Source organism: Aulonocara sp. 'chitande type north' Nkhata Bay, linkage group LG3, assembly GCF_057382095.1.
Source record: "Aulonocara sp. 'chitande type north' Nkhata Bay isolate Kocher_YH1m ecotype deep benthic linkage group LG3, A_spYH_male_GT1.1, whole genome shotgun sequence".
Classification (NCBI taxonomy): Eukaryota; Metazoa; Chordata; class Actinopteri; order Cichliformes; family Cichlidae; genus Aulonocara; species Aulonocara sp. 'chitande type north' Nkhata Bay.
Genome location: NC_141346.1, coordinates 58,707,848 through 58,774,180, shown reverse-complemented (window position 1 = coordinate 58,774,180; position 66,333 = coordinate 58,707,848). Strand labels below are relative to the sequence as shown.

The 66,333-nt window shown below is 42.1% G+C and overlaps 4 protein-coding genes across 4 annotated transcripts; 1 reads left to right on the top strand and 3 right to left on the bottom strand.

The window, feature by feature from the left end:
- Positions 1 to 16,298: 16,298 nt before the first annotated feature.
- Positions 16,299 to 28,615, bottom strand: LOC147336321 (protein NLRC3-like). The gene is made up of 6 exons (XM_086285353.1): positions 28,442 to 28,615; positions 26,554 to 26,630; positions 24,610 to 26,437; positions 21,571 to 21,747; positions 17,934 to 18,110; positions 16,299 to 16,494 (listed from the first exon to the last, which is right to left on the bottom strand). The coding sequence occupies exons 1-6, from the start codon at positions 28,549 to 28,551 to the stop codon at positions 16,299 to 16,301; spliced, it is 2,565 nt and encodes an 854-aa protein (XP_086141479.1). The 5' UTR covers positions 28,552 to 28,615.
- A 4,612-nt stretch (positions 28,616 to 33,227) lies between these two features.
- LOC147336320 (uncharacterized) lies at positions 33,228 to 34,669 on the bottom strand. The gene is made up of 2 exons (XM_086285340.1): positions 34,150 to 34,669; positions 33,228 to 34,052 (listed from the first exon to the last, which is right to left on the bottom strand). The coding sequence occupies exons 1-2, from the start codon at positions 34,471 to 34,473 to the stop codon at positions 33,228 to 33,230; spliced, it is 1,149 nt and encodes a 382-aa protein (XP_086141466.1). The 5' UTR covers positions 34,474 to 34,669.
- Positions 34,670 to 35,768: 1,099 nt separating this feature from the next.
- On the bottom strand, positions 35,769 to 39,601 carry LOC147336319 (uncharacterized). Its single transcript, XM_086285364.1, has 6 exons — positions 38,137 to 39,601; positions 37,949 to 38,020; positions 37,730 to 37,848; positions 37,566 to 37,626; positions 37,356 to 37,450; positions 35,769 to 37,245 (listed from the first exon to the last, which is right to left on the bottom strand). Exons 1-6 carry the CDS (start codon positions 38,170 to 38,172, stop codon positions 35,790 to 35,792), a joined length of 1,839 nt encoding a protein of 612 aa, XP_086141490.1. The 5' UTR covers positions 38,173 to 39,601; the 3' UTR covers positions 35,769 to 35,789.
- A 16,011-nt stretch (positions 39,602 to 55,612) lies between these two features.
- LOC147336318 (OX-2 membrane glycoprotein-like) lies at positions 55,613 to 58,601 on the top strand. Its single transcript, XM_086286174.1, has 3 exons — positions 55,613 to 55,656; positions 55,746 to 56,119; positions 56,212 to 58,601. The coding sequence occupies exons 1-3, from the start codon at positions 55,613 to 55,615 to the stop codon at positions 56,517 to 56,519; spliced, it is 726 nt and encodes a 241-aa protein (XP_086142300.1). The 3' UTR covers positions 56,520 to 58,601.
- The last annotated feature ends 7,732 nt before the right edge of the window (positions 58,602 to 66,333 follow it).

The following is a 66,333-nucleotide window of genomic DNA, read 5'->3' as shown; positions in this document are numbered from 1 at the left end:
TATCACTAAACTGTAAACGGCACCTCTGTGTCTCTGTGTGCTGAACATCTAGGATTGAGTCAGGCTGCATTGACTGTGGGACTTTAATGTGTTAAAAGCAGGTTGAAGACGGCTCAGAAACATTTGAAGATTAAAATTTAGCATTATGGCTGCTGGTGGTTTGTAAAGCCTCTACTCAGCTGTATTTTTGTTACTAATTTATGTTTGTTGTTGTTTAACACAGATTTCAGAAGAGCAAATATGCTTAATAGTTTAACTAGATTTCATTTGTCAGTGTGGGACTGCTGAGTCACCTGAAGAACTCATTTCATTCATTCTCCACATGATGTTCATTTACAGAAATGTTTCACAGGAACTGATTTCTCCCAAAGGGTGAACTAGTGTGTTTCCATAGATTACCTCTGTATGAATGTACTTCTTAAATGAAGGCAAGTGTTTGTCCTTTTTTGTTCCTCAGGTACAGTACGTGATATCAAGGGCAGGCGGTCATCACTGGGGGTAGACAAGAAGCAGACGTAATTCCAAGAGGGAGCTGCAGTGAGGTCAGAGGTCAGAATCTGAAACAGCTCAGGTTTATATTTTAGAGGTTATAAAAAATCAAAATGTATTATTTAAAGAAACCTTTAAATAATAGTCATAATTATGATTATTATAAGAAATATCAAACATTTAAGTGGATTTTCTGTTACACATATCGTGTTAGCCCTGCAATAAACTGGCAGCCTGTCTTTGTCCTGTATCAGCTGGGATAGGCTTCATCCTCCTGCAACCCTGAATTGGATACATTGTATTCCAATTATGTAATCTGATCATTTACAAACTCAAGGTATCTAATCAAAATGTAAGTGATGCCGCCCTTGACAGACAGGGAGATTTTATTCCTCAAAGACCATCATCCAGTCGAAGTACTAGTTGCCACGTGGTCAGTGTTCTCACAACCATTGATTTTATCTCACAACTTGTTTTCACCAAAGAATTTCAGTAAGTAAATATTCTTCAATCTCTTTTTCCCCCCAGTGTCTGCAGATCAGCATCAGTGTCCACGTGAAGAACCTAGTTATGTTGCCAGTGTCAACCCAACAAAAGGTACTTTACCTTCTTGTATATATTGTGATTCCTTTACTTTTATATTTGTTGTTATAGTTGAGTTAGGCAGGGCTTTTGTGCAGTCCTAAGAAACATACTGCCTAGAGTGTTTTTCACTTTGTGGAAGAGTTTCTTTATTTTTTTTCTGTTAGTGTGTGGAACTGAGGTGCTTCGTCAGGAGCTCCTTCAGTTGTTGGAGGATGGAGAAGAGGACGCAGCCATGACTTGTGAGACGTTGTCTGAGTCAGCTGCTACTCACTGGGCGATCAGAAACATGGTGTCCTTGCTAAAGTGGAAAGAGGCCAGGCCTTGTCTTATAGACAATATGTTAGCTACTCTGGATCCACAGTCACACCGTGTGTGTCAGTGTGGCAAACAAGTAGTTGTGAGGTGTCTGGACTGCCTGCCTCTTCCATTCCTTTGTGCTGACTGTGATATTGCAGTTCACACACGCTTTGTCCTGCACAGCAGAGAGGCAGTAACAGGAGGGTTTTTGCAGCCTTCATCAGAGTTTCACAATCCAATATGTACGGTTTTTAAGTCTTATGCATTTATTGCTATGTACTATGAGTGTGTGCTGTTATTGTATATTTATTGTGTATCATTTAATTTCCAATTCTTTTTATATATATTGTGTGTTTTTAATGTTAGTTCGGCTGTTGCCTGTGCAAAGACCAGACTGTGTGTGACTGCCCAGCAGGTAACGTTGAGGTTTCACCCGGTGCAATTGTGGCTCTTGTAACCATAAATGGTAAGTTGCTCTTTTGTCACACAGTACATACACAATAGATGTGTTTGCAGGTTTTATTGCAAATTGTACATTGCTACATTGTTTTGAATTACCCTCGGCCCGCAGTATATGTGGGCACCTGTCAAAGGTCATTTGGATTTACCAGACCGCTTTGAAAACAACATGGGAAAAAATGAATGTCTTTGTTGAGCCATGACTGGATTTCTCCTTATCCTTCCTAAAGGCCGTTATAACCTTGCACTGCCAGTGGTGAGCTGCACCAGCTGTGGCCTAATGTGGTCCCCCTCAGTTAAGGACTTCCAGGGTGGTGGATATTGGCCTGGCACCTTAAATTTCTGCACCCTGTTTTCAATGGATGTCTTTCAGTCTTTCTATGACATTAAGAAGCTGCAGCAGGGATGTCACTTAAGGCCTTTGTCAAAGTGCTGGATGAACGAACAGCCCATTTTGGAAGGGTGAGTTTCTAAATTTGTCAAGTTTAAGGAAATTGTGCAAATCAATGTTTATGATGACTGTCCGTGAATATTCTGTTGTTTGTCCTCTACTTAAAAGACTGGCCGAATATCAGCTGATGCCTTCAGCAAAAGTTTCTTGGAGTGGAGTGCTGTAAAGTGTGAGGTGGACAGGATGTGCAAGGAGCCATGCTTTAGCTGCCCTGCCTGCACTCCAGACATGCTCGCCGTCTCAGTTGATGGAAACTGCAAGCTTTATCGCTTTCAATCAAATGCAAGGTACGTTATGCATTGTGTACATAAATCAAATATGGATTTGTACAAAAATTTTATTTTGATGTTTCTTTTCAAACAACTGTCACCGTGTTCGTTCAGCACTTCAGAGCAGGGGAACTTTGAAGGTGTCTTCATTGAGAAAGATGAGGAAGTTGCTGAGTTTGTGAAATACATCCAGAGACACACAAATGATGTAAGATACACATATATATCAGTGCTGTCAGCGTTAATCTTGTTAAAATGACGTTAACGCCATAACCATATACTCATACGTGTGTGTGTGTGGATACATATTTGGATGGGTGGATATTTATTTTGTTTTTCTCTTGGTGTTGTCGTAATACTATTTACTTGACTTTATCTTAATGTGTACTTCATTTTGAGTAGCTCACACTTGGATGTGCGAGGTATACTGCAGCTTGTAGTCTTGGATACGTTTAAGACATTTTGTTATAAGGTTGAATGAATTCAGCAGTCATGTATTGTGACCTCCTTTCTATAGATCAAATGGGGAGGTGCGTTTCAGGATGGGGACGGTTCTACAGTTGGAGAAGAGGTGGAACAAGTAAACAGTTTCCTGTCTAGGGCGGCCATCACAACGAAGTACATGTCTAAAGCAGGTGTGTGTCTGTGTGTGAGATTCCACTCAGTCTCCTGCTCATTCATTCTTATTTGTATACTAACTGAAATGCAGGGCGAACAGACATGCTGAGCCTCCTGGCTTTGGGCTGGAACAAAAGGAAAGTGGAACAACTGGGCCGCACTTTGAGCCAGAGATATCTAAAGGTCATTTTTTCAACACCCATTTTAATGTGTGTGGTAATGGGGGGGAAACACCAGTACTCTAAAAATGTCCATATGAATGACATTTATTAATGTATTCTTAGATCATAAGGATCTTTAGAGAACAAGTGGAGAGCCTGAATGCGAGCAGAAATGAGCTGGGTGTGGATGACGACACACTGCAGCAATGGGCTGAAGGTGAGTCTCAATATAATGCACTCGTGTATAACAACAGGACCCACCATGGCCTCATTAAAGAACTTAGAGTTAAGATCTTTCTGACAGTGTCAACAAACAATGAAAAATAAGCTTGTAAAAGCAGAATTGATGGCAGAGTTGTTGCGTTTGATCAAATTGGATTGGACCTGGGTTGAAGTGATGTCGTACTAGTTGGTTTTATAAAGCTGAACACCAACATACTTGTTATCTCATGATAATGCAGCACATGAAGGCTCCAGATGTCTTATAATGAATATCATCAAGTCAGTGATTACAGAGTCCACTGTAGTTTGGTGACTGTTACTCATCCTGTGTTCTGATTAATATTCCTCTCACTTAGAAACCGATCAAACTGATGGCAGCCTTGGAGCGTTGCAGGCACGAGTAGAGCAGCTTGTCGTCATCATCAGAGTGCGAACACAAAGTCTTTACAGACAAAATGGTGTCACAGTTTCTTTGAAACGGACCGTTTGATGCTCAGTTTGTACAGCTCGTACAGCTACTTTGTAAACAGAATAAAATCAGATCCAGGTTTGTTTAAGCTGGATGTGATTTGTTCTAGCAAACGAATTGATGAGTGTAGATTAAAATGTAAATATATGCATTATGTGAAGGTGTTCCTTTTTATGATTATTTACAGATAGCAACAAGAGGCGACACAGAATTCGCAAGGTCATCTTAGATGAGAAGAAACGCTTGGCGGCTGCTGTTGACGACTACAACAAGGAAACAAGCAACAAAGCAAATCGTATCCAGTGATGCCCTCATGCAGAGCGACGTTTGGCCCTGGCAGAGCACAAGTGAACGTAAGCTCTTGATTTCTAAATATCCTTTTTAAACAAACTCCCAGTATCTGAGCAGCAGTTGAATGTTTTGTTCTTGAATCATAATATGCTGCTATGTTTTCCCATCTGATGTTGTTAAACTGCAGCTGCTGCTGACCTCCGGACAAAGAGAAAGGTCTTTGAGAAGGTGATGGCTGTGAGGCGCCTGAGAGAGGAGGAGATGATCCTTTGCAGGGAGATGCAGCATCACTGGACAGTGTTGCAAATGCGATCTGTGGTGTTGGGGACAATCTCCTCAGACTGTAAGCACATCTTTTATTTATTTATACATTTGGTGATGAATTGATTGAAAATAATAGCAGATGCTAAAGTCTTACTGGATCTTTTACCTATATTTGGGTTGCTAGCTAACACTGCCTTCTCCCTTAAAAAAAGTTTAATTACATGATCCTAACTCCTTGTGTTTATGAGGTGAGGTTTGTTTGTTTGTTTTACTTATATTTAATAGTTTTGTTGTTTTTACAGCCTCCCTTGTTGGCATGTCGGAGGATGCACAGAAAGGACTCCATAGCCTGGTTTAAAAACAAAGTGAACTGAAAGCTGAAACGCTCAAAGTAAAGGACGTGTACAAGAGAATCCTCAGCCACCAACCACTCCTGGAAATGGACTCAGAGGAGGAGGAGGACGTTTCAGACGATGAGAGTGATTTGAGCACTTCTGATGAAGACTGATTGTGTCATCATTGATGTTATGTTTGCTAGAATAAAAAGTTAATCACATCTGTTTAATGTGATTTTCATAATGTCTGTTTCAGAAATTGCTTATCAACAGACATTTTACATGTTGAGGAGAAAAATGTAATTCCCTTGGTGCAGTTGTTTACCCTGAATCATTCTTTCCCATCTAATTTAATGACTCGTGTACATGTTCAGATACAATAACATAATTGAATTCATGGGATGCTTTCTGGGCTGCTCAAATTACCACAAAATGTAAAAGCACCAGGCAGCACACTCACAAGGACATGTTTTGTTCAGTGTTTTGTTGAAGAAATCAACAAGTACAACTGAGATGTTTGCTGTAGTGGTGTGTTTGTTAAGAAGCATGCCAGCACACTGGTGAACTGACAGTCCCAGAATGCACCCGAGCCAGTGACTCGCCCCAGAACAAATGACATTAATTATCTAGAAAGACAACCGTGATCAAAGACTAAGTAAAAGAGTAGGAAACAAAAGATAAGGAAAGGTACTGTGGGGTAGGAAAGAAAGGCCAGAGCTGTGCAAAATGACCTCCAGCAGGCCACAAATATGCACGTCTGCTCAAACGGTCAGATACTGACTCCATGAGGGTGGTATGAGGGCTCGACGTCCACAGGTGGGGGTTGTGCTTACAGCCCAACACCGTGCAGGATGTTTGGCATTTGCCAGAGAACACCAAGCTTGGCAACTTTGCCACTGGCGCCCTGTGCTCTTCACAGATGAAAGCAAGTTCACACTAAGTACTTGTGACAGAGTCTGGAGACATATTGGAGAACCTTCTGCTGCCTGAAACATCCACCAGCATGATGGTTGGGCAGTGGGTGACTAATGGTGTGGGTGGCATTTCTTTGGGGGACCGCACAGCCCCCCGTGTGCTCGGCAGAGGTATCCTGACTGCCATTAGGTGCTGAAATTAGATCCTCAGACCCCTTGTGAGACTAAATGCTGGTGCGGGTGGCCCCGGGTTCCTCCTAATGCAAGACAGCGCTAGACCTCATGTGGCTGGAGTGTGTCAGCAGTTCCTGCAAGACGAAGGCATTGATGCTGTGGACTGGCCCGCCCATTCCCCAGACCTGAATCCATTTGAGGACATCTGGGACATCATGTCTCGCTCCATCCACCAACTGCACCACAGACTGTCCAGGAGTTGGCAGATGCTTTAGTCCTGGAGTCTGGGAGGAGATCCATCAGGAGACCATCTGCCACTTCATCAGGAGCATGCCCAGGTGTTGTAGTGAGGTCATACAGGCATGTGGAGGCCACACAGACTACAGAGCCTCATTTTGACGTGTTTTAAGGACATTACATCAAACCAGATGAATGATTCTGTATTGCACTGATCAAGGAACCAACCCAATAGGAGCTAAAGGCATCCTCTTCACATTACTTAACATAGTGAGTTTATACTATGTTTAATGTGCATTTTCTTCATCAGTCTAGAACATAACATGTTAGCGCTCCCTGGTTCTTTTTGGAGACAGATCCTGAGACAGCAGGCAGCTTTGGAGAACTCATGCCAGCTGTGGTCATTAAGGAAAACTTTGATTTAATATTGATTTCATGACAACTATCCTCAGGCACATATTCCTGGATATATACAATGACACGAGTAGACACTAACCCCCAGCAGTCTGGTGCTATGACAGCATAACTAAGGGCTGACCTGAACCAGCCCCAACTATAAGCTCTATAAAGAAGTGAAGTCTTATGCCAACTCTTAAAAGTCTTGACCATGTCCACCTCCAAAACTCATAATGGACTTTGGAGGTGGACAGCTATCAAGCTCCTCACAGAGGAGCAGCTTGACAGCTAACAGCTCCCAATTTACTTTAGTCCAAATACATGAATTCAAATTGAGGTGATAACTATTTATCAACAGTATGAATGTCTGTTCCCGTCCAACAAAGTTGTTACTACATACCATGTTGAGCAGGGCTTCCACTTGACTTTAACTTCTTCTTTTTCCTGAAAAACATGATATAAACAAACAATTAATTCAGAAAGACATGCAGGTTGCATACAAAAAGGAGCCTACAAACATTTGTGTACTGTTGAATGGCTCAATATATTATACAGTTAGTTTACAAAAATATAAGAACCACTACAATGCTTGTACTGCCAGCATCGAGTGCATGTCAGCAAAGCAACACTGCTTACATTGTGGCTCACAAGCTCCACTCCTTTTCATCAAAACCAAAATTTTATCTACATTCTGTTTTTTACACTTTAAATCCCAGTTAGGTTAAATATTACCAGTAGCTTTTCAGATAAAACAGTAATAAAGTCCTAATGGTTTCATAAATCTTCATATTTTTTTTCATATAAGCATCGGGGACAAGGCTGTCTTGCAACTGTTGAGGTCACTAGTGTGCGCCCTATTTCTTCCAGGATCACTCTTCATTTGTAGGTTTTAGTGGACTCCTACTACTGTGAAGTGGTTTTCATGGGACAGGGGCTTGTATTCCAAGATCTGGGAGATTGTAGAAATGAGCTGTGATGCCCTTCTTGCCATCTTTCCAGAAATATCAGTGATCTGGAAGCTGTTAGGCTGACTTACAGCAGCAGCACTTTCTGCACCTGCAGAAACTCCAGGACACATTTACTAACAGTGTTTGTTGCTGTGTGTGCTGCAGCTGCAGCTTTGAATTTCTTTTGAGAGCTAATATTTTGGCTATGGTGTCTTGTTATGAAATGTACAAGAGTAAGAGTGTTAGCATGTGTGTCAAAGCTACGTTTGACTGGGAAACTCAAAGCTCAATAACCTGTATCAACAACAATTCACTGCAGCCTGTGTAATATTTGATGCATCACAATTTATTCCAGTCTATCTTGCAAATACATGTTTGCGTTGCAATGTCATGCACAACACACACAACTATTAGAGCCTTAAGATCAAACCTGCGTCATTCTTTTGGTCCACTGCAGTGTAGCAGTCAAACAAGGAGAAGTGAAGTGGCCCCAAATGGCCAGGATAGAGATCAGAGGGTTAATGCGTAAAATGTATAAAAATATTATTGATTACAGGATAATACATTAATGTTAATATCAACAATAAGCTTTTTACTCTGAAGTTACAAGTATAAACAATGCTGTTACATTTACACTTACATTTTTTACTATAAGTATGGAAACAAGTGAACAGCATTTTATAATAAGTTTAACTGGAATTCTGTACACTGAAAAACAAACAACAGATAAAAAACACAAACAAACAGCCAGTGCCTTCATCTGTCCATTAAATGTCAAACATCGCTTTGACCTGTAGTCTCTGCTCGTCAGCACATGCTTTTAAAAAGAGCTCCATGTCCTCTGCAAACTGAAAAACAAAGAGGAAGAAGTCCCTCTACACAAAAACACTGTGGATGACAGGCCAGGCAAACATCTATTGACCTGTTTGAATGCCTCCTCATCATGTGAGCCTTGAAGTTTTTTTGTAAGAAGACTAAGACCACAGTGAGGACGTTTCATTTTCATGGACTTTCCACAAGCCCCAGTTTCATTTAGCACAGAGGGTGGAGCACATGAATGTTCTACCCAAGATTCAGGAAATGGTTTAGATGCTGGAGACGAGACATGGAGAGGGAGACGAGGCTCCACGGAGAGTTCAGTGGGGAGCAGTCCTGAATGCTGACATGACAATAATTGCCTTGCCATATCCCCACGCTGTATGACTGTCATGTTACAGAAGGGCAGTGAAAGTGCACCGGCACATCATTTTGTCTGTAAGAGAGAAAAAAAGAAAAAACATGTAATTTAAATGTAGTTGTATAGAATGCAGTCAGTTTATCTAACAATCAGATTGTACATATTAACAAAAATATCCAAGCCGTCCTCAATAATGAAAGCAAAATGGTGTGGATCACAAGAGCTGTCAGGAAATGTGGTGAACAGGAAAAATATTTAATGAAAACACTTTTTTCTCTCGCTGATGAATGAACTGAACTGTACAATGTGAAAAATAACTTTTAAGTCAACAAAGACCTGCAGAGGTGCTGAAAAGAAGTGCATATTTATGACTTTAACTATGAGGTATATTTAATACCAACATACCTTTGAAAGGCAAAGCACTTTGAATGTGTCCATTTATATGCTGCTCAATCTTTGCCCTGACAGCAGGGCTGAGAGTGGGGCACAGAGGGCAGTGAAACAGCCAACACGTGGTGCATTCCTGCAATTCTGGCCTGGAGGCAGAACTCCAATTTGATATTTGCATCTAAAACAGAGAGAAAAACAGATAAACACCATATACACATTTAAGTTCAGGTTTTAGCAGAAATAACACGTTACAGTTAGCATGTAAGAGATTTGGGAGAAAATTCTTTACAAAAACATAATTTACAAGAAACTTTTATTTGTGACATACGTATCTATTGACATATAAAAGACAACTGAACAAAGGCTAACTAACATCTGGGCAATAAAACAGAATAAATAGAGAATATTAGTATTTATACATATATAAAACTCTCTGTGACGACCTTTACAATGTTTTTGCAGGTGGAATGAGAGATATGAATAAAGTGCAATATGCAGTAAATGGAACAATGTGCATTGATGTTACAGATCGTGAAAAGTAGTGAAGTGAATTTGTTCATAACAAGCAAAAATCAAATATGTTTGAAACTGACCACTAAATGCTAACCAGAGGTGTCAAAAGTGCACATTCTTACTAAAGTTTAGATGCCTCGGGGGTCTGACCGTTGTTGTAGCGCTAACAAAGTGCCAACGTAATCAGTGTAAGCAAACTAGATGATTCCTACAATTATATAATTATTAACGGCAAATTTAGACATGAAAGACTCTGTAACAACCTTTACGATCCACTTGCAAGGTTTCCACAGTCGATGGCTGTATCCCAATTCAGGGTCTGCAGCCTTAAAGTTCGCAGCCTCAACGGTCCATGAACTCTGAACATCTGAACTCTGAAGCATGAACTCTGTGTCAAAGATTCAAGTTGCAGTTATTTATATTTCCTATCACCTTAAATCTTCACTCAAAGACACTCAAGTATCTGTGACAGTGTGTATATAGATGTATCATATATAAGAGAGAAATATTGTTATTTTAATATGTTGGCATTACTAAATGTGGCTCAGTGCTTACATATATGTGTAAAAAGCAAATGTACGAGCTGTGATAACTGTGTCTGATAGAATGAAGAGTAGACTGATAAATGAAATATTCCTTTATTGGGTGAGAAAATCAGACCATGTCATAACTGCTTTAAGTCACACAGAATAGACATCAGAGCCTTAAACAGGCTGACTTCTGCTAAATGGGTCAAACTGGGCAGAAAGTCTACAAGCACATAACATCCTTATAGAATATGATGTAACACTATAGATCAACTTAGCTCAGAATATATAAAGCAAATAAACAATTACAGCAATATGATGCAACAAACACAGCAGCTACTGATCCAAAATACTCAAAGCTTCATAGAACTGAAACAAACATTTATTTTTAGCTCCATTCTGCTGCTGATACATACTTTAGGTTTCTGAACTGCATTTTGCAGTCTTCAACTCATATTAGATGTAAAGAAACATGCACTGAGCTTGTGGAAGTCTGGAAATGGATCTGCCTGTCAGTAATTTTCTCTTTTGCCCACCCGCTGTACCTTTCCTATTTCTCTGCGTGTAAATGCATGCCTATTGTATTGACTTTTTCCTGTTGTGGCCCGTCGGCCTTTACCAAGCGTATCCACTAGAAATCTCATGCATGCCTGAGCTAACTTATCATATTTTTCTTTTAGTAAAGAGGCTATGGCGTGCAAAGGATACTGGGCATTTGGAGGCAGCTGTTGGACCATACAAGTTATTGGATTCCTCTTTTCGAACACTGCAGGGGTCACGGTGGTTTCTGATGAGGTAAGAGAACTTATTATTATTGATTCTGATTTCGAGGTTCTGCTCCTTCTGAAGCATTTGCAGTGCAGAGACCATTAATAGTTTAAAATGTGCGAGTAGGTCGGGGGGTTTATATAGCAAAACTCTGATAAGGTTTCACCCATTCACTTCAATAGGAAAAAATTTAATCAACCACAACACAGATGTTGTGACATCTGTGACATCATAATACCCAGTTCCAGTATATGCAGAAAGAACCTTTATCAGCAATTCTATTCCTTTAGATGTTTTTGTGTACAGCACTCAAGCAGTTACTTCAAAAATTGTTGCTGTTGTTGTATAAACTCAGATTTTTCAAAACAGGTCATTGATGCATATCTGCACCGTGTTATTGACAGACGAAAGGTAAGTAAGAAATGTCATTTACCTACTAATTTTGAAATTAAAAAAAACCCTATTTACTGTTCTATAACATTTTTCTATACTTGTGCAGAATGCTGCACACCTGCTCTGTTCAGTAGTTGCAAGCTCGTTGTTTTCTGGGCAGTTCAGATGCCTCAACTGGTATGTTGAAAGCTCAGAAGTGGTCCAAACAGTTGACTCCTTTCTGTTGCTGAGGAAAGAGTTCGGTTCCTTTAAAGAAGACTATATTTGAAAACACCCTGAGACGCATGGTACCTAAGTAAATCCAAATTACTCTGCACTTCCAATCCCACAGATGAAGTTCCCAGTTGAAGACGTGGCTGTGCCCTGTGAACTTTGGTACACACTGGATTCTTGTGGTATGTGTTCATTTTGTTATTAATTTGCATAATTTGTTGTGAAGCAGTTTCTTGCACAAAGTGTTATTTTTAAATAAGTTTTCAGTGGCACAAACAATTGTAATTTTTAATTTAACTTTTTCTTTAGATTGTCAACATTTCTGCACAGAAAATACTGCTCATAGACCCCATGGGAATGAAGGTGTTTATGACAGGAAAATTCTGCGCAACTGGAGGTATGTATGATACTGAGGTGTTATTCTTAGATTTAAAAAAAAATCTTGTTTCATTACAAACACTTTTGTTCAACTAGGAATTTTCTGAGGATGAGAGGGCATGAAGACACCATGGAGTGGCAGTTACAGACTATGCAACACAACAAGCGACAGGATTCCTGCAGTTGTGGAGTTTTACTGTTAAAGGTAACCCGTATTCAAATGATTCAGTTTCTTGTTAGCTAGAATTAAGACTTTAAGTGAATTTAAGTGAAGTGAAAGTTATTTCGGTCAACAACAACAAAGATGATCATTTTACATAGAAGTACTTAATCATACAGTAACTGAAAAAGGAATAGGCTGAAGCCTTGTGGCTTATAATTATCCTATCCTTTACCTAATTAAGACTTTACATTCTAATTATGATCAATCTCACAGTTTGCAGAACACTACCTTGATTTTGGAGAGGTCAGTGAGGTGTCAACCACTACAGAGCCAGTTGTGCTGGAGCGAATGCAGATAGCTTGCACCCTACTTGAAAATCGAGGTAAGTCCAGTAAAGTCCTTATCACGTTAGTGCGTACTTCCAATTTAAATAGTGCTTTTCAAACAGCACAGTACAAATAGTGCTCTTCAAACACTTTCAGATAAGACCCTTCTCAAAGTCTACTTTAGACTAATTTTCCAGGAAGTATATTTGGAAAAAATGTACTATTATTTTTTAATTATTCAATAAAAAATGTTTGATTAAAACCTAACTATGATTGTGTTTCAGGGAACGCTGAGGACTACTGCATTGTTTGCTCCATGTTAGATGCTAACGCTGACCGCAGCATGATTGAAATGGTAAAACAAAACAAAACAAAAGAAACACATAAGTCTTAGTATCATTACTTGCCAATCATAATTAAAATGTTGAGTAATAGTATTCACCAAACAGAATATGAGCCATTTATTTTTCCTTTCCAGGTGCAGTGTGAATCTTGCCAAAGATGGGCACATTTTGCATGTGAAAAATATAAAGAGAGCAACCAAGAATATAAATGCCAAAAATGTAGCCAGAGTCAGACAGAGACTGTGCAGAGACTGTAGAAGGACAGAGCAGCAGCAGAGCAGTCCAGATACACTGATGATCCTCTGTCAGATCCAGAGGGACACACAGGGATGATGCTGGACTCTACATTGTGTCTGACAGTGGAGCTGTTCTCAGAGCAGTTCACTCTGCAGCACTGACAGTCATCTGCACTTCTTCTCATTCCTCTGTCAGTCACTGCTGGATGAAGCTCTCCTCTCCACCTCCCAGTAACATGGCCCAGTCAGAGCGTCTCTACACACAAGCTGCTGCTGCTTCAACCTCTCTGGATCATCAGGACACAGCTCCTCCTCTCTCAGCACACACACCGTCCTGTTTACCATCATCAGCTGCAGAGAGAAGAAGGAAGAGCAGAGGAGATAAACGAGTGTTTCCAGAGACTCTTCATCAGCTGTCAGTCAGTGATGCAGCACATCCAGTATAAAGAACAGCAGGGACTTCAGTGCTGGGACTGTACTAGGACTCATTGTTGCTTCACTTTTTCTAATCTTTGGATTTTTATTGAAGTTGATGAAAATGTTTTTCCCTCCTAGTTTGAGTTTGGACTTTCATTCATTAGAAGAACCTTGGTGTGTCCACTCTGAGCTCTGTAGGAACCCCAACAACAAGCCCAACAATCCAGATGGACGGTTCCAGCTGTTAACTGGAGGAATTCCATCCAAACATCTGCTCTCACTAAATTCTTCCTCACCTACAGACTGTGTTCTTCACTGCTTTAAACTTGGAAATGAATGCAGTCATTGGTCTGCGTGCTGCTTTGTTCAGAGAGCTGATTGGCTGTTGACACTGTTTGATCAGAGCGTGTCAGCCGTTACTATGGTGACCATAAAGGTCAGAAACAGGAAGTGTTTGTGTCCAATCCTGAAGCCTGTCACCATTCTCCTCTCACAGCTTCACTGAGAAGCTGCAGCTTTACAGGAAACACTGGATCTTTGTTTCATACTGACTGTGTTTAGTACAATACTGCTGACAGCACCACCCACTCACTCCATCACTCTACTTACACCAGAGTCTCCAGTCTGTAGTCTGGAATCTGCTTAAGATCAGACAGCTGCTTCACATCTGGATACTTCAGGTTGTTTTCCCACAGGTCCAGCTGTCTCAGATGGGAGGGGTTGGACTTCAGTGCTGCTGCCAGATAATCACAGCTGATCTTTGACAAACCACAGCTCTCCAATCTGTATAAAGAATGAAAGATGTAAGTTTATTAGACAAAGTGTGAGCTTGAAATCATTCAGTGTTTCATCATCTGTTCAGAGCTGAAGAAGGTTCAGAATGTAGAAGTTTAGAAAATGGAAACTCCAAACAGCTGAAGCCAACAGGAAGCAGCTTCAAACAGGAAACTGTGCAGAGTTTCAGACTATATGTCCTGATGCAGCCAGTTGGATTTTGGAGATTTGAATCTTTGTTCTGTGACTAAGTCCTTGAATCATTTCTTCCAGTTGGTCCAACAAGACAGACTAAGTGTTGGACATGTGTTGTGGCTCCATTAGGGGAGCTTCTAAATGTGATGTGATGGCCCCTCTGGGTCTGTCAGGTCACAGGACTGAAGAGAGCTCAAACTGGGCACACAGTTGTTCCAGTCTGGACCAAAGACTCTATACTGGGACTGAGGGACTGCTTTGACTGCACCCACTGGGACTTTTTAAAGGCTCATGTTCTCACTTAGATCATCGATTTCTACTTACATTTCTTTCTGGGAAAAATGGGGATTACTTTGGAAACAGGAAGTATTTTCCCCAATAAGCAGCCCTGGATTAGTAAATCACTCCAACATGTTCTCAGGCAGAAGAAGCTGTCTTGTTATGAGGGAGAGAAGAAAAAGATTGAGGCACAGAAACTTGTTGAAAGAGAGATAAAGCAGCTAAAATCAGGTGTAAAAGTAAAGCAGAGGATGAGCTGAATAAAGGACACTCAAGGCTGGCTTGGAAAGGAATGAAGTCCATGGTGGGGATGCAGAACAAGGAGCAAAGATGAATGTGATGCTGAATCAGCAGAAGACTTGGACTCATTTGATTCCAGCTTTGATATCATTGATTTCAATGAAGAGCTTTGTGATTGTAGCAAAGGGCTGGTAGCTCTGAGAGTCCCACTGATGAGGTGTTTGTGTGGAAATCTCTTAGTGGGACCAAAGAGAGAAAAAGCCCTGGTCCTGATGCTGTGGGAGGGAAATGATTGAAGTGTGCTGTGAGGAACTGACTGGGAGATTTTCACACATTTTCCAGTCCTCCTTGGAACAACAGGAAGTTCCCAGCATATGGAAACAAAGGTTAAGTGTCCTATGGCACTCAGTGATGATGGTGCTGTGGCCCCACCACCTCCACCTCTTTGTAAAGGAACTAACTGTAATCTGAAGCTTCAAATGGGACTAAGACTTCCTCCACTAGGTGGCAGTGTCTGATGAGAAAGTGTTAGTGGAGCTGGCCTGGAGTCAGAAACAGGAAGATGCAGGATTTGGGCTGAAATGGGGAAAAGTGGTTCGCACTAGTGCCTGAAAGCAAGAAGGTTGTAGGTTGAAGTTTGTTGGCCTTTCTGTGGAGGTTGGATGTTCTCCCACAGTCCAATGAAATGCTGCTTAGGTTCATTGGTGCTTCTAAATTGGCTGTAGGTGTGGATGTGAGAGAGTGCTTCTCTGTCTCTCTCTGTTGGCCCTGTGATGGACTGCTCACCTGTGCAGGTGGACCACGCCTCTTGCCCTATGACAGCTAGGGCACAGGCTGCAGCCCTGTGAGCCTAAGCTGAATAAACAGTTAGCAAAAATGATTCATAGATGAATGTCAGAGTGTTCCTCCTTCTCTTTCCCATCATTCATGTAAGCTTTCTAATGCAGCTTTGATCTTCACAGTCTGCTTCATGAAACTCATTCTAACCCTGAATGTCAGAGTGTTCCTCCTTCTCTTTCCCATCATTCATGCTGGCAGTGGAGGAGATTTGGATGTTGGACTGTGTTTTGGATGATGTGTGTATGTTTGTGTTGGACTGCTGTCTGTAAAGCAAACGCACATTTTGCTTTGGATTTCAGTGTCAGACAGACTTTAAGGTGGAATGAAGAGTTGGAGAGTTTCACAGTGAATTATCCAGTGGAGGATTTTTCTTCTTCTTTGAAGGTTTGAAATGTGAACATTGTTCTGCTGCAGTCAATGGACTAAACCAGAGAAGAAGAAAACAGACTTTACCATGAAGATCCTCAGTGTGGATCAGTATAATATCAGCCTGATGTCTGCAGTTTAGTGTCAGCACAACTTTCACATCATATTCATCTCAGCACAACTAAAACATGCTGACTGACCTCAGAGTTTCAAGTCCACATCCTGGACTCTCCAGGAAACCACACAGATGCTTCACTCCTGAATCCTGCAGCTTGTTGTTGCAGCTCAGGTCCAGCTCTCTCAGATGGGAGGGGTTGGACTTCAGTGCTGCTGCCAGATAATCACAGCTGATCTCTGACAAACCACAGTCCATCAATCTGTATAATGAATGAAAGATGTAAGTTTATTAGACAAAGTGTAAGCTTGAAATCATTCAGTGTTTCATCATCTGTTCAGAGCTGAAGAAGGTTCAGAATGTAGAAGTTTAGAAAATGGAAACTCCAAACAGCTGAAGCCAACAGGAAGCAGCTTCAAACAAACACAACAAGAGAAAAAACTCTGAATGTTTCACATTAAAGTCGTACATTTATCATAAAAACAGAACAAAGACTTGAAAAAGTCGTGTTTTTCCTTCCAGGAACCACAAGGCTTCACTTTTAAAGGTGAAGTGTGAAAGAAATGGACATATTTGAAGTCCAACACCTTTTTCCAGTCACATTATTAAAGCAGACAAACTACAAGCTCATTTTCATTCCAACAAGTCATCTTCTGACCTGGACTAACAACACTGGTCTCTATGTGCAGCTGGCTGTGAGAGCAGTGCTCAGGGAGCGTCTACAAAGTGCAACACTGAAAGAACATCACACACTCATTTGCTTCCAGCTCTTTCACACAAACATCTACTGTCATTATTGTCACCAAACTCTGTGGATCCTTTATTGCAAATTCAAATGGGATCAAATGGTCAGACAAAAGAGGGTTATGAGGAAATATGATGAAATGTTGTGTATTAGCAGCAAGTTATTGAATCATTTTCCTCAGAAACCAAACAAAATGATTGACAAACATGTTTTTACAAACTCAGTGTTGGACTTGGATCAGCAGGATAAGCTGATGTTTAAAGGCATTTGAGTCTCGCTGTATGAGAGTCCAGTTATTACTCAATATTTATGGATGATGTTCTTTCAGTGTTGCACTTTGCAGACGCTCCCTGAGCCTCACAGCCAGCTGCACATGGACCAGCTGACATTACTCAGCATTAGAGGCGGGTGTAAAAAAATGGATTTTCCTATTTAAATGGTTTTAATTTGAATAAAGCGATGTTGATTCATTCAATCCTGAATCGATTTTTAATATAAATGTATTTTGCCAGAATCTCAGGTTAAAGCTCCCAAATGTATTTCAACAACAAGCAAACAGATAAAACAGTAAATGAGAGCAGCTAAACACACAAAGATGGAAACACAGAGCGTGGATCGTTCACTCGACGGCACGTACACGGACACGCCGTCGAGGCTGAAAGTGGACAGCTCACAGATCCTGAAGCTGCAGGTTTCATCTGTCTCCAAGCAAAACTGACTGAACCAGCAGCAAAAGAAGATCCAAACTACGCTTTACGTTTGATGAACATCGTCATGAATTCTCTCTGACTTTGACGTTTACTTCCTGCACAGCTCTCTCTCTCTCAGTGTACTTCAAGAACAGTTTACCTTCAAAAATCTGTATCAGTATAATATCAGCCTGATGTCTGCAGTTTAGTGTCAGCACAACTTTCACATCATATTCATCTCAGCACAACTAAAACATGCTGACTGACCTCAGAGTTTCAAGTCCACATCCTGGACTCTCCAGGAAACCACACAGATGCTTCACTCCTGAATCCTGCAGCTTGTTGTTGCAGCTCAGGTCCAGCTGTCTCAGATGGGAGGGGTTGGACTTCAGTGCTGCTGCCAGATAATCACAGCTGATCTCTGACAAACCACAGTCCCTCAATCTGTATAGAGAATGAAAGATGTAGTGTGAGCTTGAAATCATTCAATGTTTCATCATCTGTTCAGAGCTGAAGAAGGTTCAGAATGTAGAAGTTTAGAAAATGGAAACTCCAAACAGCTGAAGCCAACAGGAAGCAGCTTCAAACAAACACAACAAGAGAAAAAACTCTGAATGTTTCACATTAAAGTCGTACATCCATCCATCCATCCATCCATCCATTTTCATCCGCTTTATCCGAGGCCGGGTCGCGGGGGCAGCAGCCTAAGCAAAGAGGCCCAGACCTCCCTCTCCCCAGCCACCTCCTCCAGCTTATCCGGGGGAATACCAAGGCGTTCCCAGGCCAGCCGAGAGATATAATCTCTCCAGCGTGTCCTGGGTCTGCCCCGGGGCCTCCTCCCGGTGGGACATGCCTCGAACACCTCACCCAGGAGGCGCCCAGGGGGCATCCTTGTCAGATGCCCGAACCACCTCAGCTGACTCCTTTCGATGTGGAGCAGCAGCGGCTCTACTCTGAGCCCCTCCCGGATGGCCGAACTTCTCACCCTATCTCTAAGGGAGAGGCCAGCCACCCTTCGGAGGAAGCTCATTTCTGCCGCTTGTATCCGCGATCTCGTTCTTTCGGTCACTACCCACAGCTCGTGGCCATAGGTGAGGGTAGGGACGTAGATCGACCGGTAAATTGAGAGCTTCGCTTTTACACTCAGCTCCCTCTTCACCACGACGGACCGGTGCAGCGTCCGCATTACTGCAGCTGCAGCCCCAATCCGTCTGTCAATCTCCGGCTCCCTTCTCCCATCACTCGCGAACAAGACCCCGAGATACTTGAACTCCTCCACTTGGGGCAGGAACTCATCCCCGACCCGGAGTGGGCACTCCACCTTTTTCCGGCTGAGAACCATGGCCTCAGATTTGGAGGTGCTGATCCTCATTCCCGCTGCTTCACACTCGGCTGCGAACCGCTCCAGTGCGAGCTGGAGGCCCTCACCCGATGAAGCCAACAGAACCACATCATCCGCAAAAATCAGAGATGAGATTCTGAGGCCACCAAAGCGAAAGCCCTCCGCCCCTTGGCTGCGCCTAGAAATCCTGTCCATAAAAATTATGAACAGAACCGGAGACAAAGGGCAGCCCTGGCGGAGCCCATCACCCACCTGGAACGAGTCCGACTTATTGCCGGCAATGCGAACCAAGCTCTTGCAACGGTTGTATAGGGATCGAATGGCCCGTAGCAATGGGCCAGACACCCCATACTCCCGCAGCACCTCCCACAGGACACCCCGAGGGACACGGTCGAATGCCTTCTCCAAGTCCACAAAACACATGTAGACTGGTTGGGCAAACTCCCATGCACCCTCAAGTATCCTCGAGAGGATAAAGAGCTGGTCCAGTGTTCCGCGACCAGGACGAAAACCGCATTGTTCCTCCTGTATCCGAGGTTCAACTAACGGACGCACTCTCCTTTCCAGCACCCTGGTATAGACTTTCCCAGGGAGGCTGAGGAGTGTGATCCCCCTGTAGTTGGAACACACCCTCCGGTCCCCCTTCTTAAAGATGGGGACCACCACCCCGGTCTGCCAGTCCACAGGTACTGCCCCTGATCTCCACGCAACATTGCAAAGGCGTGTCAACCAGGACAGCCCTACAACGTCCAGAGCCTTCAGGAACTCGGGGCGGACCTCATCAACACCAGGTGCTCTGCCACCAAGGAGTTGTTTAACTGCCTCAGTGACCTCGCCCCCGGAAATTGGCGGGTCATTCCCCTCATCCCCAGACTCTGCTTCCTCCTCGGAAGACGTGTCAGTGGGATTAAGGAGGTCCTCGAAGTATTCCTTCCACCGCCTGACAATTTTCTCAGTCGACGTCAACAGCGCTCCGCCAGCACTATACACAGTGCAGGTAGAGCACTGTGTATAGTCGTACATTTATCAAAAAAACAGGACAAAGACTTGGAAAAAGTCGTGTTTTTCCTTCCAGGAACCACAAGGCTTCACTTTTAAAGGTGAAGTGTGAAAGAAATGGACATATTTGAAGTCCAACACCTTTTTCCAGTCACATTATTAAAGCAGACAAACTACAAGCTCATTTTCATTCCAACAAGTCATCTTCTGACCTGGACTAACAACACTGGTCTCTATGTGCAGCTGGCTGTGAGACCAGTGCTCAGGGACCGTCTACAAAGTGCAACACTGAAAGAACATCACACACTAATTTGCTTCCATCATCCAACCTGAAGAGGAAACAGAGACGCCTCCCCTTCAAAGTAAAAGCTGCTCCTTTTGGACACAGTATCAAAGAAAGTCTACAGTATAACATAGAAAAGACAGAACAAAGTTTTGGTTGTTTTTAAATTGTGCAGAAATGAAACTACACTAAGCTCAATTATGTGACAGACATTTTATCCCATGTCAGTTTGGCCTCATCCTGGGCCGGATTATCCAGCACACACTCTGACCACAGGCCCAGGGGCCACGCACAGCTGGGCTCCATCCAAGAGACAGGAAACAAACCAACACAATAATAAAAAGCACCATGTGATCTTCTTACATCTTCAAGACAAACATAGTAAAAACATGAGCATATTTGTTTCCTGATAAAATGATGTGACAGGTAGAACAGAGCAAAGTGGTGGTGTTACAGCCTTTCTCCCCTCTGCTGCCGAGGCTGTTAGTCTCTCCCAAACTCAGCTACAGGACTTCCAAATGAATGAAAGCAGCAGAAGTGGCTTTACAAATGAAAGAGGAAGAGGAGAAGAAGAGGAGAGGGAGGCCACCCTGACCATCACTCCTGCTGAAAACATCACACTTCCATTAAAGTTGGTGAGGAAATGTTGAGCAGGATGAGCTGCTGGCTAATCTGGAGGCTGTAGCAGCAGCTCACAGTCACAGTGGATTTCCACTCATGAAAAAGCTCTGGCTGTTTCATTTCTCATCTCATATCAGAGACTTTAATGCTTCACTGAAGCTGTACTGTGATGCTTCCATATTCCAGTGAGGCCTCCATAATGATTTCAGCTGTTCTGTACACACACTGTGTGCCCTGTATGGCTCAAAGTCTCTGCAGCCTGTTTTTATCTGCTATCATCAGATCTTCATCATCCTCATTCACATCCCTCACACACTCTACAGCCTCATCAGCACTGACTTCATCTTCACTGACTGATGGAGAACAACATGAACCTGTGGAGGCTGAAACACTGTCCTGTCAAACATCTCCCCGTCACCACTCCACTTCTGTCAGCCTTTAAATGAACCCTGCTCAAGTCTGTCACTTCTGTTTGGAGCCAAAAGGAAAAACTCTTGTTCAGTCGTTTGGAAAGACAACATTTCTGAAAGCACTCAAACTTCTTCACATTTGTCTTCAGACACATCCTGAACATTTAGGAACTAAAGAAAGTTTCAAACATCAATCAAAGACCTGAAATATAGAAAAACAACTACAACAGCCGCAGTCAGTGAACTCACCTCAGAATCTCCAATCGACAGTTTGGACTCTCCAGTCCAGCACACAGAAGCTTCACACCTGAATCCTGGAGGCCATCATTCCAACTGATGTCCAGCTGTGTCAGATGGGAGGGGCTGGACTTCAGAGCTGAGGCCACAACTTCACAGTGAGTCTCTGAGAGTAGACACTGAGTCAGTCTGTGATGATAGAAAATATAAAATGTGTTATTATAAAAGCAGAAAATCTGCATTATAAACACAGACTGAATGTATATGAAGACAAAACAGAGTGAGGTCATAATCTGATGAATCTGCTCTTCACATCTGTGCTTCAGCTCCTCTTACTGTGTTTGACATGACACAACGATTGAGTCTCTCTCAGACCTGCAGACTTTTAATGAGAATCTTTGTTTGGCTTTAATCTGCATATGAAGGAGGAAGATGGTGTCACATTTAGGCTTCCATAATGTCCACAGTCTGTCACTGAGATCTGATCCAGAGTCAGAGTGAAGACACACATTTGGACTGTTTCCTGTTTTGACTCCAGAACATTTTGAATGAGTTCAGCTCAGTGAAGAGTTCCAGCTGGAAAGATGATCTCTGTTTGCTACCTGCTGTCAGGTACGACTGTTCACGTCCACACGCAGGAAAAACCTGCTGACTGTTACCAAACGGAGCAGAAATCTCATCACTGGACAATAATGATGAATGAACTCAGAGCTGCTGATATCAGATCTGATTTCAGGGGAACTAAACACAGAAATGATTGGCTCATTTGAGCTTTCTGAGCCATTATCTGCTGCTGTGTCGCTAGTTGGCAGAAAATGATTTGTATTCCTGTTTAGGGCTTCAGTGTTTATGAGTCCAGATCCAGGTGACAGCAAGTCAAAATGATGTTACCTGTCTGTGTCCAGCAGCAGCCTGTATTCACTTTGAATATTGTTCTAACCTGACATGGATCAGTTTGTCTTTGATTGGTTTGTAAATGTCACTGTTTCCATTGGACCTGAGTGACGGTACAAAGACAGAGAGGGAGAGAAAGGAGAGAGAGGATGGAGACAGCAAAGAGAGAGCAAACACAAACAGGTGAGAGTGGACAGGTGACCAAGGTCAGCAACCAATCAGAGAGCTTCTGTTTGACCCACAGTCACTGATGATGACTGCACATAACCAAGCAGTGTGTTACTCTGATATCAAATATGGATCCTGCTCTTATAATAATGATCATCAGATGATATTATTGTGTTATTTTGTAGCTGAATACGATGTTTGTGTGATTATCAGTGAAAGAAGCAGTGAGGAGAACAATGTTCTGGACATTTTCCAGTCTGGTTTCCGCAAATTGCACTCCACTGAAACCGCTTTGCTTAAAGTGTCTAGTGACATTCTGATGGCAGCAGACTCTGGAGAGTACACTGTTCTGGTTATGTTGGATCTCAGCTCTGCTTTTGATACTGTTGATCACAGCATCATGATAAATAGGCTGAAGGACTTGTTTGGGATTACTGGCGTTGTTTTAAAATGGTTTATGTCATATCTATCTGAGAGATCCTTTACTGTCTGTATAAATCATGTGCTGTCGGAAACATCAGTTCTGTCTTCTGGGGTACCTCAAGGATCTGTTTTAGGTCCTATTCTCTTTTTGCTGTATATCCTCCCTCTAGGCCACATTATCAGATGTTACAATAACATTTCTTATCATCTCTATGCTGATGACATTCAGTTGTACTGTTCTTTCAAAGCTTCTGAGTTGTATAAATTGTCTTGTTTAAATAATTGTCTGTCAGAAATCAAACAATGGTTAAATGACAATTTCCTTCAGTTAAATGCAGATAAAACAGAAACTTTGATTATTGCACCTGATCACATGCTCTCAGAAATTAGGCAGCATATCAGTTTTTTAGACCCTTCATTTCAGTCGAGTCTCAGAAACTTAGGTGTTATATTTGACAGTTCGATGTCTCTTGAGAAACACTCTAAACAACTTGTCCGGAACTGTTTTTATCATCTAAGAAACATTTCTAAACTCAGGCTACTGGTGTCAAAGGCAGAACTTGAGATGATTATTCATGCTTTTATCTCTTCTCGTTTGGATTATTGTAACGGTCTTTTTACGTGTCTTAACAAATCAGCTCTGGATCGCCTTCAGGCTGTACAGAATGCAGCGGCAAGACTTTTAACTGGTACAAACAAGAGGTCACACATTACTCCAGTTTTGGCTTCTCTTCATTGGTTGCCTGTAAATTTTAGGGTTCATTTTAAAATTTTAGTTGTAACTTTTAGAGCTCTGCATGGTGAAGCTCCCCAGTATATCTCTGACCTGTTGAAACCTCATGCTTCATCCCGATCACTTAGGTCTTCAGGTCAGAGGCTACTGGTGGTCCCACGTACTAGGTTTAAAACACGTGGGGATCGGGCTTTTCAGGCACTGGCACCTAGGCTGTGGAACTCTCCGCCGTTGTCTTTACTACTGTGTCTAGACTCTACTGACTCCTTTAAAAAGCAGCTGAAGACATTTTTATACAAACGGGCTTTTAATTGATTTAATTAATTTTAACTTGTATGTCTGATCTTACTGTAAAGCACTTTGTGATTTTTATCTGTGAAATGTGCTGTATAAATACATTTTACTTACTTACTTACTTACTTACTAGGATGGAGAGAGAGAGAGGACAGAGGGTGAAGTTAGAAACACTAAAAGGATTTTTCATGGATTTCATGGATGATTTGAGTGATTTCCAGCAGGACACTTAAACATGTCAGTGGACGTCCTAAAGAACATATTCACTGATATGAAACGTGTCATTGAACAGGATTAATATCAGTGGAAACATGGTGGAAACAGCTGTGACTGCATGGATGTGACACACTTCAAATCTGGTCTCCACTCTTGGATTTGGGATCCATGGAGCTGCTGCTGAGTCTGTACAATAAAGGAATGGTGTGGAAGGTTGCAGCGTACGGACACAAACACTTTGTGGTTACAATCTGATTTTATTTTCAAAATTAAACTACCAACCTACACTGATCAATGATGTTAATGATCACATCTGGACTCACCCAGCCTTTCTGCAGCTCCTCACAGCTGGAATCAGTCTCTGTCGTCCCCGCTCTGATGTTTTGTACTTCTGCAGGTCCAACTCATCCAGAACCTCCTCTGACATCTGCAGCATGAAGGCCAGAGCTGAGCACTGGATCTCAGAGAGTTTCTTCTCTGATCTGTTCTCTGACTTCAGGAACTCTTGGATCTCCTGAAATAATGAGAGGTGGTTCATCTCCATCAGACAGTGGAAGATGTTGATGCTTCTGTCAGGAGAGATTTCATCACTGTTCATCTCCTTCAGGTTGTTGATGACTCTCTGGATGGTTCCTGGACTGATCTCTGTCTGACCCAGCAGACCTACTAAGAGTCTCTGGTTGGACTCCAGACAGAGGCCATGAAGGAAGCGAACAAACAGGTCCAGGTGGCCATTTTTACTCTGGAGGGATTTCTCCATGGCTCTCCTCAGAAATACATCAAGTGATTGGAGATCTTTGTCATCAAAAACACTGAAAATCATCTTGGTGAAAGATTCTGATTTTAGAAACATCTTCAGCACCTCTATCTTCCTGTTGGTGAAACAGTGGAACATGTAGACAGCAGCCAGAAACTCCTGAATGCTCAGATGAACAAAGCAGTAGACTGGTTTCTGGAAGATCACACACTCTCTTTTGAAGATCTCTGTACAAACTCCTGAGTACACCGAGGCCTCTGTCACATCCAGACCACACTGCTCCAGGTCTTCTTGGTAGAACATGATGTTTCCTTTCTCCAGATGTTCAAACGCCAGCCTCCCCAGCTTCAGAAGAACTTTCCTATCAGCCTCCGTCAGCTCCTGTGGACTCGTCTCATGTCCCTCATGGTACTTGTTCTTCTTCCTCTTTGTCTGAACCAGCAGGAAGTGTGAGTACATGTCAGTCAGGGTCTTGGGCAGCTCTCCTCTCTGCTCTGTAGTCAACATGTGCTCCAGAACTGTAGCAGTGATCCAGCAGAAGACTGGGATACTACACATGATGTGGAGGCTCCTGGATGTCTTCATGTGGGAGATGATTCTGCTGGACAGCTCTTCATCACTGAATCTCCTCCTGAAGTACTCCTCCTTCTGGGCGTCAGTGAAGCCTCGTACTTCTGTTAGCCTGTCAACACATGTAGGAGGGATCTGATTGGCTGCTGCGGGTCGGGAAGTTATCCAGACGAGAGCCGAGGGAAGCAGATTCCCCTGGATGAGGTTTGTCAGCAGCTGGCTGACTGATGACTTCTGTGTGACATCAGACAGCAGCTTCCTGTTGGTGAAATCCAATGAAAGTCTGCTTTCATCCAGGCCGTCAAAGATGAACAAAAGCTGAGAGACAGCCAGCTTCTCTGCTGTGACCTTCTGTAATGTTGGATGGAAAACATGGAGCAGCTCCAGAAGACTGTACTGCTCATCTCTGATCAGGTTCAGCTCCCTGAATGAAAGCAGAACCACCACACTGACATGTTGGTTCTCCAAGCCCTCTGCCCAGTCCAGAGTGAACTTCTGCACTGAGAAGGTTTTTCCAACACCAGCCACGCCGTTGGTCAGAACCACTCTGATGGGTCTCTGTTGGTCAGGTAAGGCTTTAAAGATGTCCTGGCACCTGATTGGAGCGTCATGGAGGGCGTCCATCTTGGAAGCTGTCTCCAGCTGCCTCACCTCATGTTGGGTATGAACCTCTTCACTCTGTCCCTCTGTGATGTAGAGCTCAGTGTAGATCCTGTTGAGGAGGGTTCTACTTCCTGTTTCATCACTTCCTTCAGTCACACGTTCACATCTCCTCCTCAGACTGATCTTATGTTCATCTAAAACCTCCTGCAGACCAACATCTGCTGAAAGAAAGAAAAACAATGAGACTAAAGAGAAAGAAAACTCTTCAATGTCTGAACAACACAAGAAGTGCAGTTTTCAGAAATGAGTCCATCAGCAGACAGATGTTCAGTCTTACTTTGTACACAGCTGCTCTGACTGGCTGTCTGCAGTCCAGCTCTGCTTCTGGATCTTTCTCCACACTGTGCAGAAGCTCTGATGGTGACACAGAAAAGTCACAGTGGAGATACTTCTGTCCACCTTTGATTAGACTCATTATAAAAAGGAAACAAAGTTTGAACACAGTCATGTTTCCAGTTCACTGACTTACATTTATTCCATGGACACTCACTCTAACCTGAACCACAGCTACAACCCAACATTGTTGAGGCCTCATCTCCTCCTTTCCTGACTGTAGAGGTTAAATATGCAACAACCAACAAATAAAAGAATTTGGTTCATTTCAAAGAAATTCACACGGTGACCAAGTAAAGTAACCGTAGTAAAGGAGACAACATCCCGTTGATGGTGGGATTATTTGAAAGATTTGCTTTAGTCACGTCACCAAATGCAGTTGAACCACCCGTGGATCCATGTTTGACCATTCTACCACTCTGAGCTCTGCTTTTTAATCATTTTACTATTATCATCATTCATTTATTCATTCTTTGGAGGGGGGCTATTTCCTAATGCCGCCCTAATAAGCTGATGTTCAAGGGGAAATATAACAGAAACTCTTTCAGTGTTATTCATTAATAAATTAACAGATAAACTGTGAAGAAGAAAAAAACTGAGATTTAAAGGAGAGAGTGAGAAACTTGATCATCCATCCTCATAATACATGTTTATCAGTATCTGCTGTGACCATACTGCAGTAATAACTACAAGTCTACATTTCTGTGACTGTTGATCAATCACAGCAGGAATCTGAGCTCATCTCTGCACACAGAGCAGCTTCAGCTCTGGGATAAACTGCTCGCTTCACGTCCTTCTCAGCTCACAGACACTCATCCTGATATTTTCCTTTAACATTTGATGGTATAATTCATCTGAGTTTACACTTTATCTGCATAAATACAGAAAAACAGACCCAAACACCAGAAACCATCAGTTTCACCATGTAGAATATATTGTTGTTTCCTTGCTTTTAATTCAGAGAAAAACTCTGATTTGGATTTTCTCTGTTCTCTTTGCCACAGCCCATCCCAGCAGCAGCTGAAGCAGCTGACTGTCACAACACTGAATAACACTTTAGGAGGAATTTCAGAGGTCAGTAAAGCTCCAGTTTCAACATCAGTTAATTAATCATAGGTCATCATAAATGTGAACCTGGCTGGCACACATGTTAATGTTAGCCATTTAAATATTAGCAGTTAGCTGAGGCCACAAGAAGAAGAGGCCCTAGAAGAACAATGGATGATAAGATTAGATTTTCAAGACTGGGCAGAGACGTGTTTTCCTTTACTGTCTCTTACAGAGGAGGGAGCAGATACCAGACGAGGTCACGGAGGTACGGGGAGGATTCGCAGCAGACAGCAAGACTGCCACGTCCATGCGAGAGAGCGATGGCTACGATAATCTCTGTTTTTGTCTCCCTATATAATGTTGTACTGTGTGAGGGTTATCCTCTCTGTGAACCAGATGCTTGATTTCACACAGAGGTCCACCAACTGAATTTGATCAGTTATGGAACGATTTACCTCGACAGGCTCCTTCACTCGCTGCTTTTAAACCTCCTTTAAAACACACTTTTACTCCCTGACCTTTGACCCAGTGTGACATGTTGACTCACTACCTCAGACAGCTTAAAAATAGTCTTTTTGTTTTTTGGTGCTGCCTAAAAGAACCGTAAAATATCTGTCCTATATACAGTTATGTTCATATATTTTTGTGCTACATCAGGAAACTCAAAAACATAGTTTTTAATTTTTTAATCCTTATTTTTAAAACTGTTTTTGTCATTTTTCTTCTCCCATTGCATCAAAATCATTATTTACACTGAATAAATGAGTCAGCAGCTCTCTTACATTGTTGCTGCAGGTTCATTACTGAACCTTAGAGGTTCTCCTTTGGACCGGTCACTCCTCACAGACACACAGCTGGATGCTGCAGATCCTGCTCCATCCTCTTCCTCCATCTTCTTGATGTCAGGGTGGAGTTAGTCTGAGAGGTAAACACACACACTCAGAGGTGCTGTTGTACTGGAAGCATCACACTGACGGGTTTCTAAAGTTCTCATTGATCATTTCATGGAGTTTCTGTGGTAAACACTGTCCTGTGACGTATGTGTTATGGTGAGGGTCATGAGGGCTAACCAGCCCCACTCCTTACTCCTCATATTTCAGCCTGAAGCACAATAACAGCCTAAACCTAACCAGGAGGCTGTAACCTCAAAGGGACTTCATGGTTAGAAATAAAGGTTCAATGAAATGAAGCAGATCATAAAAACATGAGTTCCAACTTTAAAAGAAGCATCCACACGATGACGGCACAGCAGAGGAGCACTTTCTCTAACACACTGATTCAGTTCCACTGACACAAGGACACACACAGGAAGGCACACACACACAAGCCTTTATAAGAAACAACACAATCATCTGCGCTTGACTTGTCAATCCAAGTCCTTAGCCCATGAGCCCGCGGTATCAGACCACAGATATTCCCTTACTTTGAAAAAATAACGCCAGTTTTCAGAACAGACCTGATGTTTATGCTACAGCCTGTTTGCCAATATAATCAATAGGGCTGGGTATCGTCACTGATTTCTAGAATCGATTCAATTCCGATTCACAAGGTCCCGAATCGATTCGATCCACGATTCGATTTAATTCGATTCGATTCGATTTAAATCTGGGAAATTTTGACAGTCAGAGATATAATTCAGATCAGGACATTTACATATTTTTGTATCTATAAAAAGGAAGCTGACACTCTCAAGACTTTATCCAAGGTGTGAGCATCACAGCAGATGCCTTTGTGTCAAAGTAGCTGAAGATAAAACACAAAAAAACATGTAGGTGATTTTCCTGGCCTGGGATTTTATAAAAATATTCTGCAGTACATCAAAAACGAAAGAAAACCATTAATTAATCAACATTACCTCTGACGTTACAGCGGTTTTATTAGAGACATGGCTAAGCATTTTGCATTTTGAATAATTTTAAAAAGTTTCAATTTGTTCAGTATTGAACAGCAGAAATGAGGTTTTCTTTTCGGAAGAATGTAAAAGGGGAAAAAACAGCGGCCGACAGCGCTGTAAACAACAGTAGACTTGTGCGTAACAAGCAAGCGAATAATGAAGAAAGCGAAACTGTTCGAGAGAGAGGGGGGGGGGGGAGAGGGGGAGGGAGAGAGGGAGAGAGAGAGAGCTGCGCATCGCAATGGAAGCAAAACAGTAAAAGAGTGAATTCATGACGATGTTTATGTGAAGCGTTTGGATCTTCTTTTGCTGCTGATTCGGTCAATATTGTTTGGAGAGAGATCAAACTAACAGCTTTAGAATCAGCGCATAAAGGGCGTGAACACAAAGCGCGGACCCGGATCAGCGAGCTGTCGGCTTTCAGCCCCGACTGTGAGAAAGGCGACATCTAACTGATTCTGATCCGCGGGTCGCGCTGTGTGTTTAAGTCTATGTGCAGAATCCCTGTACCTGCTCTCATTTACTGTTTGGTGGTTCTTGAAATTTTGTGAGATGTCACCAGAGATTCTGGCATTTCGGACAAAATAAATTTATATTAAAAAATCGATTCAGGATTTTAATGAATCGATTTTACGTTATCCAAGCCAGAATCGATTTTAATCGATGAATCGATTATAAAAACCCACCCCTAATAATCAATATCAGATATCAGAGCAACAGAAACCTCGGTGATCAGGACGCTGGGACTGAGAACAGGAAGTGGCTCAAACGTCACAGTTTCATAACGTCACCCTGAACTCCACTCACGGAGTTTCTGTCGCCATTGTAGTTTTTAAAGTCCCGTGATAAAGGCGGGTCTTTCTGTGAATCCGCACGCTCATTGGCTAATAGCTCGAGATTGACACATCGTTATCCAATGAGCGTGCGGGAACTTCCGACATAAAGTTGTTTCCTTTGAAAAACCAAAGTCTGATTATTTTTGCCTCCACTGACGGAGCCTGTTGTTCCCGCCACAGAGACACAGTAATGTCAGAGCGGTGTTAACACTCACCCTGCCTCAGCACAGCTCTCACTCTCCTCCTGCTCTCTCACACTAAACGGAGGCTCAGCTAAACTCACTTCCTCTCTACTTACAGGAAACCAGCGCTCAGAGGAGCCGACCGGCCTCACATTTCACCCACAGACACGAACAGCGTGGAATTATTTTATGTCATAAGAAGAAACATATTCATGTTAACACTCACCTGCCTCAGCTCCACCTTCCTCCTCCTGCTGCTCTGAACGGAGGCTCAATACTTTCACTTTCACTGCTGCTCCCTAAACACAGAGGATGCTGGGACTTGTAGTTGTTTCCTTCCGGTGCGGTCTTCCTCTTTGTTTGTTTGTGTTTGTGTTCAAGATATTTCGATCATGTAAACATAGGGTTGCCAACTCCATGAGAAATAAATAAGGGACACCTCGTGGCCAGGGCCGGGCGACCCAGTTGTCTTCACCCTTCCCAGTGTGGTGAATTTTTTAGCTCTTTTATTGTGTGTGAAATTATTTTTTAACCATTTGACTTGAATTTGATTTAAGCAGATGCATATTCTTTGTGACATGAACACATGAAAATCATTTAGCCATTTATTTTTAGCTCAAAATGACAACATTAACACAGTAAAACAGGTCTCTTTCTTAAGCAGAAGCCTGTCATGCTTAACTTTTGAGAATAAAAGTAAATCTTTCTTTAAAAGAACTCTGTCCTGCTTAACTTAAAATTATATAAATTAATAGAAAACAATAGAAAGAAAAATATTCTTGTAACAGTGCACATTTAGTGCATTTAGTACAATTGGCTTCAGTAGAGGCATTATTTCAGCTTTTGCTCCCGTTTGTAAACCCGCTTGAGTACGCATCATAACTCATCATCATTATTCATGTATTACTTTTATGTATTAGTCATCTATTTGTTGTAATCATCTATCCTTGCAGTTGTTTATTACACAAAATAAATTATATTATCACACTTCTGGCCACATAGCGCTGATATTCACTGCACATGCCCATATTAACCTTAACCAGAGGGTTTAAAAAAAGAGACAGTGTTTACATACCATATCTGTTTCTGCCGTGGCCTGGTGGACAAAAAATTGGTTTAGGGTTCCCCGAGCTTTCACGTCCCTCATGTTCTTCATGTGCCTACCACTAGAAGCATGCCTATGGAAAAAGTGCACCGGCACACAGTGCAGTGCGCTTTATATGTGTTATCGTGCACTTTTCCAGCCAGGTGTTTTCCTTTTCCCATTCCTCCCTGTACTTTTGCAGCCTTTTTTTTCTTTCTCTGAGGGGAACAAACATTGCTCGCTCGTGAGCGTGTCGCCACAGCCGCTCACACTGCTCACACGCAAACACGTAAACGTCGGTGAAAAAGACGGTGCAGCACGGTAGTGCAGCGTGTGATCTGGACACAAGCGATGGAGGCACAACTTGTAGAACTTTGAAAAGCTCATCCGAGCCTTTTCGATGTGGCATCACAAAATTATCACGACCACAACAACCGTGAAAATAGTTGGATTTACACTGCTGCTCAATCACAGCTGCCTGATCAATGTTTTTCATTAGCAATTTAGCAAAGTTGATGGTGGTGGTGTGTCTGTGTGAGAGAAAGACAGAGAGAGAGAGCGACAGATTTTCTGTTATAACCTTCATTATATGGAGGCACAGTGTGCGCACTCAGGTCGCATCAGAGCATCGGGCGGTATAGTGTGAGACCTGCATCGTGACCTACCAACTGCGAGCCAATCGTGCAGTTTGAAAATTGCAGTGTTTGCCCAGCTTTAGGTGTACTGTCGTCCAAGACTTGCAGCACAGCGTCGGCGTTTGTTTCCCTGTTGGCCAGGACTGGCCTGGGACAGAAAATCGGGCATTTTGACTAGAGACCGGCCCCCCAGGTATTAAAGCCATAAAGCCTTTGAATGAAAACAAACACTGTTGTGACAGTGATGTACAGTCTTGTTGGTATATGTATGATTTCTATACATTTTACATCAGATAAAAACTTTGGTTGTAAGATTCAGATAATTATTTAATAACAGTGAGACATTTTAAATGAGAATAAGAAAGAAAAATGGTCTGTATTTGTAAAGCGCTTTACTTGGTCCTAAGGACCCCAAAGCGCTTTACACTATACACAATCATCCACCCATTCACACACACATTCATACACTAGAAAAGTATTTCTTTGTGCCCCCCTTTCCCTGTTAATGCCCTACCTGGCCCCCTGGCAACACTTTGCTAGACCCGCCTGTTGTGGAAGGTTTCCATTTAAATAAAGCCTGCAGACGAGCGGTGAGCGGTAGCTAACATTCTTTAATCAAAACACACAGAGAACAGACAACCAAGCTTGATGGAGAGCCTACATGACCACGGGGCAGGGTCAGCAGAGTCTCCCTGAGCCTAGCATGGCTCTCAGTTAAATACCTTCTCCAGGAACAAAAGGCAGTACACAGCTGTTTCACACCTTAACACTAGAATTACTGAGCCTTTTTTTTCCCTGGTGCGAGTCCCTACTACTAGATTTACTAGCCCTGCGCAAATTTGCGTAAATTCCACTGGCACTGCGTTGTCTTTACAGTCCCTGGCACAGCAGCTGCAGCAGCTTCAGCAGCCTGCGTCTGTGCTAATATTTCCTTGTGCTACATGAATCGGCAACGAAGTTCCTGAGCTAGAAGACTCAGAAACAATCTTCTTTTGCCTGTCCACCCTGTACATGCCTTGTACAAAATGTAGGCATTCACCGCTAACAGGTCCAGCATATTGTAGAAAACCGCTACTGACCACCTGCATGTTGCTGCTCTTATGGAATACATCCGCACAAGTTGAGTAAGTTCACGCCAGACTTTATTCACCGTGCCCCATAACGGCGTTTTGCGCTGCAGCAGTCTGTGCGACAGTGACAGTGAAGTAAAGAAATTGTCTGTTGTGACGTTTCTCCCATCATCCAAAAACGGCTCCATCAGTTTCATGACCACGTTCTTGATCCCAAATTTGTCTGGCTTGGCTGCGATACACTGTGTGAATGGACAACGAACCTTGGTAGGGAACAGCTGTTCATCTATGGTCATGTGTTCTCCTGGAGTGAAACTCTTAGCACAGTTCTTGTTGAAGCGTGTCCAGATGTCGGAGATCGCCGCAAATTTATCTGTTTTCACCCGTTCTGCCCGCGTGTCCCTGTCATCAAATCGAAGGTGTTGCATAATTGAAATGAATCTATCTCGGGGCATTGTCTCTTTGATTACTGGCACCAGAAATCTTTCTGACCAGCAATCCACAATGGCACCAACAGGACACATGATTGCTCTTACAAACAGGATTGAAATGAATGCCATCAGTTCATGAACTGACAAATTCCAGTCCGGCTCTATTCTGTGGGCTTGATGGACCGTACACTCCCTGATGGTCTGCAGCATTCCCACGTCTAACAGGCAAAGGAAGCTTTGGAGCACACTTGTAATCTTGCGCTGTCGGAAGATAAACAAATAGAGAATGGTAAATTTACATGAACCTCACTCTAAATGGGTTTATATAAATATCATATCTACTATGGCAGTGACAAACCTTAGCAGACTCTGTGGGTCCAGCTTGCGCAGTGAAGCACGAACGATTTGCTACTGCACTGGGCATTGCAATGTCCTCCTCTACAGTGCCGTCTTTTGCCGTGTGGCTCTGGCTGGGCTTCCCAGTACCACGGGGCCTCTTCTGTGGAGGCATGTTGGGTTCTTGTTCCGTCTCCTTTTCAGATTCTTCTGAGGAGGTATCAGTGGCCTGCTGGACAAATGAAACCTCTCCTCCATCAGAATCTGCTTCGTCCATTTTCTGAAGCAAAGCCAAAGCCTGTTGCGCGGAGAGGTTCTTCCTGCGTGGCAGTGATACGGAGGCCATCCTGATGTGCGTTCTCAGAAATGCGAACAAGAAATGATTCTCCCGTCTGGGTCGGTCTGCTTTTATGCACAGCACTGTGCTGTAGTCAAGCAATGCCACTCCCTCACATACACAGTCACAATGGAACAATGGAAGATCTGTGCTGAGACTCAAGGAAGGTGTGAATGTGTGTCTTTTATATTTGCAGGTCAGTCAATGTGTGGGATATTTTGTATAGATACGGCAGGCATTTCTGAAAGTCGTAACACAGAGGTTTGGCCTGACTTGGATCTGAGCAACTCTGAGTGTGCAAATGCAAATGTGCCAGGCCTCAAGGATAATGGGTGGTTTGCACAACAAAAGCTGGAGGAGAAATGAGCTGACGACCTGTGGAAATCTCAGCAGGGGTGATTAACACCTCGGGACTTGCACCAGAAAATAAAAAAGCCAGTAATTCTAGGGGGTGTTGGGTTTAGGGAAGTTACGCAAATTTGTGCAGGTTTAGTAAATCTAGTGATAAATACGTGGTAGAAATCCCAAAAGGGTGATTCTGTTCACCTGGACGTAGCATTTTCAACGGGAGAAACGCCTCCTGAACTGAATTGTCTCAGTTGATGGCCATGCGGTTGGCCTCCTGAACTGTTTCTTTGGACTGTTTTTCCTCCTCTTCTGAGTTTTCCTTCCTGGAGCTCCAGCACCCACCCAGGTTTGGTGGAAATGTTCTAATTTTAAGAGTTTCATTGCAAAAGAATAAACTGCTGATGTCCGCAGAAGTTTTTAACTTTGGTTGAAAGGACAAACTATGAAAAATAATAGACCTTTGAGGATTTGAGCATATGGCAAACCTTATGCAAAGTTCCTCTTAATTGTAAAACACAAATCTGAGGATGTTGGAAGACATGTGTGAACCACACATGTCTTCCAGCTTTGTGGCATGTAGATGCTTTGTGGCATGTAGATGCTCCTTTTATTAATATTCCTAAGTCTGGAAGAATACTCATAAACACTGAGGTCCTGCTATGTGCCAATGTGTATCTGGGCCATTACTAAACAAAGATGTGAAGCAATGTTAATAATTGTTGGTAACTTTTTTTTCATTTCCAGGTTTCAGTTACTGCTGTTGATATGTTAAGAGTAAGAATAAGTTCAGATTCTCTTAAAGATAACAACACTAATATGTTAACAATTGTTGGACTTGTGGAGGTATTTTGAGAACCCTTATAAACATCTGAAGGAAAAATATTCTTTAATCATAGATGCAGACTCATGGAAAAAATATTGATTAATCGTTTTATTTGATTTTGTAGAGTTGGAACAAACAGATTGGATTCTCAAAATCAGTCAGTTTCTTGGGGTCTGAAGCAACAACAGAACAGGGCTCTGAATTTTTGGCAGAAGCCCTTTTTTTTCTTCTTTTTCTCCTTGATTTTAATGTTGTCAGACTTCTCTGAATTATTAGTAAAAGAGACAACTGGCTCAGACATGGATAGACATACAGAAGGGAGTTCCTCACTAGGAAGATCATCAGACGTTGCCAGACTTTCAGAAGCAGGCTCTTTAGTAGGAAGAACATCAGCCTTTGATGAACTTTCAATGAGAGGTTCTTTAGTAGGATGAACATCTGGAACATCTGACTTTGGCAGACTTCCACGAGCGGGTTCTCCAGTGGGAAGAATATCAGCCATTGTTGAACTTTCAAAAAGAGGTTCGGAAGTAGGAAGAACATCTGACTTCAGAACACTTTCCCAAGCAGGTTCTTGAGGTTCTTTAGGAGGAACAACATCTGGCTTCAGCAGATTTTTACAAGCAGGCTCTTTAGTCGGAAGAACATCAGCCTTTGTTGAACTTTCAAAAGGAGGTTCGGAAGTAAGAAGAACATCTGACTTTAGAACACGTTCAGGAGCAGGTTCGTGTGGTTCTTTAGTAGGAAGAACACCTGACTTCAGAACACTTTCACAAGCAGGTTCTTGTGGTTCTTTAGTAGGAACAACATCTGACTTCAGCAGATTTTCATGAGCAGGTTCTTTAGCTGGAAGAACATTGGCCTTTGTGGAACTTTCAAAAAGAGGTTCGGAAGTAGGAAGAACATCTGACTTCAGAACACGTTCACGATCAGGTCCTTTTGGTTCTTTAGTAGGAACAACATCTGACTTCAGCAGATTTTCATGAGCAGGTTCTTTAGCTGGAAGAACATCAGCCTTTGTTGAACTTTTGGAAGGAGGTTCGTGAGTGGAAAAAATATCAGCAATTCGTGAACTTTCAACTGGAGGTTGGGAAGTGGGAAGAACATCTGACTTCAGCAGACCTTCAGGATGAGGTTCTTTAGTTGGAAGAACATCAGACACTACTGGACTTTCACAAGGGGGCTGGAAGATCTGGCATATGCTCGTCTTTGCTACATCAGAAATTGCCCTGAGTAGTCCTGGTGCAAAGTTTGCAATGTGGCTCAGCAGAATCTTTTCTGAATATTTCTCTCTGACTTCAGACAGGATACTTTGCACCATGTCATCTCTGATGGACCTTGAGAAGATGGCCTGGTTTTCCGTTGTTAGGAGAGATTTGGACACTCGATCCAAAGTGGCCTTTGTCACACTGGTGGAGAGGATGCTCAATTTTTGGGAGGACATGTTCAGTAGGGGGTAAGAAGGAAGCTTCCAGAAGCCATGCAGGACACGGGGAACCACCTCTATCACCACGTCTGTTGCAGTGAACAGTTTGGAGGTTTGTGCGTCCTGCTGCCTCTCTTTAAGGAGGTCAATGTACTTCCTGACATTGCTGAGGAGCTTAGGTGTTCTGCAGAATAAAGTTATAAGAATGATCTTTTACACCTATTTAAAAAAATAACAGAAATTTTGAAATACTGTAGCTGGACTGTTAATGATTTTATGTCAGAGGTGACTCACTGAAATTTAGGAGGTATGGCCTCTGGAAATTCCAGCAGCATCCGGGCTTGAAACTCGATGTCCCTCATTTTATTTATTGTGTTCACTGCCCACACCTGAAACAGAAAGCATGTTTACATTGCAGTTTTGTTGAGAGGTTATGTGATTGTAGTAAAAAAAAAAAAAAAGATCTCCAAATGACTAAAACTCTTGTGAGTTTTCTAGTCTTACCAGTTTCAGAAGAGGTTTGGCTTCTGTTTCTTCCAAACCCTCCAATTCAAACTCCCAAAGTCTTCAAAAGAAAACAAAAGAGAGGTTTTCTCTCAGCATTTACACTTCAGCACAAACAGTTTCAGGTGTGAGGTGGATGGTCTGTAGGTGTCACAGTAACTCACTGCACGCTGACTGTCTCTTTGCTCCTCTCCACCAAAAGATCTCCCATATCTTCTGCAGTGAGGCTTGATGGTATTTGGTTTTCCTTCTGAAGTCTGAGGAATTCCATCATCATTGCAATCTAAAAATAAAAGGAGACATTTAATCAGCATCAGTCCCAGGTCTTCAGAAATCACCTGACATTTTATCTCAGTTTTGGTTTGGATGGATCTGGGTCTTACCTGAGCCCTGTAACCTGGTAGATACCAGCAGATCTCCACAGCTGTGTTATATATGGGTGTGTTGAACAGCACCTGTCAAAGAAATAAGAAATTACTCATTGTAACTTAAATTGATTCTCAGTTTGTCAGCTTTTTAAAACTACATCAAATTCTTCAAAAATGCAGTAAAAACAAAAAGTGTCACATACCCTGATGGGTTTGTAGATCCCTTTACTGGCTTCCATTAAAACGCTGCTGTTCTATCACAGTTGGGGAAGAGAAACTTTCCAAAACTCTTCAAAACTTGTGTAAGATCAAATGTAGATATGAAAATACTCCTGACTTGATGGTTTTTCTTGCACAGATGAGCTCTTTTTCAAGTCTGATGCAGATTTAAAAATACACAATTCTAAAACAGTCACCATGGAAACATTTGATCCCTGCTTTATGTCATTAAATTAAAAGAAAACACTCTATTTTACACTACATTACACTATATGTTGTTCATTATATAAGTAAATAAGGGTAGGCTACAGCCGTCCTTAGGTCACTCCTGTGAAAAGATGCATACAAACTGGTGAATCAGAAAAGAAAGAAAGCCAACCTGCAGCATTATGTCCTTTTATGTTATTTCAATTCACTTCAGTTTTATTGATACAGCACCAAATCACAACAACAGTCGGCTCAAGGTGCTTTACTTTGTAAGGTAGACTCTAAAATAATATACACAAGGAGAAAAACCCAACAATCATATGACCCCCTATGAGCAAGCACTTTGGCGACAGTGGAAAAAAACTCCCTTTTAACAGGGAGGAAGCGCCGGCAGTAACAGGCTCAGTGAGGGGCGGCCATCTGCCAGGAGTGGTTGGGGTGAGAGAACGAAGATGGGACAAGAGGCATGCTGTGGAAGAGAGACAGAGATTAATAACAAGTGTGATTCAATGCAGAGAGGTCTATTAACACATAGTGAGGGAGAAAGTCTCTGTCTGCTTTTCCTAATGCTGAGGTGAGGAGGACTATTAGCCAATATAAAGGCGACACTGGCGACCCGAGTGTGGAAACAAATGGTTTGCACAAGAAGCGGTCACTGAGCGATCAAAGCTTATTTACCACACATAAAAAATCAAGGCAGAGTAGAAGCGGGTGGATCGATTTTTAATGAATTTTAAAATTATGTTTGTTTTTCTTATTCTTGAAAAAAAGATCATTTACCCTCGCATTTGTTTCCCTTTTTATACACTACTACTTATGTGTTTTTTCTTATTTATGTCTATATTGTTTAGTTAAACAGATGACAGTTTTCCCCTTTTTACTACTTTTTGAACTCTGTGCTGATGTTTAAAGATTTTATTATTACTAAATAATGTTTTTAGCAATTAGGTGAAAATAAATACCAGATGAAACGATATTCTCTTCTGTTATCTTTTATTATTTGTTACTTGAATCAGTATCCGCGCTGCACACAATCAAAGTTATTTTCAAAACATGCAGAAACAGGTCTTGTTTTGTTAACAAAATGACAAACCATTGCATCGTTACAAACAAGGTTATCACTGTACATATTAATTAGTCTTGAATAAGACGCTCCTTTTTGGACATGATATAGAAAAAGCACACAGTGTTGTCCGCAGGTTACCGAAAAGTCCTTCTGAACCTGTCTCCCAGAATACAATATCCGAGCGGTGTTTTTAAAAGAAAAACTTTTATCTCGGGTGAAAACTTATCAGGTGAGTTACCGAAGCTGTCAAAAAAGTACCCTTGCTTGTCTTTTGTGATATTGATCGCCAACCAGTGCTTCCCAGGTAAGTCTGATGGATCTGTATTCACAATGCCCATGCATGGATATCTGATGGGCTTTGTTGGCAGCTGGTCACATGCTAAGACGCCTAGAAGATGAGCCCTGTTACTAATCCTTTTAACAATGCTGGTTAGTTCTATTGTATTCATTTTGAATGTTTAGTAGTCGTCCAGCAGCACTTGTCTCATATTAGATATTTGGATGACTGAATCAAATACAGAGTAACACACCAGGTTCATTGTTCGGGGTAGCGGATTTCTGAAACGGGTTTCCAGCCTCACGCTCCCTGTTTGAACTAATGATACGTTCCCTGAATGTCCTTCATCAGTTTTAAAATTAAATGGATTACGTGTAAAAGAACCAGGATAAGCTTCGTTATCCACGAAGGCGATGATGACAAATTTAGGCAACCTGCCCATAAATAAATTAGTTGATATTCTTGCCCCAGCAGGTGTGGAGAAGGTCTTTAAAGAAACTCTGCCTATGTGACACACTAATGTGTGGTCACATCAGGAGTAGTACTTGTTAAAAGAAAGAGAGACTTGTCACCGAAGTGAACCATGTGTAATGAGGTAGTTGCACCCCCCAGCCTCCGGGTGGCGCATTGTTCAGTGAGACAGAATAGCGAGGTCATAGGTCCTCCTCTCCAATATGGCAGAAGCGAGGCAAAGAGAAACTTCACCAGTCGTCTCTGTCTCATCATTTCCCTGTTTTGCAGGTTTGTAACCGGTAAAACTATAGTAAAACGGTTGTAAAATATTGATAAGAAACATAGCTAAATGTGGGGGTATAAATCAGCGGGTAAACGCTGTTATTGGTTACGTTTTATGAAGTAGAAGGACTGAAAAAATGCCAAAGCCCAGCCAGCCGCGGGCGCCATTTTGGTTTCCTTTCTTCACTTATTTCGGGTCGTTTAGCTGAATAAGCTCCTTGTTGTGTCCTGATATTGTGAATATGAATGTTAATCTGCTGTTGGCAGTGAAAAACGACTGTTTACTGGTTCTGAAAAGTGATTTTGAGAATGTTAAAGCTAAAGCTAAGCCTGTCGACATACACATGACTCTTTCATGTATTTGTGAGCCACTAAGCTAAATTGATTTAAGACCAAGCACTGGTATGTTGGTTAAAACAATCAGAATACATAGGTATTTGGGTTAAAAGTTAAAGAGAGGTAAAAATGTATTTGAACATGCATTTCATATTGTTTTGAATTGTCATTCAGAGAGAATAACCGAGTAAATGATGAAGTATTCTTGTTTCCCATGTAAAGATCGTGGTATTGCAGCTTGAACACACAGACGGTTTTACTGTTATTTCTGTTGTATATAGAGAATGGTGATGCTGCAAATTAAAAATACATGTGATTGTATAAATAAATATGGCAGAAGCGAGGCAAAGAGAAACTTCACCAGTCGTCTCTGTCTCATCATTTCCCTGTTTTGCAGGAACATTTAATCTGTTTTACCGGCCCAAACTCTGGGTCGGTTACAGATTCTTGGTGGCCCGTACGGGGATTGGTTCCACATCATCAATGGAGCTGATCCTCACACATCCGTAAGACCTGCTGCGGAGCTGATGGTCCAAGGAGAGTTGGTGTAAAGCGAAGGAGCTGCTATCCACTACAGAGGGAAGATCCAGTTTAGAACTACCCATCGCAGAGCAACGAGGAGGACATCATGGCTGACGGCGTAAGGAAGAGCCTGGTGTGGGACATCAGGAAGGGCCTTTTCGCGCTGATGCCGGATCAGCTTTTTGAGATTGCTGCAAAGGTGGGTCCAGTACCAGGCAAGGATCTGTCAGAGCTGTCAAGTGATGATGCAGAAGGAAGCTTCGAGTACATCAACTCCTTCATCTACAGCAAGGCAATGTTAGAAGCTGAGGACAGTGGGATGGGGGAATTGTTAGCGCTAAAGGACATGGTAGATGAACTTCTGAATCCTACCGACAACCAGACCAGTGCCGTGGAGACAGATGTGGAAACACGGACGCCAGAGCGTGCACCCCACCCTACCTCAGAGCCCAGCCAGTTCAATGCAGCTCAAGTAAACATGGATCAGTCTAACTCTAGCCTTAACATCCCACAAGAAGAACTCCTTAAAATGATTTCGGACTATGAGAAGGTTGGTAGGACATTGCAAGGTTTAGTAAAAACTCCTGCACTACAGCAAGCTCAAGAACAACTCACCTCACAAAGTAATGTTAGACCTCCCCCAGGCCCTGTAGTTTCCCTCAAAGACCTACCTTATCTTCCGAGACGTGAGTTCAAGGTTCAGGGAGGCCAAGTAGGAGATCACATGTCAGACATCAGCTACAACAGTGTGTGTAGGCAGATAGAGGAGGGTCTAAAAGAGAATTTTACAGAATCTGAGATTGTTAGAGGGGTGTTAAAAATAATTAAACCAGGCAGTTTCAAGGACATGTTAGTTAATAAAGATGACATGACAGTTGCCGGGTTAAAAGGATTCCTGCAGTCCCATCTTGGAGAAAGGAGTAGTACAGAGCTGTTCCAGGAACTGATTTGTGCCAAACAGAGAGAAAATGAAACAACACAACAATTTCTCTACCGCATAATTGGCCTAAAACAAAGAGTTCTTTTTGAGTCCAAAAAGACTGATTCTGAGATTAAATATACCCCAGAAACAGTTCAAGGTGTCTTCTTGCACACAGTTTATCAGGGGATCGGACATAAGGACAATGATATTAGAAGAGAGCTGAAGCCCTTGCTGGCGAACCAGTCAGTGACAGATGAGATGATTCTGAAACATGCAATGAAAGTGACCAGTGAAGAATCTGAGCGTCACCGGAGATTAGGTTCCACACCCCGAGCAAAACAGTTCAGTGCTCATGTTGCCCATGTGGATGAGGGGAAAGTCAAACTAACAAAGAGAGAGGTTGCAGATCAAAAGTCAACAGCCGACACAGTAAAGCAACTGGAAGAGAAGATTGATGCACTCACTAGAGTAGTAGATTCACTCGCAGAAAAAATGAAGAAAGAGTCTTCTAGCAGTACAGCTAGACCAGCTGCAACAAAGACTGAGAGACTTTATGCATGTTCTACATGTTCACAGGTGGGCTCTAAAAATTGTAACCACTGCTTCTCATGCGGCGAAGAGGGCCATAGAGCAATTGGCTGCCTCAAACGTCCAAAGCAGCCGGGAAACGAGGGCCGGTTGCTGCGGAGGGACCAGCTGTGACCGGGACAACATCGGAGTCCCACCTTGACACAGAGACTGAATCATGTGACAACACCAAAGTGCACCAAGCTAAACTCAAGAGACAGAAATCCAAGAAGAGCAAAAATGAGCCACTAAAAACCGCTGTAAGCAACAGAGAGCCAATAGTAAGACTAATAGGAAAAAAAGCAACAACAAAATGCCTTCTTAATGGGTTAACTGTGACCGCTCTTGTAGATACAGGGGCTCAGGTTAGCTTGATAGACCGAGCTTGGAAAAATAAATACATTCCAGATGTCAATGTTCGTCCGATAGCAGAGCTCATAGAGTTAACTGACTATGGGAAAGTGCCAAAGATTTATGCAGTTAATGGGGAATCTCTTCCATTTGATGGGTGGGTAATATTAACTGTAAATTTGCCAGGCAATGAAGACCCAGAGCTTTCCATGAACGTGCCGTTTCTAATTAGCTCAGTGCCCTTAGACACACCACTCATAGGGTTCAATGTGGTGGAAGTGTTAATCCAGGGAAGCCCAGCACAGGCTGCTTCTAACTTAGCTAAGCTACTTGGGGGTGCACTGTCTATTCCAGTCGATGAAGCACAGGGAATGGTACATTTCATCCAGACACATCAGGAGAACACAGCTCAGGGGCGCTTGAGGGTGGGTTACAGAGACACAGTAATTCCTGCTGGCAGCACAACCTGGGTAAAGTGTAAAGTCCCACCACAGCTTGACCCAAGTGAACGTTTAGTCTTGTTTGAGCCTGAAGAGAGTTCTGTCCAGTTGCAGCAGTTAGGATTAGGAGAGGGACTCTTAGAGATCCAGCCCGGCAAACTACCTTATGTAGCTGTGCCTGTAGAAAACCACACTAGACATGACATTGTTCTAACAAGAAAGACTGCTATTGGTAGCGTCCAGGCAATTAAGAAGGTGATAGAGACAGATTCACCCATTGAAAACGACGCTAAAGTAGAGGCAACTACTGTTTGTCAGGCAGAGACAGGTTCCCCTAGAACTTTGTGGCAGCCACCAGTAGATCTAGGCCATCTTGAGAAACAGCAGCAAGACATTGTGGAAAAGATGTTATGGGAGGAGTCAGGCGCTTTCGCTAAAGATGCTCATGACATTGGTTGTATTCCTAGTTTGCACATGTCACTCAACCTCAAAGATGACATCCCAGTGCAGAGGGCCTATTCCTCTGTCCCAAAGCCTTTGTTCTCCGAAGTGAAGGAGTACATTCAGGACCTCCTGGCCAAGGGGTGGATTGTTAAATCCAGGTCACCGTATGCTGCTCCAGTCGTCTGTGTCCGAAAAAAAGACGGCTCGTTACGCCTTTGTATAGACTACCGTCTGCTGAATCAGAAGACCATTCCGGATAAACACCCTCTTCCTCGGATCCAAGACCTGACCGACACTCTGGGGGGGCATTCATGGTTCAGTATCCTTGATCAGGGAAAGGCGTACCACCAGGGCTTCATGGCGGAGGGCTCACGTCACCTCACAGCCTTCGTCACCCCCTGGGGCCTTTATGAGTGGGTACGAATACCCTTCGGCCTCTCCAATGCACCTGCGGCTTTTCAAAGAAGCATGGAGGAGATGTTAGATTCGCTCAGGGACAATTGTTGTATCCCATACCTGGACGACATCTTATGCTATGCACCAACATTTGAAGAGCATGTTGAGGGTGTGAGACAAGTTTTAAGAGCACTCCAGAGGCACGGAGTAAAACTAAGACCCGAAAAATGCGAACTGTTTCGCAAAGAAGTAAGGTATGTTGGCCGCCTTGTATCTGCAGAAGGGGTAAGGATTGATCCAAAAGACTTAGAGGCAGTAGAATCCCTAAAAACTAAGACACCTCAAACAGTTGGTGATATAAGGCGTCTACTTGGCTTCTTAAGCTACTACAGAAGCTACGTCCAAGACTTTTCGAGGATTGCAAAACCTATCTATGAACTGTTAAAAGTAAAACCGGACATGCCAACCTTCCCATCGCGCCAACTGAAGACTAAAGGTCCCCAGTTGTCATCCAAGGCCCCCGTTGAATGGACTAGTGAACACCAGCATGTACTTGAACAGCTAATTACCATGCTTACGAGTCCCCCAGTTTTGGCCTACCCAGATTTTAACTCACCGTTCTGCCTCCACACAGATGCCTCAGAACAGGGCCTCGGTGCTGTTCTTTACCAGCGCCAGGATGGAAAATTACGGGTAATAGCGTATGGGTCCAGGACATTGTCACCAGCAGAAAAGAATTATTGTCTCCATAGCGGCAAGCTAGAATTTCTGGCACTTAAATGGGCAGTGTGTGAGCGTTTTAGAGACTATCTGTACTATGCTCCACACTTTACCGTCTATACAGATAATAATCCATTGACCTACGTTATGAGTACTGCCAAGCTTAATGCCGTGGGCCATCGCTGGGTCGGGGAACTGTCAGACTTTCACTTTGAGATCAAATACAGGCCTGGCCGGGCCAATGTTGATGCTGACACATTGTCCCGTCTCCCTCTTAACATTGACATGTATGTGGGTGAGTGCACTGAAGAGTTATCACCTGAGGTGGTCCAAGCAGCCTGGGGTGGAGCTAGAGCAGCTCGAGAAAGTGATGTTGCATGGATTGCTGCCCTAACTATCGCTGAAAATGCAGCCCGGGAGCCACATCCAGTTTTCCCTGCAATCGACCAAGATGAGCTAGCTCAAGCACAAAGAGAAGACAAAACGGTTGGAGAAATAATGAGGCTAAAGGAGAAAATGACAGTCTTAACAAATGACATCAGAAACACAGTGACTAAAACAACGAGGAAAATGTTGCAGGAGTGGGACAAATTACATTTCAAAAACGGACTGATGTATAGACAGACAGGTGAAAGGCAACAACTAATCCTCCCTGCAAAGTACAAAGAGACGGTGTTAAAGCACCTGCATGATAACATGGGACATATCGGCACAGAGAGAGTACTGGCACTGGTGAGAGAGAGGTTCTACTGGCCGTACATGAAACGGGACATAGAAAGCTATGTTACCAGGAAGTGCCGATGTATCATTAGCAAGAAGCCAACAACCCAAGTACGTGCTCCAATGGGCACCATCACATCCACCTCGCCTTTGGACCTGGTCTGCATCGACTATCTCCACCTGGAGCCCAGCCGGGGGGGATATGAATACATTCTTGTCGTCGTGGACCACTTCACCAGGTTTGCCCAGGCGTACCCCACCAAAAACAAGTCTGGGAAGACAGCAGCTGAGCGAATCTTTGGAGAGTTCATTCCGCGCTTTGGGTACCCAGCACGACTTCACCACGACCAAGGGCGCGAGTTTGAAAATGAACTTTTCAAGACACTGAGGGAGAAATCAGGTACTGGACACTCGAGAACATCCCCATATCATCCTCAAGGTAATCCTGCCGAGAGGTTTAACAGGACACTTTTACAAATGTTAAGAACGCTAGGTGAAAAAGAAAAGGGGAATTGGAAGGATCATTTGCCACACATAGTTCACGCTTACAACTGTACGCGCCATGAATCCACAGGTTTTTCCCCCCATTTTCTACTGTTTGGGCATCACCCGCGCCTTCCTGTAGACATTTTATTTGGTCTAGTTGGGGAGAAGCAGATAATGTCACACAAAAGCTACACAGACAGGTGGGCGAAAAGAATGACAGAAGCGTACAGGATAGCCAGTGAAAAAAGTAGGTTGTCTAGTATCAAAAACAAGTCTTTCTATGATAAAAAGCTGAGGGGTGTAGTGTTACAGCCTGGTGATAGGGTCCTCGTAAGGAACTGCAGTGAACGTGGGGGACCAGGGAAGCTGCGATCTTACTGGGAGAAAACCATTTATTTGGTTAAAGGGCAAATAGGTGATAATCCAGTTTATGCAGTCTATTCGGAGGGCAGTGATGGAAGTAAAACCAGGGTCCTACACCGTAACCTCCTATTACTGGTTAACGACCTCCCAGTTGAGGCTCCGCCTCCGAGATCTGAGCAGGCACCTAAGAAACCGATTAGACAGAGAGAAGCGGAGTTAAGTGAACAAAACAGACAGAAAAGCGATTCTAGTGACTCAGAATCGGATGAGGATGCAGGAGGGTACTGGTTTAGGTTCCCCAGAGAGGCTAGACATGTTGAAAGAGACATCCATTATAGTCAATCTGGCGTACCCCCAACAAGCCAAAGCCCTGAGGGCCACAGGAACCGCTTCCAGTTACCAACTAGAGACAGTGAAAGAGAAAGAACCTCCAGCGAACATGAACAGACAGGAATAGACAGTCAGATGCCCCCTGTCCCTGAGGTACAGGCACAGCCGAATTGTCTGGAAGAAGAAGGTGAAAGGTCCACTTTACCTGGGCAAGCGCTACCACAGATACCAGCAGGTGACCCACAGACTGAGTTAAGAAGGTCAGCCCGAGAAAGGAGACCTAGACAAGTGTTTACTTATGAGTCACTGGGAGAACCGGCTCTACAGCCACAGGCCATAGTATCTGCACTAGCTGCGCCATTCTTTCCATACCAGCCATGGACACTAACACCTTTTGTACCATTTAGCCCAGGGTTTGCATCTTGTGTGCCTTATCCAGTTGGGCCATATACTTACCCTGCACATATGCCATGTTGAGTATTTGACTGTATTACTTTTGAAAATGTTTGTATTTTTGAATGTCAGGAGCCATTTCCATTTGTCAGGGAGCGTGTGACACACTAATGTGTGGTCACATCAGGAGTAGTACTTGTTAAAAGAAAGAGAGACTTGTCACCGAAGTGAACCATGTGTAATGAGGTAGTTGCACCCCCCAGCCTCCGGGTGGCGCATTGTTCAGTGAGACAGAATAGCGAGGTCATAGGTCCTCCTCTCCAATATGGCAGAAGCGAGGCAAAGAGAAACTTCACCAGTCGTCTCTGTCTCATCATTTCCCTGTTTTGCAGGTTTGTAACCGGTAAAACTATAGTAAAACGGTTGTAAAATATTGATAAGAAACATAGCTAAATGTGGGGGTATAAATCAGCGGGTAAACGCTGTTATTGGTTACGTTTTATGAAGTAGAAGGACTGAAAAAATGCCAAAGCCCAGCCAGCCGCGGGCGCCATTTTGGTTTCCTTTCTTCACTTATTTCGGGTCGTTTAGCTGAATAAGCTCCTTGTTGTGTCCTGATATTGTGAATATGAATGTTAATCTGCTGTTGGCAGTGAAAAACGACTGTTTACTGGTTCTGAAAAGTGATTTTGAGAATGTTAAAGCTAAAGCTAAGCCTGTCGACATACACATGACTCTTTCATGTATTTGTGAGCCACTAAGCTAAATTGATTTAAGACCAAGCACTGGTATGTTGGTTAAAACAATCAGAATACATAGGTATTTGGGTTAAAAGTTAAAGAGAGGTAAAAATGTATTTGAACATGCATTTCATATTGTTTTGAATTGTCATTCAGAGAGAATAACCGAGTAAATGATGAAGTATTCTTGTTTCCCATGTAAAGATCGTGGTATTGCAGCTTGAACACACAGACGGTTTTACTGTTATTTCTGTTGTATATAGAGAATGGTGATGCTGCAAATTAAAAATACATGTGATTGTATAAATAAATATGGCAGAAGCGAGGCAAAGAGAAACTTCACCAGTCGTCTCTGTCTCATCATTTCCCTGTTTTGCAGGAACATTTAATCTGTTTTACCGGCCCAAACTCTGGGTCGGTTACACCTACAGCATATTTTGCATTTGCATGATGCAGCGCCTTGCCGTGTGCCAGCCTGACACTTGGTGAGACACTGATTCTTTTCACAAATAAGCTGGCAGAGACGATTTTAACTTTATACGCAGTGTTAGCTCCAGTCATGAGAGCAAATTCGTCTTTAGAGCGCACAAATTTCAGCGACAGATCGATTCCATTAAGTAATAATTTTTCTTGAAAAAACAGGTCTGCGTGTACTGGAGCAATCAATTCAACAATACTGCTATTCGCTGTATAAGTACCTCTGGTCACCAGACCCTGGCTCTCCCCTTCTATACATGTATCATTCATGTGCGAGGCTGTGTCTGTACAGAATAAAGCGCTGCTGAACTGTGTGTCTAAAGTCTGCTTATTATAATTGATAAGACATTCTATTATGCCTCTGTATGGATACGTGTTGGATGATTGGCTAATCAAGCGATCCCCCAAATTTACATCTACCTGACTAAATAAGGTGCAACCTGGATAATTAACAAGTCCCACGTTTGTGTCACGGGGTGGAGAGGGACAAGTTACCTAAGATATTTTTATTGTGCATGTTTGGTTTTGTTTTTACTTTCTTTAATATTTTAATATTGTATAGTGTTCTATTCTTGGTTTTATTGCATGTTTTATGGTATTCATCGGTGACTTGTCCTGGAAAGTCTCCGCCCCTCCTTGATTATGAACCCGACACACCTGTGAGGTCCCGGGGGCCAATAAGAGTGATGGGAGACGAGAGAGAGGAGATTGATGGTGGAGTGAGGACTGAGAGAGTGAACGGTATCAGGCGGTGGCGGTGCCACAAGCCCAGACGGGCTGGTGCCGGTTGGTGTGCCACAGGAAAGCGGTGGCAACCGGAACAGAAACATCGATAGGGCGGCGAGACGCCGCCGGGTTTTCCCTTCTTCTAAGGCGGCTAGAGTTGGCTAATGCAGGCACCAGCGCGCAGAGGCACCAGCGCGCAGAGAGCAACAGTACCAGCGCAGAGAGCACCAGTGGAAGCCACGAGACGGCTGTGCCGATTTCCAGTTTTAAAGAAGCGGCGGGCGGAGTTGAGAGCTCTGCCCACCCGGGCATATCGGGCGTGAGTGCGAGAGGGAGGCGAGGACTCCGCTGGTTCCTTTGGTTATACCACCTGCTGGATTTCTTAGCTCCCTGGGACTTTTAGGTCGTGGCGCAGGCCACAGGACTTTTAATGTTATGCTTTATTGATTTTTACTGTGTTACCCCTTGGCCAAGGTTGTTTTAATTCATTTTACATTTTTAACTATTTAAATATAATAAATTATATTTTTAATCTTACAGTTTAAATTGTGTGCTTTCCCTTGGCGGCTCCACTGCTCTGCCCGTTTTGAGGAAGGTTTCCTTCCTTTAAAAAAAAAAAAACAAAACACAAAACACTGTGGAAATAAAATCAGCCTTTCCGCTCCGTTACATAATCATCCCTGCCTAAGTTTGTGCCGTCAGCATCTGTGATTCTTACTCGTGTGTAGATATAGGAATCGTTTAGATCCAGGTAATCCTCTCCGGACGATGAGATTTAAACTCGATTGGACCTCCGTCTGTGATTGCAGAAACTGGTGGAATTTCGATAAAGGTCGTTTTCTCTATGGACGTTTGTGTGTATGGGACAGTAAAAAGCTCGAGCTCTGTTTTTAGACATTCTCTGATTGGTTGTGTAACAGAGCCATTTAGAAGATGTCACATGCTGTAGTTTTTGAACGACTGGTTCTGGGTCTTTTCACTCCGCGTGGTTGTCTCCGTTTGGTGGCTTTCCTGGCAGGTTTTGTCGTTTTACGCTTTTTAGGCGGCGGCGTATCACGCATGCGTGCAGTGGGAGGGGTCTTAGAAGGTTTGGGTGTATACACATACAAGCTGTTGCCATCCTGCTCAGTAGATGTTGGCTTGGTTATGTTGGATATCACATCAGACACTATGCCTGATGCTGCTGTTTTTAGGTGGGGTTTGACTATGCTGACTCCTTTTTTAAACAATGGTACAGCAATTCTAAACAGGCTGCTGAACAAACCTCCCAGACCTGCGCCACATTGCGTGCTGGTCCCAATATAACCATTCAATTCTCCACCAGCCTGATTTAAATAATATCTTACAGATTTTGCTTCATCTGTGTTGTAGACAGACATCCTTATTTTTTAAAAATGGTGTCTTATGGGTCGGAAGTTGAACTTGACAAACACCTTCCCGTATAAAAAGGGTATGTGTTGATTTTGATCGTCTTTCAAATCAATTTCTATGTCATCGATTAAGGATTTCGAGACCTGTGTGTAGTGTGGGCTGTCAAACTGAAGAATGGCTCCCCGACGGTCATCGTCTGTTATATTTATTGCTCTTAATAGCCGCGCATGGGCGTCACCCACAAGCTGGTAATCAACGATATCTGCATAAATAAAAATGTTCTATTTTCCGCCGTATACGTCTGCAGGATGTGATGCGTATGTGTTTTTATAATGAAGTACAAACGGGTCTTCTGATTTGAATCCTAAGATTCCTGCCAGTCTCCCTCTAAATGTGAGAACTGTGCCCCTATAGGGCCCATAACACTAACATAGTTACTAACTTCACTGTATTGTGTTTTAATGTCGGTGTTATGTTTTAATGTTTTATTATCTGCGCCACAGATGCATAATGCCCCACAGACAGCTCAATCACGGTTATGGACAATGCTCCATTTGTGACTGGATCATAAATTTCCACTCGCGAATCTGATTGTGGAAAAGACAAGCATAGTCTTGGGTATTGAAATTCTATAACACCGACCTCATACGGTTCATTTAAAACAATAGGTGTTATAACCTCAGGATAAAAATGCTCGGAAACTCAAGTGCCAAGTGCCTCTTTTTTTCTGCCAAGTATTTTCTCTATTTTAAACCTTTTGTTTTTGTCAATAGTCACCTGCTGTGTATTCATAAAATACACCTTTCACTGCAGCTCCTGTGAGATCCTCCAGTTTGTATACGGGAGGGTCTCTTCCTAAACGCTCCTTTATGGTAAAGTACTCGTCTGTGTAGGTCTGATGGTAACCCTTTCAGAATATGCCTCGTAGTTTAGATATTCTCTCTGTATCGCCCACATTAAATTTAAAAGTCACCGGTTTTTGGGGTTTCATTTTGTACAGGGTGTTAAAGACTGCTTTCTCATTATCTTTGCACACCTCGGTGGGGTCATTTTGATAGAGCTGTGATAAGACAGGTTATAGGACTGTACAAGATCTTGGATCACATTAACATATCTTGGCGAGTTAACTGATGTTAAGTATTTCCACATTTACCCCTTTAAGGTGCGGTTAAAACGCTCTACCACACATGATTTCATTTCACTAAAGGTTGAAAAATGTGTGATGTTATGCTGCTCCATTAGTTTTTTAAATGTTTATTATAAAATTCCTTCCCTAAATCTGTTTGGAGTTTTTCAGGCACACGGCCCTCTCTCAGAATATCACCAAAAGCCTCAGCAACAGCCTGTCCTGTCTTGGTTTCAAGGCACCTAACCCATGCATACTTAGAAAACACATCTATGCATGTCAATAAGTACCTAACATTATCATCATCCGCAGAATATTCACGCATGTCAACCAAATCAGCTTGAAACTGTTTGTCAGTCCCGTTAACCAAAACTCTATTTCTGTATCCTTGCATTTCTGTATCCTTGCATTTCTGTGTCCTCTATCCTTGCAGGTTTATGAAGAGTATATGTGTCATCTCCTTTTAAAAACGCTCCACGTCAGGTAATGACGGCTTTAAGCCTGTTGCCTCACTGACAGCGATACGGAGCTTCTTTACACTTCCTAAACCCCCTGGGTGTGCAGGGTTGTGATATATTTTTCTCAGCGTGTTTTCCATAATCACTCTGACCAAACACAAACACAAATGACCAGAAAAAAGTGTTAGCATACGTTTTTATTTCATTTTCTGTGTAGTGCACAGTAAGGTTTTTATAACAGATGTGCATTAAATCTTGTGTCTCCCAGACCAGTAGTTTCCAATCATGTGGAGCAGCGCTGATTTAACTCCGCGGGTGTGATGATTGGTATTTAGCAGGTATCCGACATTCTCATCAGTGGTGCAAACAATGTGCGGCACTGATCTCAGTTCACACAGAAGACGCTCTGCAGTGCTGATGATTTGTGCTTCAGCCTCACTGACACTGTATGAGCAAACAAACAGACGGATGGCCGGGATGAATCGGGGCGTCCGGAGCTTTTCCATCACCTCATCATAGCAGGTCTCGAAGAAAAACACAGGCAGCTCAAACAGGCAACTGTGGTGTAACTGGCTGGGGTGACCGGATTGGCATCCATAACATATCTCCTGCACATACTCATTCAGTGCCGTCGACAGCAGGTGGAAGGTTGCGAGTTTAATGTTGAGTTCCGTTTCCTCAGACGGGTGTGATCCTGCAGAGTCCTGTGAGCATCCTGGAGAGGGGGGCGGAGTCGGTGGGGTCTGGATTAGCAGTGCTGGAGGGGGAGACTCTGAGCGGTCCACAATATGGCAGATGTTGTCTGTAAAAGAAATCCACGCATTGCATTTTTTTAAAAATATCGGGTTTAATGCCAACGTCTCTCACACATAGACAACCTACCTTTTGTTTTGTTTTTTTGTTTTTCTGTCCTCAAGGTTTTTGATGATTTTTGGCCTGAACATGGCAGAAGGTAAACCAATCTTCGGGCCATGTGCGAGCTGATCATATACAAGACGCTTCCTAATATTCTCATAAGAAGAGTTGACCTTGTCTCTCTTGATAGTCTTATCGACCTCATTAAACACCCGCTGCAGTGCTCTCCAGTCTGACCACTGAATAAAAAACAAATCCTTAAACTATGATAAACGTTCTTCAAGGGTGAGGGGGTATGGGTGCAACCTCCAGCTTTCAAGGCCCCAGAGTGAAACCTCTGTAACGTTGAGGTTTCACCCGGTGCAATTGTGGCTCTTGTAACTGTTGTGATATTTTGATACCATGGTAGCATTTACAGGATATTGTTTTATAGTGATATTATACAGGAAAACTGTTACTCAATAAGGCCCATTTACTAGTTGTTTTTCTCTTTCTCTGTAACCTAAGAATTAATGTGTAAGAATCACAGGCTGGTACCTCAAGGTTGAAAACACCACAGAGATCACTTCCTTACTCCCATCCTCCCTTCCTTATCTCTTAGAAAGGAGCTTGTTAAAGGCCAGGTGGTTCGTTTCAGAATTCACTAATGAAAGAACTCTGTATTCTGTGTCTAGGAGTGTATTTTGCTGGGATGATCATAAATTGTAGCTGAACTGATAAACTATACAAAGGATACTTCTTTGCTCACAAGGCAGGAAGACGTTCCCTTATTTGGTCTGTACCGGTTTGAACTGAGAATCTGTTGACAGACGAACCTTTTTCCTCTATATATACTGTTGTCTGATGAATAAACCTTTGAGTTGATTTTGGGAAAGCAACCCGTACAGTCTCTGTGTCGTTTTGTTCTCCCAGCTGCTCCCGACGTCGTAACTAACACGCTGAATGGCATATTTGACTGTTACTTGAGAATATTTCTTTGAGTTCTATAGGTTATGGACAATCTCTGCTGATAGGTGCTCACGCCTCGAAGGAAACCCGATCCACAGACGGAGATTTCTTTCAGTAACCATAAATGGTAAGCTGCTCTTTTGTCACACACTACATACACAATATATGTGTTTTAGTGCAAATTGTACATTGCTACATTGTTTTGAATTACCCTCGGCCCGCAGTATATGTGGGCACCTGTCAAAGGTCATTTGGATTTACCAGACCGCTTTGAAAACAACATGAAACAAATGAATGTCTTTGTTGAGCCATGACTGGATTTCTCCTTATCCTTCCTAAAGGCCGTTATAACCTTGCACTGCCAGTGGTGAGCTGCACCAGCTGTGACCTAATGTGGTCCCCCTCAGTTAAGGACTACCAGGGTGGTGGATATTGGCCTGGCACCTTAAATTTATGCACCCTGTTTTCAATGGATGTCTTTCAGTCTTTCTATGACATTAAGGTCATAAGTAGTTTACTGACAATTATTTAACATTTGAAATGAAAAGATCCGTCAGTCCATTCACATATATACTGTTCAGAGAAGGAATGTAGTTTAGAGCAAAGTGTAGTAGTGTGAAGTGGCTAAACACACTCACCAATTGTTCTAAAATAAACAATTTATCAAAACATTAACAGTCTTTCACACATACATACGGTTTATACACTATTTTAAAAAGAAGGGGTTGAAGACCTGATTGATTACAAAAAGTCTATTAAAATGTTCTGGGTAACCACAGAAATCTTAGTCAGTTATGTCTGAGAGAGAATGTTTATGACAGAAGTAATGCCAAAATCTCAACAAACCAAAGTTACATACATGCTAAAGAGAAAGATCAAACTGTGCTGAAATTAGGAAGTGGGCAATATAGGGCTTCCCCAGTGAAATAACTGATCTGAAATAATTGAGGCACAAATTAATAAATGACATACTAGTAATCCACAGAAGGGGAGGCCTCTGGGAAAATGTAGAAAATCAATGGGAATTTCTACAGTAGCACGAGTTACCAGTCAATACCAGTCCTGGTATTGGTTATGTTGAAGTGATGGGTTTTATAATTCATTTTTGGTCCACTGAAGGGATTGTTTTGTAACCCCAATATTGATATTTTGTAAATAAAAAATATGACCTCAATTAAACCTTTAAATTCCCTGCACTTGTCATAGATATCTACATGATGTCCAACAAATATACATCAAGTCCAAGGTTCTAATGTTGAACGCCATATTGATGTCCAGCTTAAATCATGGTTGGACCTCCAAATTGTTGGAAAAGTTCAAATGCAGTACAGACCTCCAGAATTGGTCATGGACCAACAGAACCAATATAGACACGATCTGTACATCTATCTGACTTTCTTTGTTTAGTTGGTAGCTAACTGAATTGTCTTACTTTTTTTTTTATAGATGAAAGAAAATGTCCCTGAAACATACAGTATGAAACAATGAGTGTCAGGTTTATATTTATAGTCTACATCACATTTAAGTGGTACCCATATGTCAATTTGTTTGAGCCTAAAACACAGACTACTCCATGACCCGAATGATTGTTTAATCCTTCCCATCAATACCTCTCAGTTCCACATCTCTAACTCATGTTATTCTCCATGCAGCTCTAACAGCAGTGGTCCAAACACAGCAGACTGTGCTGGCAGCAGTGGGAGAAGATGCTGAATTCAGCTGTCAGCTCTTGGACACTAAAGACGTCCTTCAGGTCACATGGCAGAAAATCTCACGTGATGTGGAGACAAATGTTGCCACCTACAGCAAGTACTATGGTCAGAGAGTGAATGATGGCTTTAACGATAAAGTCAAGTTTAAATACACTGGACTACAGAACTGCTCCATAGTCATCAGGAATGTGACGGAGCAGGATGAAGGATGCTATCACTGTCTGTTTAACACTTATCCTGAAGGCTCCTTCACTGGTAGAACCTGCTTCCAAGTCTATGGTAAGAACTTTTGCATTAATGTGTTTAAATGTGCTAGAAACTGATTTCCTTTCAACAACATATTCCTTGCAATATCTCCTGATCCTTCACAGAGCTGCATGAACCTGTTGTTGATGTCAGAGAGTCAAACTCTGCTGAAGAGTGGGTTGTTTCCTGTTCAGCCACTGGTCGACCTGCTCCCACTGTAACACTCTCACAACAACACCTCAGCTTCCCACAGTACAACACTGTCAGTGTGTCCAACACCAACGCTACATTCACTGTCACCACTACAGCTGTGCTCTCAGGTTCACGTAAACACAGCACACAGGTGGGATGTGCAGCACGAGTGCTCTCTGCTCCTCACAGAGAGGTGATGGAGACGATTCCTGAGGTCCAGCAGACGTCAGATTATCAGTGATGGTGAGAAACTGAGATGCAATAACAATGCATTGTGGTAGTATGCATTTTCTCTTTGATCAATAATTGATGTATTCATTTTGATCAGTGTCACATTTTTCCTGCTTTTTCAAGTTTCCTCCTGGATCATTGTATTAGCTGCAGTATTGGTGATGATGGTGTTTGTCAGTGTTGCTGCTCTGCAGTAGGCTACTCTTTAAAGAAAAAGACCAGATAACTTTCATTTTTCATTTCTTGTCATTTTTTTCTACACCAAAATCTATCCAATAATATCTGCTTAACATTTTCTACTTGTGATTTAGTTATTAATTCTTTGCTTCATGATTCAATCGGTCTTTGTCTAGTATTACATTTTATGTTTCCCATTTAATCCCACTGGCTTTAAAGTGTTTCACCAGATTTTTACGAAGTATTTCCAGTCTTTTGTTGTCTCTGTCCCAAATGTTCTGAAATGTGTTGCATGTATTAAAAGAAGTTGGACCAAAAAATGTACTATGTACTTACAAACTTACATTTATGAAAGCTGAACAAACATTGATATACTTGACTTTTGTAACAGTGAAAAGGCGATCTGTTTTTATTGATAAATATATATGTTTGCATTACTGTTATTTAGATTGCCATGTTAGAACGTAGCAAACAACATTGTTTGTTCCTCTATGGTTTCTTTATTTTTACAAATCTAAATGTTTTTGGTCAAAAGATTAATAATTTCATATTGAGGTCAGATGGTCAGCAGTTTTGATGTTTTTGCAGAGATTTTATTTTTTGCAAAATAGCACAAGTAAACATTAAAAGTAGTTCCTAAATCAAGGCATTTATTATTAAGGCGGCCATTATTATGGCCCTGTGTGGAAAAAGTGATTGCCCCCTAAACCTAATAACTGGTTGGGCCACCCTGAGTAGAAACATCTGCAATAAAGTGTTTGGGATAACTGGCAATGAGTCCTTTACGAGGTGGTGGAAGAATTTCTGCCCACTCATCTTTGCAAAATTGTTGTAATTCAGCCACACTGGAGGGTTTTTGAGTATGAACCACCTTTCCAAGGTCTCAGCTCCTCAATCAGATTCACGTATGAACTTTGGCTAAGCCATTCCAAAGTCTTTCTTTTGTTTTACTTAAGCTGCTTAGAGGTGGACTTGTTGGTGTGCTTTGGATCAAGTGCACTTCAGCTTGTGGTTGTGAACAGATGGCCAGACATTCTCCTTCAGGATCCCAGAAACTGGATTCTGTTCATCTTGACGTTGCATCTCCAGACTGAGAGATCTCAATTACTTTGTTTCTTATTTGCTTCTGAATTTCCTTGGATTGCGCCATGATGTGTAGTTTTTGAGGATCTTTTGGTCTACTCTACTTTGTCAGACAGGTCCTGTTTAAGTGATTGATTCAGCACAGGTTTGGCAGTAATCGGGCCTGGCTATGACTATGGAAAAATTGTATATTTTCTATTGATAAATGCAAATATTTTATGTCTGTTATGTGCATTGCCGTGTGGAGAATATAAGGAAAACAATTGTGTGGTTTACATTGTTTCTTCCTCTTAGATTTCTTGATTTTTTTTAAAAATTGCAATAACTTTATGTTAATTTCAGTGCACTTTCACATTTCTTTAAATTCAAACTACAGTCCTGTGAATAACTAGAAACACTTCTAGCAGCACAAATGTGAGCTAATTGTTTTCTGCTTGACTTTATCAGTCTCTCATATTGTTGTGAAGGAATGTTGGCCCACTCTTCATTACAACGTTGCTTCAGTTCTTTGAGCTTTGTGGGCATTTATTTAAGCACAGCTCTCTGAATGTCCCAGGTTGAGGTCTGCACTTTGCTTTTCAGCTATTCTGCTGTAGATTTGCTGCTGTGTTTGGGATCATTGTTCGACTGCAAGACCTAAACTTTACCTATTAAACAGTTAACTCTGTATTTTACACTTTATGTGAATATTGTTGCAGATTTCAATTATTAATGTTTTTATAACTTTGTTCTTTCTTATATTTAATATTATACAATATTTATACTTCATGTCTCTGTCTTCTTTTGAACACTCCAGCACAGCATCACTATAACTTTGTCCTCACTGACAATAAAGCTGTTTTATATATTTCATTGCAAATGTTTCAAGCAATTTGTAGCTGTATCTTAAGATATTTTGTTAATAATATAGTATTTTATATTGTTTTTCCCCCATATTTGAGAAATATTTAACATGTAAAAGTCTGTTTATGTACAATTTGGTGATATTAGCCCTGATTATTGGAGGAACTTGTACATGAAGCAGATTTCTGAGACTTCAGATTTGAAGGTTGTTGTCATATAATCTAAATGATGGCAGATTAACGTTCCCTACCTCTGTCCTACAACCACAGGACTCCTTTGCATTCGACTGATAGAAATTTCAAGCTCAGTGTTAATGAAGATTTCAAAGGCCTTAGTGCAGGGGTAGGGAACGTCTAAAACCTGCAGGGACACCGGCCCTCGAGGCCTGGAGTTCCCTACCGCTGCCTTAGTGTGAAAGGAATGAAGCTGTAGCGCCTCCCAGTGGTTGAAAAGAGGTACACAAGAGGTTTTTGCAACCTGCTGTTTAATGAAGGTAATCAGCTGGGACAAAGGTACATTATGAGAATAATATCTCTGACAAACCTCTACCTCAATTAAAAGATGCATTTTGATTTACATGAATGCATTTCATCTTCTCTGCAAAGGCTACACAACCTTCTTTGCCATTTGAGTGTGTCCAGTCCAGCTGAAACCAGCTCATTACTGATGGCATGAAAACGATCTGTGAGGTAACATTTTTACTGTCATTCATTCCTGTTGAAAACTTGTCACGTGTTTGCTTAGGTTCTTCTCAGTAATCCTCCCGTATCCTGTGTAAAAACTACCCGAGCTTAAAGTATACAGACTGCCGGGAGGGGCGAGACGGGAATTTTCATTGCATATATATATATATATATTAAAATACAGATAGCAGCAGCCACGAAAACATAGGCAAGAGAGAGCATAGCAGTGTCGTAGATGTAGCCAAATAAGACAGATAAATTAAGATGGAAAATCCCCAAAACAAAACCCAATCTTTAGTGTGGGAGCATTTCCATGTCATTCCCAAAGGTGTAATTATTTTCAGCGACTGCAAACTGAACACAAACTTTTCATAACTGAGTTTGTTTCTTCAGTTGTATTTTGGTAATGCTGTTGTACAGCAGGGAAGCAAACACAAGTGCTAACGCTAACAACATCCAATCAGGATTTATTGGTTAGATCAAAGCTAACATCTGCATTACATGTGAGCACTACACATGTTATTTAACATATATAACGTATAAGATTTTTACATCTTTCTCTTTCCCTCGAGAAGAACTGCTAAAACTGTAGAAATAACATTACAGAAAAGCAGGACATGCTCAAGCAAAACATTATAGAAAGTCTGTCACGGTTCTGGGTCAGTTTGACCCAGTATTTTGAGTTGTCATGTTTTTGCAGGTTTAGTTTAGTTCCATGTGTCATTTTCTGTCTCTCTCTCTCTATGTCGAGTCTGCGTCTTAGTGTGATGGTTTCTTGTTCCTGTTTTATTGTGAAGGTCTGCGTCTCATGTGAGTGTGTTCAGTTTGACCTCTGTCTCGTCTTGGTGATTATTCCCAGCTGTGTCCACCACCTGTGTGTAATTCCCCTGTGTTTCTCTGTGTATTTAAGTCGTGTCCTCTGTCATTGTAGTTGCTGGTCCGTCTGTGTATCCACCATGTCTCACCCGTGTGTTTGTGCTCTGTAGTTTAGTTGTTTCCAGTCTAGTTTAGTTCGTGCTCCATTTGCTGTTTGTCCATATTTATTTTTGTGTTCAATAAACCACCTTCACTTCTCCACTACTGCCTGCGATTGGATCCTCATTTATTATTTTCACACGGCTCTCCTCACCCGCCGTGACAGTACGGACCAGCCAGATATGGATCCAGCGGCAGTCACCCCACCTAGGGAGCTTCAGGAGGCCGTTATCGACTCTGCTTCTAAATTGATTTACCAGCTGTTAGAGCATGAGGGAGAAGTGTCTCTTTACACTGTGGAAGCCAGCCTACAACACCTTATTTCCAGTTACCCCTGGTTATTGGACTCACTGCGTCCGCTCGTACAGAATTTTGTTCTTCACGAGCTTCACCTACACCCCCCCGCCGCTACCGCTCGCCTGCTCATGCAGTGATATCATCAGTGACAAGTCAGGTGATAGAGGCTAATGCAAAATGGTGTTTCAGTGAGGCACAATTTATTATGACAATACATTTTTTTTAAATACTCAGTATGAATTAAACAGGTTAAAGGTCAATGCTCTGTTGTAATATAAAGACAAAATGATTGACAGCAGCCCAGCAATATCAGTAAAACGCAAATTAGCCACATGGTGCAATGTAAGGAGCTCTGTGATTGGTTAGGAAAGGACAGACTGGCCACCTCGATTTTTCTTCACTGCACATTGATCCATAGCTTTGCTCTGTAAAGGCTAACAAAGTGCTTTTGCTTTACAAAGACATTCAGCGTCGGTATTCACTCTTTTAAAATGCCACTGAACACTGGAGTGAAATGGAGCCCTGATCCTCAGAGTTTTATTGTTGCTAACATTTCTTATAGATAGCACAGATAGTGCCCCACTGCAGTAATCACTCATGTCTAGATATTCCTGTTAAAAAGGAGTTTTTCCTCCCCACTGTAACATGGCAAACATAGCAAACGGATAATCCAGCTGAAGCTTCAGACAGCCGTCAGACAGTGAAACACTGCCATCTGCTGGACGCGAGTAACACAGACGCTGAAGGAAAAGCACTCAGAAGGAAAAGCACGCACACTTGGAAGACTTGACCATTTGCACAAAATGAATGGCTGACACTGGACAGATGAGAGAATGTGGATGGTCACACCCTCGTGCATTAAAGAGGGCTTTCAGTTCATTGAAAACACAAAACCAAACACACAAAAGACACAATGAGACAGCTGATCAGTTTGCTTCACTAAATCATCGACACAAGCCGTGTTGTAGAGGGTACTGCAGCCATGGCAGGTTATCATCTTAATGTGGCCCTGACACTCCATCGTACGCCACAAAGCTGTGAATAAATGAAAAGCAAAGAGGCATCATCACTAACATAATAACTGTAGAAGTTATCCCGCTGCATTACATTTATCAGGATATCGTAATAAATGTTCATATGTTGCTTTGACCCATCATTGTTGTCATTAATATCGGTACGTGACACTGGACACTTCCTGTCATTCATATGTCCTGACTTTGTGATCAGTGTAGCAGCTTGAAAATAACTGCTTGGTTAACAGCAGATGTACAGGCAGGTGCTCTGATCAAATAACATGTTTGGCTAAAGAAACAGAAAATAAAAACATGTAAATAGGAACACCCACATCTCTACTTCTTCTTCTATTTTCCATTTCACACTTACAAAAAAGTTCTCCTGCGTAGGTGTTGAGACAAATATATGTCAATTTAATACTTCAGACAGGCTCCAGAGCAGGTCTGAACAATTAGTCCACTTAAAATCAAAACTGCAATTTGAAACCATGCAATTAGCAATTTTGCAAAGAAAACTTGGCTAGGCTAAGCTAAGCTAACTGTTAGACAAAGTAGAGGAGTTGGAAGAGTAAAGGATTCTGGTTAACTCCAGTTCAACTTAACATTAAATTAAACTGACAAATATCATGTTTATATTCATATCTTAGTCTTCTGATGAGCTCTATCTTATAAATCTTTTAGACTCAGACGAGGTCGGCACAGGGACAGGCCTCGGGGGTCCAGGCCCACCCGGTGAAGTCCTTCTTCCCCAACATCTTCTGATGTACTTCATTTATACATTTTGGTAATGAAGTACTTAAACTACCACCTCACTGATTAGTTATTGCAGTGTGAGCTCAGTTCAATTAATCAGGTCACAGTAGTTTAGCACTTCTACAGCAATCATGCAACCAGCATGACTGAGGAGGACACTGGGTGGACGGGCTTTGCAGGTCAGACTTTGAAACTATCTTTTATTGTCATTACGCCAAAAGCAGTGAAATTATATGCTGTCCCATTCAGTGCAAATAAAGAATCTGTGTTTACTGACAGGACAAAGCACTGAACATGATTTCATCTGTTAACCTGGACAAATTCCAAAACAATTCCTTATTATTTCTTTTTCTTAAGTAAAACCAGTAAAAGCTTCAAAAATATGGACTTAACACTGAGATCCTGATATTTTAGACCAGTTGAATTTAGATGATCTTTTTTAGTTCATTCAGTTTGCTGGTTCTAACGACGACGGTCTTCATCAGTTTTAATGTCACTGTGACTCATATCTCTGCATGGCTGTTTTGTTCTGAGTGCACTGTGACAATGAAGTTAAGATCCGGTGATCAGCACAGCAGCCTGGGAGTGACTGCTTGGTTAACGACAAGGTTTACAAGACCTGATCAAATGTCACACTGGAAATATTTTGCAAGTGAAACAGCAAATGAAAAAATGTAAATATGTTAACTGGACCACCTACATTGTTTCGAGAGCAGGGGTGAACTAAAGAGTGCGACCCATCACTTCAGTTTCAGCATATAATTTCTATTTAACACTCAAAAAAATCTGTTGTACAAGTATTAAAAATATATTCACAAATGAAATTGACATGCCTGAGATGAAAACATTACTCATACAAGTTGTCAGGTAAAGTCTATAGCACTGTTACATCTAAATATGGACACTGAGCTGGGACGATGTCACAGATCTGAGCCTCTGCACCTTCACTATACGTTTGTGTATGTCAGGCCTGTCCTGTATCTCTCCACCACCTGATCCAACACACCACCAAATCCTGATCAGCTGATCATCTCTGCTCCTCTAATCACCTGAATATCCAAGTATCCGAAAGTGTCCATCGATCTGACAATACAATTGTAAAATCGATCATTGACCTGTGCCCTAATGTGTTCTGTGCACTTGTGAACACACTTCCTTATGGAGTACGTTTATTAAGGACACTCTTTCATTAGCACACAGGTTCAATAACACAACAAATAACCTCCAATAAACCTTTTAATAAACTGTCATTGGAGGCTGATGTGTTCTCTCTTGGCTTGTTTTCTTGTTGTGTGCCACACAGAAAATAAATGCATGGTGTCTTAACTCACTGATACGGGGATATCAATGAGCACAGAGTCCAGCCAACGATGGCACAAAGTCAAACCTCCTTCAAGGAAACTGGAGAGTCCAACACTGGCATTGAGGCTACCCCAACAATATCAATATGGTGTAACTTCCTGCTCTAACTCAGGCTCCTTCCCCACAAGAAAGATGATATTTTATGTACTCGAAGTCAGACCTGGAATCTGCGGGTCAGACTTCCTGGGCCCCCGACCCCTGACCTCTGAGATTTTCATGTCTTGTATTTTATAATATTTATCTTTTGTTCTCCTGCCAAAATTGTAAACACTGTCATCATGCCATATTGCACTGTTGTTCGATCAGCTTCATTAAATATACTTTTATATATACTTTTATCCTTTGTTTTGTTATACATCCATGTAAATCCTCATATGAAATTATTACAACCAACTGGTAGTAAAACAAAAATAAAAAGATTGTTCAACATTTTAACTGCAAATGGTCAAAACACTCACTTTATTTGCCAAAAATTATACTTAAAAAGGGGAAAAAGAAGTGTTAATAGTTTATTTGAAAGGTCAAAATATACCAACACATCTTTTTATTTTAAATCTATTTGTTTGTGCATTAATTTTTTTTCTAAAGCCAGATGTGGAAAAACAGGCTGCATCTACATGCAGGTTCTTGTGGTCAGTGGTCATCATATTTGCATTATCTTTCTGAGTCACAAGCAGGGAAGTGTTAAAGTTTCCTAGAAGTGGTGGGCCAGTGATGTAGGTGTGGATGCAAAGGATTATTTGAGGTGGTGCTGATCAGAAGTATAAAAATCAAAGTGTCCAGATCCAAACACACTTTGTTCCTCTGTGACAGAAGTGAACTAGAACTCACAGCAGCATCTGAACTGCAGAAGAGATCTCTGCTCATCTCCGTCTGCATTCCTCTTTTGGTAAGAACTTATTATGTATCGTTTAAAATGATTTTCCTTTTAAAGCTGGGCAGCAGGCTCACGTTGAACATCTCCATAAACTGTCATAATTCTGCTGCTACACTAAACACTGCATTCGGTGAGCACACTAAACTTACGTAAGCTGTATATTTGCACGGTGAGAGACCTGTTTTTGCTGATTTGTGTTCAAATACAACAAGATCTTATTTAAACTGACTGTCAGATGTTGCCTATCCAGTTATGTAATGAACCCACTATATACATGAACCACAGACCCTTCACCACATCTTCATCACCTGCTGTTCCAGACAACCAACTTATACCTGAACCACTGCAGGTTAATCATCATCATTAGTAAAGGAAAAAAAGGTGAGTGTCTTATTATTTTTATTTTGCAGTGTGTCATTGTTACTACAGAGCACACTGAAACATATGACAGGAAAGAATAACTGAGTGCAGAAAGGCTTTTATATTAAATCGGATTTAAACTTTGTTCTTAATGAACCGGATCTATTATGACCTGGACTTTTATCTATAAAATGGGCTTGTGAAACCCAGAGGAAAACTCTCTCAATATATCTGTAGATATAAATATATATTTATCCAAATCACATCAAGTAAAAAAGGCAAAATGACAAAATTAAAAAAAATAATAACAAAAAGTATAAATTAAAACACAAAATTTTAAGGCAAAAACAAATATCTTGATGTCTTAATACGATGAATATAAAATATAAAGTAATACAACAAGGTTAAATATCTAAACATTTAAACTACTTCAGCTTTTCAAAGCTTCTTTTTCCAGTTGAAAATGACATCATCACGCCTGAATCTGCTTCCAGGAGCCGTCCAGATCAGGCTTGTTCAGGATATTTAGAAATCGTCCTAACAGTTGAAAAATAAAAAATAAACAGAGAACAAAGTAATATATATGATTAGAAATAAATAAAAAAGAAAACTATAAATAAAACGACTTCTTTCATTTAAAGAAAAAGGTCTATCAGTCCTCTTGTCGTGTGTGTTTGCAGCTCACAAAGACGACTTGCTGAGCTTCAGGATCCAAAAGGATGTATCTGCCAAATTCTTAATGTGGAAAAATGTCCATGTGTTTTCTTCTCCAGGAGACGATGAAGACACTGTTTGTCTGCACGATGCTCGTGCTGCTCTTTGCTTCCGGATTTTCCAAAGTGAACAATTTTCTACCAAGCGAGCACCGACCTGAAGAAACACCTTATGAAAAGTTTAGAAGACAGCATGTAGATGCTAAGATGACTGAAAAGCTGTGTAACACAGAAATATCAAATAGGAATATCTACAAACTTGACAACAGTTGTAAGGAAACCAACACATTCATCCTCAGCATTCCAGCAAAGGTTAAATCCATTTGTAGAGGTGATGGGAGGTACGATGAAAATAGCGGCATGACGTATAGTACCGCAACGTTTCGCATAATTAAATGTAAGCTAAAGCATCAGGGAGCCAGGAAACCCAGCTGCCAGTATGAAGGCAGGCTTCTCACCAACAGGATCATTGTCGTGAAATGTGAAGGGGAGTTACCTGTGCACTTCGATCGGGACCTTCTACCCTCTGAGAGCAACGATGGCGAGCAACTATGAGGAAAGAGTGGTGTGGAGGGGGGCGTGGTCTGCGATGCTGCTGCAGGTCAGATGGATGTACCTGCGCTGCATTTGCTATCACGCCTCGCCAACTTAAAAGGCTTTGTGCTGTCTGAGTTGTTGGTGTTGTGGA

Bases quoted from the DNA above. Each gene is read 5' to 3' on its own strand.
- LOC147336321 (XM_086285353.1), bottom strand. From the start codon at position 28,551: ATGGAGGAAGAGGATGGAGCAGGATCTGCAGCATCCAGCTGTGTGTCT. The intron at 26,631-28,441 runs GTAAGAGAGCTG...TGTCACCATCAG, and splicing joins AATGAACCTGCAGCAACAAT to AGCTTCTGCACAGTGTGGAG. The intron at 18,111-21,570 runs GTGAGTTCACTG...TTCTCTATACAG, and splicing joins TGTCGATTGGAGATTCTGAG to ATTGAGGGACTGTGGTTTGT.
- LOC147336319 (XM_086285364.1), bottom strand. From the start codon at position 38,172: ATGGAAGCCAGTAAAGGGATCTACAAACCCATCAGG. The intron at 38,021-38,136 runs GTATGTGACACT...TTTCTTTGACAG, and splicing joins GGATCTACAAACCCATCAGG to GTGCTGTTCAACACACCCAT. The intron at 37,451-37,565 runs GTAAGACTAGAA...TTTCTGTTTCAG, and splicing joins CCAAACCTCTTCTGAAACTG to GTGTGGGCAGTGAACACAAT.
- LOC147336320 (XM_086285340.1), bottom strand. From the start codon at position 34,473: ATGGCCTCCGTATCACTGCCACGCAGGAAGAACCTCTCCGCGCAACAG. The intron at 34,053-34,149 runs GTTTGTCACTGC...ATCTTCCGACAG, and splicing joins GACCCACAGAGTCTGCTAAG to CGCAAGATTACAAGTGTGCT.
- LOC147336318 (XM_086286174.1), top strand. From the start codon at position 55,613: ATGAGTGTCAGGTTTATATTTATAGTCTACATCACATTTAAGTG. The intron at 55,657-55,745 runs GTACCCATATGT...AATACCTCTCAG, and splicing joins GTCTACATCACATTTAAGTG to TTCCACATCTCTAACTCATG. The intron at 56,120-56,211 runs GTAAGAACTTTT...GATCCTTCACAG, and splicing joins AACCTGCTTCCAAGTCTATG to AGCTGCATGAACCTGTTGTT.